The sequence below is a fragment of the Mauremys reevesii genome, linkage group 3 (genome assembly GCF_016161935.1).
Source record: "Mauremys reevesii isolate NIE-2019 linkage group 3, ASM1616193v1, whole genome shotgun sequence".
Classification (NCBI taxonomy): domain Eukaryota; kingdom Metazoa; phylum Chordata; order Testudines; family Geoemydidae; genus Mauremys; species Mauremys reevesii.
In genome coordinates this window covers 21,202,070-21,274,158 of record NC_052625.1, presented here as the reverse complement: position 1 = coordinate 21,274,158, position 72,089 = coordinate 21,202,070, and the positions used below count along the sequence as shown (strand labels likewise).

Sequence of the window (72,089 nt, the reverse complement as noted above, 5' to 3'; positions counted from 1 at the left end):
GGAAGTTCAAGGTAGCATGTAAACAATGGATGCTCCCTGTAAAACTGTGAGTCATGCATGGATATGTGGCTTGCCCAAGTGACTCCAAAACTCCATCTTGGAGCTGGACTTGGCACAGGAGTGAGGAGGGGTCTCCACCCCAAGAGAAAGTCTATTTAAACCCCTAGGAGAGCCCTCCATTTTGGCTTCAGCTGGCTAAAGAGACAGCCCCATCTCCCCCTCCCTGGGATACTTGAAAGAAATTGGAACAAAAGACAGTGACTGCAGGGGGTGTGAGTGATTGCTGGACCCAGGCTAAAAGGAGATTAGTCTGTAAAAGGGAGCATTGTGGAACTGGTGAGGATCTTATCTGTATTCAGTTTGATTAGATATAGATTTGCACATTTTCTTTTATTTTGCTTGGTGACTTACTTTGTTCTGTCTTTTACTACATGCATCCACTTAAATCCTACTTTCTGTCTTTAATAAAATCACTATTTACTTATTAATTAACTCAGAGTATGTATTAATACCTGGGGGAGCAAACAACTGTGCCTATGTCTCTATCAGAGTTATAGAGGGCAAACAATTGATGAGTTTATCCTGTATAAGCTTTATACAGGGTAAAAGGGATTTATTTGGGTTTAGACCCCATTGGGAGTTGGGCATCTGAGTTTAAAGATAGGAACACTTCTGTTAGCTGCTTTCAGGTAAACCTGCAGCTTTGGGGCAAGTAATTCAGACCCTGGGTCTGTGTTGGAGCAGCCGGGAGTGTCTGGCTCAGCAAGACAGGGAGCTGGCAGGGAAAGCAGGGCTTGAAGTAGTTTGGGAACATCAGGTGGCAGCTCCCAGGAGGTTTCTGTGATCCAGCCTGTCACAGTGGCGTAGTCAGCAGAATCTGTGCACATCTGATTGCTTTGAGGTACTGGTAGTGATTTTAAGTGAGTTTTGAGTGTGGTCGGTGGCTGAAGAACAGACCAAGTGGTTACTGGTTTGTTATTTTCTATTTGCTTATTTTGGGTAAGGGAAGTAGGGACAGAAAAGGAAGCAAAATAAGTAAGAGACAAGATCTGAAGATGCTAAAACTGCACAGGGTGCAAATTGCCCAGAAAGGCTGAACACTGGGCACTGTGAAAGTCTCTGTTAACGAAGAATCCCCTGAGCTGAGTGCATCCCACTTTCAGTGAACTGCAGAGGGGATGTGGCCCAGAAGAAAAAAGCAGGAAAATGACTAGCAGTGAAGCAGCTAACAAACTAGAGTTGGCTAGACTGGAAGCAAAAGAGAAAGAAAATGAACATAAAAGACTAATGGAGAGGGAGGAGGCTGCCCACGAGAGAGCTATGGAGGCAGAGACAGCAAGGGTGGAGGCAGAAGCAGCTTCCCACAAGAGAGCTATGGAGGCAGAGACAGCAAGGATGGAGGTAGAAAAAGCCAGGGAAGAGGCTGCCCACGAGAGAGCTATGCAGACCCAGAGAAAGGCCCAGAAGCATGAACTGGCTGTAACGGAGTCAAAGAGACAAAACCCTCCACCTGCTGGCTCCACTTCCCCAAAAATTCATAAATGGGAGCAACTGTGTCCACAGTATGAGGAATCCAGCGAGATCGCCGAATATTTCATCACCTTCAAGAGACTGGGCACCCTGCATGCCATCCCTGAAGATCAAAAGATGACCACATTGATAGCAAAATGGACTGGTAGAGCTCTGGACATATTCAGTAAGATGCCTATTGATGATGCTTCAAACTACAGTAAATTTAAGGATCTGGTTTTGAAAGAGTTTCAGATTACACCTGAAACCTACAGGGTGAAATTCAGGAGTCTTAAGAGGGGATCTGGATTGAGTAATGTGGTTTATGCCAATGAAATGAGAGATTTGGTAGACAAGTGGGTGTGGGGGAAGGGCATTATAAGCTTCCAAGGGATGTGTGATCTGGTTACTCAGGAACACTTCCTGAATATGGGCAGGGAAGATGTAAAACAGTATTTGTGGGACAAAAAGGTAAATGCAGTGGGTGAATTAGCTGGGTATGCAGACTCTTATGAGCAAGCACAAGCTGCAATCAAACATAAACCACTGGGAGAGGGGTACAGGGTTGGGGGAAAGCAGAATCACCGTTTTACCCTGGGAAAGGAGGCTGGGAACCTCCCACCCCTGAACTCGTCCCAAATTTCCTGTGCAAGCAGAGGAGCCCAAGAGGTGCTATGATTGTAAGTCAACTGAGCACCTGAGGACTAAGTGTCCCTTTCTGAGTAGAAACAAGCAACAAGTAACACATGAAGCTGTGGCTTCTCAGAGCCAGGCTGTGGCCTCTTTCCACACAGGATTTGTAAAGCTTGCTTCCACACAACCAAGCAATGAGCATATGCATGCTGTTAAAATGAATGGTGCAGTGCTTCTTGGACTGAGGGACACAGGTGCTGAGATTTCTGTGGTCAGGAGGGACCTTATCCAGAAGAAGGATCTGTTGCCAGGTAAAATGGCAGAATTAGAGCTGTTAGCGGGTTACAAAGTCTTTGCACCTTTAGCTAAAGTACACATGCAAACTAAGGATTTGCAGGCTGAACCGACTGTTGCAACGGTGGCACACAATTTTGCACCGTTTCTATTGGGAAACGATTTCTTTAGTGTGGCAGAATCTGTCCCAGGGCTGGTTAGCAGTCGTGTGCGGTGCGGGGTGAAGTCACATGGACTGCTGGGGGAATAGGAGGGTGTCTCATAGATTCCTCTGCAGCAGTAAAGAATGCAGCTTTGGGGCAGGGATGGTTGTGGCCAGTTTCTGTAGTCCCGGGGCTCAAGGAAAGTTCCAGAGGGAGGGGCTGGATGAAGGCAGCTCCTGTCCTGTAATCATCTCCCCAGGGGAGGGGGAGGAACCACCTTGTAACGGGGGGCCACCACAGCTGCTGACTGCCAGGAAATTGCAGGTCAGCAGAGGGCAGGGCCTGCCCTGGGGTGCATAGAGACGTGTGTCCCAAAGGTGGAAGTTGGGGTCCTGGTGACCACAGTGGTGGAAACAGACCCCAAGATCACTGTAGCTGGAAGCAAACCCAACCTGAGTGAAAAGGGGGGAATTTTGCTGGCCAGTGAAAAGTCTGCCATAGCTGGTAGCTGTGAGCCCACAGTTGGACCAGGGTCACCTTCCTTTCGGGGGACACAGGAGTGTCTGACCCAGAGGGGAGCCCAGAGAGGGAAGCCCAGATGGAAGGGGGGGCAGAGAGTCCGCCCACCTTTTGTGGGAAGGGACTTTCCCAGGAGGAGGGTGAAAAGTTTGCATTTAAAATGCCAGCCCCTTCTCCTATGGTTCATGTTGTAAGGGAAACCTGAGGGTCAGATCTCCTGAACGGGGGAGTCCATCCAGCTGGCCTGTTGGGAACAGAAAGTGGGTGCCCAAGGGGTCCAGAGCCCCCCATTGAAAGGTGGTGTTCTTGCTGCACCTGTAAGAGATAAAACTCTCTCTCCAAGATGGGGGTGGCACTGGTGGGGAATCTCTGCATGGGTGGCACTTCACAAGGGAGTGCGGTCCAGCCCAGAGACATTCCAGAGGGAGGGGCCGAGGGCAGGCATGGTGGCAGTGCACCCTCTCCTTGCCAAATGCTCAACCACATGCCTGAATTAAAAGCCTTCTCCAAAGAGGCAGAGTGCCTACCAGAGGCTACAGAGAGATGGGAAAATGCAATAGACACTAAAGGAGTCAAACTGAGTGAACGAAGCCTGTCCACCGAAGATTTGCTGTTAACCTTGTGTCTTTTGCTAATTCACCTATGGGATAAAACAAAGGAATGTGTACTAGTGTTAAACCCTTTAAAGATGTGGGACATACCTGCTTTGTGGAAGAAACTGTTGTACATGCTAGGGATGGTGACAGGAGAGCCCCACAAGCAAGTTACTTTTCAGCCTACGCCTGTAAACAGTCTGGAAGCTTGGAACAGCAGCAAAAGCATAACAGCCCCATGCTGCTGTGTAGAAGGGGAAACTGAGGCACACTGCCTCATGGCATTGGTGGCTAATTGCCAAAACGCCTCCGCTGTAACAGATATCGCTGTCATGCTCTGTTAACAATACTACACCCCAACCTGTTTTCTGGCATCTGAGGACCAGGACCCCAAAACTGGCTAGGACCCTTAGGAATGACATCATATGGTTTAAAGGTACTTGAAAGGAGTGTAACCAAAAACAAACAGGATTTTACATGTACTGCCTCCGCCATGGACAGTGTCCAAGTCTCTGGCAGTAAGCTCAGGGGGAGGGTGTGACGGTACCTCCCATAAGGCTCTATGGAAATATGCTTAGAATGTGTTTTCTGCTACATATGCCATGTAACATATCTCCATAAAGGTTATGATCTACTGAATGTATTAATCCTATTCGTATGCATGTATCATTTTTGTATTCAAAGTTATGAATGTTGGCTGTGTACCGGCTTGATTTCTAAATAACCTTAGTAGAGCATTTGGTCAGTTCCTGGGGAAATTAAGTACCTAATCAAGAAACACTGAAAGGACAATGGATCTTGGAATGCTCCAATCCACATAAGAAGTCTACTTGAGGAAGTTCAAGGTAGCATGTAAACAATGGATGCTCCCTGTAAAAACTGTGAGTCATGCATGGACATGTGACTTGCCCAGGTGACTCCAAATCTCCATCTTGGAGCTGGACTCGGCACAGGAGTGAGGAGTGGATCTCCACCACCAAGAGAAAGTCTATTTAAACCCCTGGGAGAGCTCCATTTTGTCTTCAGCTGGCTAAAGAGAGAGCCTCCACCCCACCCCAGGATACCCGAAAGAAATGGGAACAAAGGACAGTGACTGCAGGAGGTGTGAGTGATTGCTGGACCCAGGCTAAAAGGAGATTAGTCTGTCAAAGGAGCATTGTGGAACTGGTGGGGATCTTATCTGTATTCAGTTTGATTAGATATAGATTTGCGATTTTAAGCTGTATACAGGGTAAAATGGATTTATTTGGATTTAGACCCCATTGGGAGCTGGGCATCTGAGTGTTAAAGACAGGAACACTTCTGTTAGCTGCTTTCAGGTAAACCTGCAGCTTGGGGCAAGTAATTCAGACCCTGGGTCTGTGTTGGAGCAGACGGGAGTGTCTGGCTCAGCAAGACAGGGTGCTGGGGTCCTGAGCTGGCAGGGAAAGCAGGGGTAGCAGTAGTCTGGGCACATCAGGTGGCAGCTCCCAGGGGGTTTCTGTGATCCCACCTGTCACAGATGCCTGTCTAGAGGCCTTTGAGAACTTACACGTCGGTAGCCCTGTGGGAGTAAGTCTATCATGCATCAGCTGTTTTTGCTCATGTCTGAGACACAGATCTCAAGAGGGAAATCTGGAAAAGGACAAAATGGACTTCCTTATGGTAGGGGTCACCCCACTAAAGCTCCCAACTTCCGGGGGGGTGTAATATAGTTATTTAACAGAGCTGTCTGTGGAGACATAGAATCATAGAACTTAAGATCAGAAGGGACCATTATGATCATCTAGTCTGACCTCCCGCAAAATGCAGGCCACAAAAGCTGACCCACCCACTCTTGAAATAATTCTCTCCCTTGACTCAGCTGTTGCAGTCCCCAAATCCTGGTTTAAAGACTTCAAGTAGCAGGTAATCCTCCAGCAAGCGACCCCTGCCCCATGCTGCGGAGGAAGGTGAAAAACCTCCAGGGTCACTGCCAATCTACCCTGGAGGAAAATTCCTTCCCGACCCCAAATATGGCGATCAGCTGAACCCCGAGCATGCGGGCAAGACTCTCCAGCCAGACACTCGGGAAAAAGACTTTCAGTATCCCAACATTGACCCTCGGTACTAATTACCAGTGGCGGCACGTTATTGACCTATTGACTAAATAGTGTTATCCTATCAAACCATTCCCTCCATAAACTTATCAAGCTTAAACTTAAAGCCAGAGAGGTCCTTCGCCCCCACTGTTTCCCTCGGTAGGCTGTTCCAGAATTTCACTCCCCTGATGGTTAGAAACCTTCGTCTAATTTCAAGCCTAAACTTCCCGACTGCCAATTTATATCCATGTCATGTACCATGTTTTACTCACACAAGTATGGAGCGGGGGACACATTCGTATTGACACATTTAAATAAGTTTTATTAATCGCCTGCTTTAACACAACCTTTTGGCGCCGCCTGTAAAAATGGATGCCATGACCCCTACCATAAGGGAGTCTGAGCTGGTTCCTGTTGTCAGTAGCTACTGGTGTGGTGCTCCTGCAATGGACACAGCTCAGTCAGTGGTGGGGCTTTCCACTGCACCCTAGGCCGGACAAAGATGTGCTCTCCGCACGTATTCTTATACACAGGTGCAGAACAGATTACTCATCACTCCTGACGCATTGAGGTGCAGCCCTTTGCGCATTACTGCCTTTCTCCTGGCACAGGTCGTTTCAACAAATCTGTCCATCATACAGTCTGTCCATCATATTATACTTTCCTATTGTCTAGACATCATATTGTGCTTTTATACTGTCATTAGGCTGGGTCTGCCTGTACCATGATATCTGTGTGGGATGTGTTCTGCACTCCAGCTGTTCTGGTGCTGTTTTGGCATACGTTCCTAAGAACATAAGAACGGCCGTACCGGGTCAGACCAAAGGTCCATCTAGCCCAGTATCTGTCTACCAACAGTGGCCAATGCCAGGTGCCCCAGAGGGAGTGAACCTAACAGGCAATGATCAAGTGATCTCTCTCCTGCCATCCATCTCCATCCTCTGATGAACAGAGGCTAGGGACACCATTCCTTACTCCATCCTGGCTAATAGCCATTACTGGACTTAACCTCCATGAATTCATCCAGTTCTCTTTTAAACGCTTTTATAGTCTTAGCCTTCACAACCTCCCCAAGTAAGGAGTTCCACAAGTTGACTGTGCGCTGTGTGAAGAAGAACTTCCTTTTATTTGTTTTAAACCTGCTGCCTATTAATTTCATTTGGTGACCCCCTAGTTCTTGTATTATGGGACTAAGTAAATAACTTTTCCTTTTCCACTTTCTCAACATCACTCATGATTTTATATACCTCTATCATATCCCACCTTAGTCTCCTCTTTTCCAAGCTGAAGAGTCCTAGCCTCTTTAATCTCTCCTCCTATGGGACCCTCTCCAAACCCCTGATCATTTTAGTTGCCCTTTTCTGAACCTTTTCTAGTGCTAGAATATCTTTTTTGAGGTGAGGAGACCACATCTGTACACAGCAGCTGAAACCCTTCCTCTTCTAGCAGCCCTCTTTTTGCCAATTTCTGTGAGCAGGGCCTGCCTCTGGCTCACAGCCTAAATTTGCTTAGCAACATCTTGACCCTTACTTCAGATCAGGCCTCAGGCCTCATCTCACTACAATTCATTCTTCCATTTTGTCCTTTTCCAGATTTTCCTCTTGAGATCTGTGTCTCAGGCATGAGCAAAAACAGCTGAGGCACGATATATTTTTTCCCACAGGGCTACCGATGTGTAAGTTCTCAGAGGCCTCTAGAAAGGCATCGTCAAGCTGTTGAGAGATTTTCAGTAAAGAAACAGTGTAAGCACCCTACTGCTTGTAGTTAATTTATGCAATCCCTGGTTCTTCTTCGAGTGATTGCTCATATCCATTCCATGTAGGTGTGTGCGCGCCGCGTGCACGTTCGTCAGAAGACTTTTACACTAGCAACTCAGTGGGTCGGCTGGGCGCCCCCTGGAGTGGCGCCACCATGGCGCCGGATATATACACCAGCCGACCCACCCACACCTCACTTCCTTCTTACCGCCCGTGTCGGTCGTTGGAACAGTGGAGCGCGGCTTAGCTGACCTCCACTTCCCTAGCTACTCAGAGTTTCTCTCGTTAATTATAGTTCAGATTTCTATAGTTGTATAGTTAGAGTATTTAATTCAGAGGGGTTCGGGGATTATCCCCTTCCCCACACCCGGTGCCGGGTACGATGCCCAGTCCACAGGGTTTTACAATGCTCGGCCGGCCACAAGCCGATGCCGACAAGAGATCCTCTCCTAAGTACCTTGAGGAATCTCACCTAACAGATAAGTGCCGCTTTTGTAAGGCCTTTAATCCGAGAACAAAAGGGGAGCGGGACTTTCGTCTCAAGCAGCTCCTGAGGGAGGCAGCTCTTGCCCCTCCGCTCTCGGCACCGAGCGCTGGTTAGTCTTCAAGGAGCGCTCCCTCGGCACCGGATCGCCGGTACCGCCGAGGCCTTCGGCACCGCCGCCGCTGGCTCCGACATCCACTCGGCATGGATCCTCTCCTGGAGCATGAAGAGGCACAAGATTCTTGCTGCGCCCGAGCCGCTGCCCGCAGCCCGAGTGCTATGCTAAGTCGGATCGCCCGCACCGGCGTTCGCCGCGCACCGACAATATCCACACCGTTAACTCCGGCCATGCAAGAGCAGTCGAGTCCGGTGCTGGAAAGCTCCCCGGTACGAACCGTGGTCGAGCTCGCTATTAAGCTGCGTCAGAGCCGCCTGCTCCGCAGCACGAGCGCTCTCCTAAGTTGCACTGCCCGGCACCTATACCTGCTGCGGCACCGACGGTATCGGCACCGTTCACTCCGGCCATGCAAGAGCTGTCGAGTCTGGTACCGGAAAGCTCCCCGGTACAAGCCATGGTTGAGCTTACTCTCCAGCTGCGTCAGAGCCGCCTGCTCCGCAGCCTGAATGCTATACCAACTCGGTCTGCCCAGTTCTGATACCTGCACCAACATTATCGGCACTGTCGACTCCGGCCACGCAAGAGCCGTCGAGTCCAGCACCGCCGGTGCGGATTATATTGTCGATCGGCAAGCCTGCCTTGCTCAGACCACCCTGCGTCGGCACCTCAGAGCAGCAGCGTTCACGATCGCGGTCCCGCAGATGTTCTCGGTCCCGTCGCCAAGCCAGGTGCTGGCACCGCTCACGGTCCTGGCACCGTTCTCCATTTCAGTACTGGTCGTACTCGTGGCACCGATCAGCGTCCCGTTCGCCGACCTGGCACACTCGGTGCCGATCCAGCTCCTGGCACCGCTCCAGGCTCTGGACCCCCGTAGCCACTCCTGGCATCCAGCCTCGAGATTTCGGTCGACCTCCTGGCACCGCTCCGGTCGCAGGTCCCATTTTCGCTCCCGATACCAGTATGCCTCCCGGTACCGATCCCCGGTACCGCGTTGAGACGACATCAGCTAGAGAGGTAGACTATGCCCAGGGCTTTTAGCTCCTCCATGGCCATCCATTCGGGTGTGCACACCAGAGTCTCCCACGTGCCCCAGGGCCAGGACCCTAACCCCCATCAGTGGCTACCCTGTATGTCTCGGGCGTGCCGTCAGGCCAAGGGCCTACCTGTGATCCGATCTCGCTCTGTTCTGTCAGAGCACTGGCTGCCAGAGGCGACGGTTGGCCGTCCCCCTCCGACCGGTATGGAGGAAGCCCAGTTCAGCCACCGGATTCCCACATCCCACCAGATCAGGAGGTCGTCCAGGAGCGTGAGCCCACACAGGACCCACTTGTCCCTGGCCTTTCTTCTTCCTCATCCCCACATGAGGCGCTGGCAGGAGCGTACTCCTTCGGCCTCCCCCTAATCGGCTTGGGGGCCCATCAGGACCTCCCGAGACGAGTGGCGTTCACTATGAATCTCCAAGTGGTCACTATCCCGCCCGTGGGCTCGGGAGTCGAATGCGTGTGCATGGTATCCTCCAGGGGTGACGGGTACCTATAGGTACGTCTTTCCCTGCTCCCTGCCACTTAGTCCATCAATAACATGCAACGCCATGGCCGACAGGTACCAGCCCCTAAATTCAAGGAGGCTAGGCAAATGGACTCCCTGGGCCATAGATGTACTCGGCAGGCGCCCTACAACTTCGCCTTGCAAACCAGCAAGCCCTGCTCAGCCGTTACTATGGGCGGCGCTGGGAGACTTTACAGAGTCGGTTTCTCTGAACTTCTGTCAGGGGTTTGATGCCCTCCTGGAAAAATGGAACGAAAGTGGTGAGAGCTTCCCTCCAGGCCTTGTTGGATGTAGCTGACTCCGCAGCCATGACTCTGCCCTGGTGTGGCCACGAGGCACATTTCATGGCTCCAGTTATCGAGCCTCCTCGCAGCTGCTGCACACTATACAGGACTTGTCCTTCAATGACAAAGGCCTGTTCTCACAGCTGACCCTAGGCTGCAAGGCCAAAGGACAGCAAGGTCACTATGCACTCCCTCTCGGCATATGCATACCGATGTCTCACCGCCGACCTTTCCGCCCAGCCTCACTGCCCTTACCCTGCGCCTAGACAAAGACAGGGCTTTGCCAGCAGGCGTCGCTGACGCAATCGTAGACGTTGGTCGGGACCCCAAAGGGGCCAAAATCAGGTCCTCCTAACCACCAATCGGGCAAAAGCCTATCCCTCCTCATCCATCTTAGGCACTCCTCTCACAAGCAATTCCTTTTGCAAGACGTGCGGACGCTCCTCACCATCGGAGCTATAGAGGAGGTCCTAAGGATGAATGGGGCAAAGGGTTCTAGTCCTCCGATTCCTGATCCCCAAGGCGAAGGAGGTCTCAGACCTACCCTAGACCTGCGGGAGCTCACCAAGTTCATGATAGATCTGGAGTTCCGCATGGTGTCCATGGGACCGTCATCTCATCCTTGCATCCCGGAGACGGGTATTCCGCCCTCGATATAACGGGTGCATATTTTCACGTCGCCACTTATCCTCCACACAGAAGGTACCTCCGGTTTGTGGCCAACCGTCATTTCCAGTTTACGGTCCTCCCGGCTGGCCTCTATACAGCCCATGTGTATCCACAGTGTCTGGCTGTAGTCGCCACCTCTCCGCCACCGTCGGATACACGTTCTCTATATCTAGACGATTGGCTCATTCCAGGGACCACCGGGGCCCAAGTTACCACTCATGTGGGCGTCGACAAGGTCCTATTCCTGCGTTCAGGCCTGATGATCCATAAAGAGGAATCCACCTGATTCCCACACAGGGAATAGACTTAACTGGGGGCCACCGTGGACTCCAGTATCGCACAGCCTGCTTACCTACGCCTTGGTTTCACGCGATGGTAACCATTGTACAAGGTCTATGGACCTTCCTGACAACTGTGGCTTGAACTTGCCTAGGTTTCCTGGGTCACATGGCTGCCTGCACGTTCGTAACCAAACATGCCAGGCTGCGCCTCCGTACACTTTAATCGTGACTCACCTCAGTGTACCACCCGGCCAAAGGTGACATGGTCATGGTCGCCTTGATCCCCCCGAGCGTCCTAGGCTCCCTCGACTGGGGGTCGACGCCCTCCCTGATGTGTGCAGGGATGCTGTTCCATCCACCTCACCCCTCGGTGTCCCTCATGATGGACGCCCCATCTCTCGGCTGGGGTGCTTACTTGGGTCAGTTTCACACTTAAGGCCTTCGATTGGCTCACCAGCTGGCCTTGCACATCAATGTCCGGGAGTTGAGAGCAGTCTGCCTTGTGTAACAGACGCTTCAGCAGCACCTGCAAGGCTGTTGTGTCTCGGTGTTCACAAACAACACAACGGACACGCGTTGCATAAACAAGCACGGAGGAGCACGGTCCTCCCCTCTTTGCAGGGAGCTATCCAGCTCCGGGACTCCTGCACAGCCCAATTGATGGACCTGGTACCGTCCTTTCTCCCAGTGGTCCGGAGCACTCTGGCTGATCGCCTCAGCAGATCCTTCCTGTCTCTCAAGTGGTTGATTCCTCCGGATCTTATCCATTCCGTTTCCGGAAGTGGGGTTTTCCCCGCATAGTCCTCTTCGCTCTTGCGAGAACGGAACAAGAGGGAAGTTCTGCTCATTCCAAGGCCTCTCCCGGGCTCGATCTTGGCTGCTTTTCTGATGCCGTGGGCGAGCCCTCTGCTGTACGCTTTCCCACCATGCCCGCTGGTTCACAGGGTCCTGCTAAAACTCTGCAGGGACAGAGCGCACCCTATCGTGATCGCTCCGGCGTGGCCTAGGCAGCACTGGTACACCATGTTACTAGACTTGTCGATAGCCAACCCTATTCCCCTGCCTCTTTGCCCAGACCTCATAACGCAGGATCACGGCAAACTTCACCACCCAGACTAGCAATCCCTGAATATCACAGCATGACTGCTGCAGGTCTAAACCGATCGGAGTCACATTGCTCTGCCTCGGTTCTACAGGATTCTCCTGGGTGGTAGGAAGCCTTCCACTTGGTTAACGTATCTGGCCAACTGGAAGTGTTTCTCTTGCTGCTACGAAACACAATGTTTCTCCCACCGAGGTTCCGATACATTTCATCTTGGATTACCTCTGATCTTTCAAACATCAGCGCCTGGCGCGATTCATCATTAAGGGCCTCAAGGGCTTGGGGCATTTATACCCCCAGTTTTGCCGCCCCGCCAAACCTGGGTCTTCAACCTGGTTATAAGCAGTCTTATGCCTGCCCCATTCGAGCCACTGACAACATGCTCGCTGAGATACCTGTCCTGAGAGAGAGTTTTTTCCTTGTGGCCTTTGCATCGGCCAGACAAGTCTCCAAGCTTCAGGCTCTCACAGTGGACCCACGGTGCACTATGTTTCGCAAGGACAAGGTGCGGTTGTGACCACGTCCGGCCTTCCTCCCTAAGGTGCTGTTGACCTTTCCTATCATCCAGGATATCTTCCTTCCGGTCTTCTTTCCGAAGCCACATTCATCGCGAAGGAAGCACCTTTGCCCTCTCTAGACGCCGTAGGGCGCTCGCTTTTTATGTCAAGCGGACAAGCCCTTTTGTACGCCCCAACTCTTCGTTGTCTTGGCAGACCGGATGAAGGGCCTACCTGTCTCCTCCCAGAGGTTTTCATCTTGGATGATGTCATGCATTTGCACCTCCTGTGACTTGGCCCATGTTCCATCGAGCCACCTTACTGCTCGTTTGGAAAGGGCTCAGGCTTCTTCTGCTGCCTTCCTGACTCACATACCCTTCCAGGGGCTATGTTGTGCTACTACCTGGTCCTCGAACCGGACCTTTGCCTCTTTGGTCTAACTGTCCAGAGATCATGCAGCCTTTGGCTCAGCAGTTTGCATTCTGCAACATCTCACTCCGACCCCACCGCCTACGTAAGGCTTGGGAATCACCTACATGGAATGGATATGAGCAATCACTCAAAGAAGAAAAGACGGTTACTCACCGTTGTAACTGTTGTTCTTCGAGATGTGTTGCTCATATCCATTCCACACCCACCCTCCTTCCCCACTGTTGGAGTGGCCGGCAAGAAGGAACTGAGGAGTGGGTGGGTCGGCTGGTGTATATATCCGGCGCCATGGTGGCGCCACTCCAGGGGGCGCCCAGCCGACCCACTGAGTTGCTAGGGTAAAAGTCTTCCGACGAACATGCACGCGGCACGCACACACCTACATGGAATGGATATGAGCAACACATCTCGAAGAACAACAGTTACAATGGTGAGTAACCGTCTTTTCCTAGCCCCATTACAGCCCATCCTCGACCGTCGCTTCTTAATCATTCATTTAACCGAGCGACGTCTTTTCCATTCACCTTGTCTGCCGGTGACTCCCCCGAGCCATGATCGCCTTCCACCTCGAGGGGGGTGGACAATGAGAGGCCTTCACACTCATTGGGATGCCTAACAAAGTTTTCGGGGTCGGATTCCAACGTATCCATCAACGTTGAGTCAAAGGGTCCTCCTTGGAACTGTCACCAAGGTAGCGCTTTCTCCACACAATTCCAAAGGTGCTCGGAGCTAAAACAAAGTCCAAAGTTCTCAAAGGGATGGTAAAGGAGTCCATGTTTCCTCTCAGCAGCCTTTCCACAACTTCTAAAACACATGTCCTTGGTCAGAGATGGCCTCCTCTGCCCAAAGCTGGGACTTATGGGGCAATGATGCTGCTCTCTGATTGGCAGAGGGCGTTGGGAGGAGTTCTTAGAGGGGTCACACAACCCACTTCCGAACAGGTCACCCCGCCCCAGCACTCACTCTGATTGGTCAAATCTCCTCTCAGGGTGGTCCTATCGGGGCGAACCCCATCCTGATTGGTAGAGGGAAGTAGGTGGAGTTCTTAGAGGGTAAACAAAACCAACTTCCAGATGGCTCACTCCACCCCAGAACTTGCCTTGATTGGTCTAATCTCCTCTTGGGGTGGTCCCCAGCAGCTGAAACCCTTCCTGATTGGTAGAGGATGGTGGGAGAAGTTCTTAAGGGGTCACACGACCCACTTACGGACGGCTCACCCCACCCCACAACTCACCCTGATTGGTCAAATCTCCTCTCAGGGCACTGCTAATGGGACAAAACCCATCTTGATGGGTAGAGGGCAGTGGAAGGAATTCTTAGAGGGGTATGAAAACTATATGCTCACTATTTTTTGTCAAAATAATTTGTATAATACTTTCAACACGAAATCATTTTTACACATCTTGTTGTTAAACATTTACTGATAACTATGTCAGTAAAGCTGTGTTGAATGAATGGACAGATCCATTTTTATTTCTCAACATGTTGTTAATATAGGTGATTGTTGTACAATGTTCTGTAAATAATTGTGTAGAAACTTGTTTGAAATAAAATTTAATAGAAATTCAGTTAAGTACCAAACCACACATTACATTAGCAGTATTCCTTCTGTATATCAATGTTTCATTAAATTTCCAAAACACATTTTTGAGACTATTTATTACTAGAAATTCACCTTGATCGATCAGTCCTTCAGCCGTCGTCTCATTTGTGCCGATCACAACACGTCTTCCATTCTTATCGTATCATGGCCTTCCTTCCCCATGTGCGGCCATGTCTTTTCATGATAACATCTTCCCATCTCTTTGGAGTTTGGCCGAGTGCAGCTGCAGTCCATCAATTGTCAGTGAGCCTCACTATATGCCAGGCCTATCGCATTCTACTATGCATGCTCTCAACAACAATGCCCAGCACTCCACTCTGCTGTCTGATCTCTTCATTGGGGACTTTGTTGTGGATTGAAATTCCCAGAATTCTTCTTTCCATCACCCTCTCCAGACAGTTCCTGCTCCTCTGTCAGCACCCATGTTTCGCTACCGTGCAACATTGCAGTACAGTAATTCCTCGCTTAACATTGTAGTTACATTCCTGAAAAATATGACTTGAAGTGAAACGTTGTTAAGCAAATCCAATTTCCCCAGAAGAATTAATATAAATGGGTGGGGTTAGGTTCCAGGGAATTTTTTTTCACCAGACAAGAAACTAGATAGATAGATAGATAGATACACACACACATACACACACCCAAATCCTCATCCCCAGCCAGAGCCCTCAGCCCCCCACGCCCTAATTCTCATCCCCAGCCAGAACCCTCATCCCCCCGCACCCTAATCCTCAGCCCCAGCCCTCATCCCCCCGCATCCTAATCCTCAGCCCCAGCCCTGAGCCCCCTCCTGCATCATGAATCCTCATCCTCAGCCCCACCGCCCTCACCCCTGCACACCCGCCTATCCCCACACTCCCACCCACAGGGTGCACCTCCCCTTCCCACACACCTCTTCCCAACCCCACACTCCCTCCCAGAGCCTGCATCCCTCACCCCTTCCTACGCCCCCACCCCCAGCCTGCACCCAAACTGCATCCGAAAGCCTGCACCTCTCACCCCCTCCTGCACACCCACTCCGTGCCCCAGCCCAGAGCCTGCACCCAGCACCCAAACTCCATCCCAAAGCCTGCACCCTGCACCCCTTCTGTACCCTAATCCCCAGCCCTGGATCTGCACCCCACACTTCCCCCCAAACCTCCTCCCAAAGCCTTAGGCAGGTGGGAGGCAGAGTTTGGGGGAGCAGAGTTGGGCGGCGGGTTCTGGGCACCACCAAAATTTCTAGAAAATTGCCACCCATGCTCTCAGCTTATGCTGATGGAGGATATGTCTGTTGTCTCAGAAGTTGTTCTGGATTCAGCTGAAACCCAGAAAGATGCTCAGGAAGATGTTTCTCTAGAGCAACCCCTAGCTGAAAAGGGAAAGGACAACATTTCTGGGGGAAATGAATTGTTGCCTAAAATTGCTCCTGAAGGACTAAAACCTCATGTAGCTTTTGCAAGCAGTTTGCTGCAACTGAAGGGTGTGGAAGTGAGTTGACTGAGTTAGCTCAGAATGAATCATTGCCTGTAGCAAGCAAGAGTGTAGGTGCTGAGAAATTTGGTTCAGTTTCTAGCCACGGCCACCCAGAGTGGGGGCAAGTGGGGCAATTTGCCCCAGGCCCCGGGCCCTGCAGGGGCCCCGCGAGCTGCTCTGGGTTTTTGGCAGTGGGCCCTTTACTCGCTCCGGGTCTTCGGCAGCGGGTCCTTCAGTGACGCGGGAGACTCGGAGCAAGTGAAGAACCTGCTGCTGAAGTGCTGCCAAAGCCTCGGAGCGCCAGCCGGTGAGTACGAGCGCCACAAGCGGCGGGGGCCAAAAAAAAAAAGAAAAAGAAAAAAGCCGCGATCGGCTGTACTTAGGCTGCTCTACTGCCACCACTTCATTCTTCGTCTGCATTTGGCGACAGGTCCTTCCCTCCGAGAGAGACCCGCTGCTGAATTGCCGCCGAAGACCCGGCCCTGCCCCAGGCTCCCTGAATCCTCTGGGCGGCCCTGTTTCTAGCTGTCACAGTTCCTCAACTGTGTATAAATCCACTGACTTTGTTTGAGAAAGATCCAGGGTGGAAGCCATCCCTATTAAAACCCACACCGCCTCTGTCACTGCTAAGCAGTTCTTTACATGCACCTGGGATGGCCGCTGCTCTTTGGTGAATCGGGCCAGCCCCAGTGTGTGTCAGGTAGAAATCCTGAATGAAAAAAATGGGAAACCCTGGCGAAAATGGTTTCATTCTTCACAGCTCAAAGTATGGAAGGATAAACCACCTGACCCTGTCTTCTCCATCCTGTTGGCCACCCATCTTGGCCAGCAAGAAGGAACGGCTTTGGGCCATTGGAAAATAAGCATCAAGTGGGCTGGTCAGTGCCTACCCTGATGTTAAGACAGGAAAAGGCCAGAAAAATCCTTGACTTATTATGCCCACCCTCACGTAGGTCACCGCTTCATGATCACTCTGTAATATTGATCCCAGATTCTCCCAATATATACGGGGGGAGTGTGGGAAGTTTTTCTCTCTTCTCTGCCCCTCACAGGGCCCGTCCATGAGCCATGACATCCCACTGGTGTGCCAGCACCCTGCTGTTCATAAGTGTCTGGAGTCTGATGCTGTCCAGGCTCTATGCTGTACCTGTGACCCCTCTGAGCCTCTGGAGGTGCTTGCCAGCTGGAGCCCAGGAAGCTAAATTGCTGTGCCACATGCATGGATTCTGTGGGAATGGGAGCAACCCCCTGGCCCTGCAGCGTCACTATCAGTTCGAAGGAGACAAACACACTCAGTGACAGCCTCCTGGGTGGTGAAAGGTGCAGGGTAGCCCTGGTTTCCTCTGCTGTTTGGGGAACAACCATGCCCCTACGTGTCATCATTGCCATTGGAACTCAGACACCTCCGTTACCTGGAGAGGAACTGCAGCTGTCTCTGATCACACCCGCAGGCAAGAATATCACATGGTTCCTCGTAAACTGCTGAACTGGACTTTAGCTGCACATGACTTGATTCAGCAAGGTCCCCCAGACTGGACAGTTCCATTAAAGGACAAACATTGTGACAAGCTCATGCCAGCAATTTGGTGTAAATTCTATAGGCACATTGCCATTTCAGAGAGATTTCATGAGCCCGGTTTGTACAGAGTGGATTTGGGCCAACAACAAAAACAGCTTTAAATTCCAACCCTCTGATCACAAACTGTGCTCCTTCTGACATTTAAGAGCCCCAGTTTCAGGACCCCAGGTGTTAAAATTGGATCAACAAGAACATTTGGTTCTTCCACCTCAGACTTCTCTGAAGGAGGGTCAAATCCACTTAAAGGGCATGAATAGCTCTCACATTGCACCTGCATGTGCTCTCCTGATTGAAACTAGCCATAAGGATTGGGATGAATGGGTAACCTGGGAATATTCTCACTCTTCCTTCAATGTTATCCACGCAGAAGGGTCTGTTATTGTCTATGTTGGCAAAGCAGGTATGTGTGTAAGGACATGATGTAATATTGTGTTGATTAATGGGCACTGGGTCCAACCCATGGGGCCTTATGCTAATCGCTGTTTCTATAATATAACCATCATTGTTGGTTGTGATAGTACATTTACTGTGCCTATATGGACTGTACAACAGTTAAATGCCTATCCTGAGATCTACAAGGAGGTTTCTCCCATTTCACTGGGAATGGGTCTCATTGCCATTAAGGTAAAAACACAGGCCATCACTCTTGGTGGGAGACTTTGCTTGGGTGGAGCCCCAGTGCAACAGGTCTTTTAAATCTCATGCTTCACCCCATTTGGTGATCACTGGTTTTCAAATTATACTAGCAATTGGTCTGATTCTGCTGGTTTGTTGGATACAACGACTGATGCAGCGGCTGCAATGGATGGAAGATCAGACCCGGTACCACGGCGTTAAGGATGCGATGGGGATACTCACTCAGTGCAAGTACCCCATCAACGGGGGGACTTGATACCAGCCAGCTCTGTTTTGGGGAACCAGGGCACAGTATCTAGCCTGTCTGACTCATGAAAGACACCCCCCTCCAGTCTCTGTTTGAGCCAAAACCAATCAGAGAAAAGGCTTGCAAAGAACAATGAAGGGCATTGGGAGACACACCTAGACCCCTCCTAACAAGGGTGACAAGATTAAGACATCTCTATTCGCATACAGAATGAAGAACAGAGACAACTCCTCTAGCCTCATCTGCATGAAAGATGGGACAGGGATTAGCATAACGAATGAGGAACAGAGAACCTCACTAAACTTTGAGACCAGAAAAACAGGGACACAGTGCATCATGGGAATCCCTGCTCCAGGTGCTAATGAACCTACGCCTGCACACACTCAGCTTAGCAATTATCAGACCAATTCTAGTAATAAATCTTCAATTGATATCCCAAAATACTGAAGGAGCCTAGTTGCATTGTGAGCTCCCTGGAAGAAAACACTACCCATAGCCAAGAGTGATCAGTTCCTATTGTCTAGCTTAAAAAAAAAACCCTCGAGTCATCAGTTTACCCACAAAGAAATCTAGTGTTCTCCCTTGAACTACTGTATTTTCTCTACAAAAACCCCTACCTGTGCCCAAGTCAGTGTTCTGATGTATAGACTCAAACTCTGCATCAGTTCCACTTGGACACCATCTCCTGACTGATCATGTTGAGGGCTCTGCCAGTCTCCAGCACTCAGGACCCAGAGCTACCACCATCACGTGGGAACCCCGACCAGTTCAAGCCTCATGGAGTGGGTGAGATTTCTCTCTCTCTCTGTTTTCTTTTCTACCACAGGTATTAACCTTTAAAATGTAACTGTTATATTTATTTAGCCCTCCTTGTGCAGTTATCACTATTATTCAATAAATTACTTTTATGGTTCAGCTGGTTGCTTCTCTCTCTCTCTGAATTTTACTCTTTTGTGTTTTCAGCTTCCCCCATTAATTCTGCAGCAACGCTTCCTTTACCTAAGCTAAAGATCCCTGTAGCGCCCAAAAATACTGTGGGCTTTGCTCATTAAGTGGGTTACTACCAGTACTATTGTAACGTGAAAGTGGGATAGGGACGTGTTAAACTTGGGGCACATAAGGGGGAGGGGCAGCTGAAAGTGCTGCTCAACCCAGCCCATTGAGTACAGAGACACATGAGGGGATCAGCTGGAGGGTGCTGATTGACCCGGTCCACTCAGACTTAGGGGGTGGGGAGTGTGTGTGTGTGTGTTCATCTAATTCTAGGGCTGGAGGAACCCAGCCCTGGGGAACCTAGGTCCTGCAGGGTAGCTCCATTGGGAGGGGCCTTGCAGAAGGGAAAAGTAGAGCTCCATATGAACACACAAATGACATAAGCAGCATATTAACAGATTTACAGCACCCTCCTTCCCCACCCAGAAGAGTGACCCTAATAAATGGGCATAGCCCAAAGTAACGGGCACATCTGGTAACATGACCATCTTGGATAATAGCCATTGATGGACCCATCCTGCATGACCTTATCTCATTCTTTTTTGAACGCCTTTTATAGTTTTGGACTTCAACACCCCTTGCCAATGAGTTCCATAAAGTGACAGTCCATAAAGTGACTGTGTGAAGAAGCATTTCCTTACATTTGTTTTAAACCAGCTGCCTATTAATTTCATTATGTGACCCCTGGTTCTTGTGTTACATGAAGGAAGCAATAACTCTTCCTTATTCACTTTCTCCACTTATCATGATTTCTCAACATTTGCCATGACAACTACAGCCCACCTAGTAACTTAGTTCATTCATGCCCAACAGTACACATATCTAGCTCTCAAATGAATTAAATGCATTTACCAAACCTCATCCTATGCTGCGTTTTGAAGCGCCACTATTCAAAGGGAACACTGGGCTGCCCTGTTGTGTACACCACTGCAGCAGTTAATGCTAACTATACATCGCACTGTTCACAAGAATTTACTAGTCCTGTAAGGATTTTTCTTGAGAAGGCGAAGAAATGCTTTAACGCCGTCCATCTTGCTGATTTTTCTGCTTCGCTCTATTGTCTGCTGCTGATATTGATTGCACGCACCTGTGTCACATGTACATTGGAATATAATTCCACATAGTCCTACAATCCTTAGAAGACGATCTGAGAGGGAAGTAGAACATGTACTAAACTGGATTTTCTTTGCCTTAGGAATTACAAATGTGCTCATTTTACAAATGAAAACTTGTCAGAACAAGGTAAATGTGCCCTGTCCTGAAGAAAAACTTCTTATTGCCTCTCGGTGTAGATTACAGCCCTTCTTGGCACCATCTCTATATATTTGCCTCTGTGACTGGTTTTGCCTGCCTGCTTCGTGTTCCCGTTCATTAGGACTTAGGCCAACTTGACCCTTGTAATGGCTTTAATTCCCTTCACTACTATGAAGGAAAACATGGCCTACCTAGCAACAGCCTTATTAAGCAAGATCTGCTGAGGCTTTCAATCCTCTGTGGAGAGTTCAGTTGTTCAAAACAAGTTTTTAAATTTTCTGGTGATGCTGATGAGTATTTGGTTGTCTTCTATAAAATGTGGATTATATTATAATCTCAACCATGATAGTACTGAAATTGATTTTATAAACCCTAGGTAAATTCCTGGATTTGCAGCATAATGGAACTGGTAAGACTGCGGTTCCAAAGATGGTACAGTTCTATATAAAACTTTTCAATGTATAATGTGCTCAGAAACTGAACAGCATTTTGAAAAGCTAGCGTGGTAACTTTAAAACAATTCAGTGTCCTCAAATGTGTTTGCATTGTTTTGTCTTCTTTGCATGCCTGACAAGCTGTCAGATCTTTATGCGAATGCTTCTGAGATTGATCTGTGCACTGCAAAGCCCACAACCCTCAGTGTTCTGGGCCCACCCCACTCACTGGATCCTTTGAGTCTGCAGCTTCAGCTCTGAAGGGTTAAAATCCACGTGCTGTTTGCATAACAACTTGGTACACCTCTACCCCGATATAACACGACCCGATATAACACGAATTCGGTTAGAACGTGATGAAGCAGCGCTCTGGGGGGGGCGGGGCTGCGCGCTCCGGCGGATCAAAGCAAGTTCGATAGAACGCGGTTTCACCTCTAACGCGGTGAGATTTTTTGACTCCCGAGGACAGCATTATATCGGGGTAGAGGTGTATATGGATTGCGCTCGCTTAGAGGCCCAAAGTCCAGTGTCTGGTCAAGAGGCCAGAGGCCTAGCAAATAGTGATCAGCTACGAGAAAGCAGAATAAACAAAAGAGAACCTTGGCCCTAGGTCATTAATTTGTTATTAATGCAGATTTCCATGGAAGGATATGACTAATACTTTAATGGCAGAATATGGCCCCAACATTCTCATTAGCCATCCTTAGACCTGACAGGTACGTCTTAATGTCTCCAAAGAAACTTAGAGACAGACTATTTTAAAAAAAGACCTGCTGAATGAATAAAATGAGGTTTAAAATTAACTTTGTAAACCAAATACAGTAGAACTTGCTTATATTGAACTCAGCTGTAGTGAAACTTCATGTAAGTTTTGCCATTGACGTCAAAAGGATCTAGGGTCTGACCTTTTTCCAAAGTCTCAAATTGCCTCTATGCATTTCAGTGAATTTGCACTCCTGCTACACAGAAGCTACTCTATGTTTATAGGGCCAGATGGCATACCCCCCAACACACAGCCTGAATCCTATACCATAACGCATTTAAGCATATGTGGAGCTCTAAGTGTGTGAATAGTCCCATCAAAGTCAAGGAATTTGTAAGGAAAAACATGGCACTTCAAGTGCAAATCCTCTTCCAAGTTGCAAAAAAACCCACTTCACAACCACTACTTCAGTACCAGAGCTGCACTCCTGTTCACTGGCAGGAAGATGGTGCATAGATATGACTGCAGGTAGGAAAAGATGCCCAGCTTCTTGTCCTGCCTTGCTCTGCCAAGCATCCTGCCTCTCCTGTGTGGTTAGGTCTGGGATGCTGTGTTTCTGACAGGGGTCCCCAAACTGTCTTGCACGGGGAGGGCAGTAGAATTTTCCCCCATAGTGAAATCCCACTGTGGTAATCCTTTGGGAACAGAAATTATCACCAAATGACCAAATAAGTATTAAAACTGCACTGCAAGCCTGTTATCAGGCTGAGCAGAGACAGAAAGGGAGGAGAAGTTGCCACAAGTGAGCCATGAGAGGACTAAGGGGGAGTCACTAACTCCAGACTTCATGCAACTGCTTTTCATTAAGGGTGAAGGACTAGCCTTTCAGACAGGAAGTGCCCCTGCACTTGAAGGGGAATAAAGGAAGTGCCCCCCCAAGAGATGGGGCTATTTTGGCAGTCAGGCCTTTTCCTGTTACACTGAAACAACTCTGTCGATGGTGATGTATTTTTGTGAAACAACCAAATTTCCCCACAGGTATGTTCTTGTCATATCTATATTTAGATTGGCTAAAGCTCTTTGTAGTAGGAATATGTTGTTTGTTTATCATGTAACTTTGACTCCTTCACCTGCACTCTTCCCAACCATCCATCTCTGCTGAACCTACTTTTAGCATATCCCACCTTTTGAGCAGCTTTCAGCAGACACTGTATATGATTGATTTTGCCATTCTGCCAGTAATATGTCCCTCACTCTCTCTGTAATTAACATGTAATAGACAAGTTTTGACAACACTTTCCTGTACTGTTTTACTTCCCTGTGTTGCACACTTTAGAACTTCTGAGTTTGTGCAGATTCTCCTTTTAGATTCTCCTGTTGTAACCCCTCCTATTATTTAATCCTGTCCATGCTGGGTGGTGGTATGTTTTGTCAGAAGTGAGCTGCATTCGAGTGTGTTTGTTCAGTAAAGTTCAGAACTGCTACAATCCTGACACTTCAAACTGTTCAAATGTCAGCTTCAATTCTGAGGGAAAAATGATCACACACAATATTCAAACAGTGTGCGGTGCAGGTTACAACAAATGCATAGGAGGTCATGACTCTACAGAATAGATGCAGGAGCTCTAGAAGGCCTCAAGAAAAGGAGTTCCTCTACACAACAATTTTTGTTGTACCCCACCAACGGAAACATTGTTCTTTGTGGATTTTAAATGTAAGCAGAGTCAGGATGAGATCTACCCTGACATCTGGTGGTACATTATGAGGAGTGGGCAAAGGAATTTTAGGAATGTGCATTTGCATTGGTAAACCCACTCCACTTAGCATAACACACAGCAGCATGGGATAGTTATTTTCACACTGTGGAATCCCCAATTTCTTTGTTATTGGGGCAGGAAGGAAAAAAAAGGGCTGTTACCTTATTTATGTGAATGAGGAACTATGAGACTGCTTTATGACAGAAATGACTCAACCTACATTAAATAGTACTTGCTAGACAAGGGACATGGGTTCCAAAACCCAGTGAAGGAAGAGAGGCTGGGGACTGGTGTGTGTACCTGATGGTATGGGCCCCTTTTGAGGGCCTGGAACACCAATTGCACATCCTTCTCTCTCCACTGTTAAAGAGCAGAGCTAATTTTGAATCCTTTAGGAGTCCATCTGGAGGCTGCTGACCTGAATTCATGTTAGCCCAAGGTGGCACTGGGGCTCCTCTACTACAAACTGAAATCACTAGAAGAGCTATGCTTACTGAGCTCAGATCACTGAGTGGGGGAGCCTGAAGATTGATCGCTAAGCAGCTGGCAGAGCGGAGCAGTCTGCAGCACATTGGTGCAGCCCATGGAACAGTGAGCAGTGTGGAGCGGTTTGCGTGGATGGCTGATGCGGTTCACGGGTTGGCTGGAGGAGCGGCGCTGCAGCAGAACTCCACGGAGAAGTGGGGCAGTCGGCCCTGGCCCATGTCAGGTGTCCCTTAACACCCTGTGTGTTCCCCCCCCATTTCCACCCAGGCTGGGGGGGGGGTAAAACTCTGCAGATAAACTTTTGAACTCTGGGGTGGCACTGACCAGAGACAGAGACTCTTGGATTGTTGGACTTTGGGGTGATTCGACTTAAGACCCTAAGGGGGAGAGGACAGTGCCAAATGTACTTGGAGGTGGGGTTTTTTTTGCTTATGGTTTGTGTATAGTCCTGTTTGTGGTGTCTCTCCAACGTGATGCCGCATTGTTTCCCTCCTTTATTAAAAGGATTTTGCTACACTCAGACTCTGTGCTTGCGAGTGGGGAAGTATTGCCTCCTAGAGGCGCCCGGGGGGGTGGTAGGTAATTGTCCCAGGTCACTGGGTGGGGGCTCGAGCCGGTTTTGCATTGTGTTATTGAAACGGAACCCCTGGATACTGAACCCGGCCCTTGTTGCTGCCAACTCAGAGGGGCAGAAGGGTTACATAAAAAGCCTCTCATAAAAATGCCACATCTGGTAGCATTAGCGCTGAGTGCAGAGAAAGTGGGTGCCACGGCACAGCTAGACTCCTTTCTAAGAAAGCAATAGACGTCAATCAAGAATGTTACCAGCGATTGCCTCAGGTGGAAAGTGATAGTATGCAGTTGACAGATTGATATTAATTTCCTAGAGACTGCTTCTCAGGTATCAGATTTGTGGGTACAATACAGTCATTCCTGGAGTGGAGTTTCTTGGGTAATCAAAATAGGTTCTACCTGTTTCACAAAACGTATTGATTTAGGGCCTGATCCAAACCCACTGAAGTCGTTGGAAGGCTCCCACCGATTTAAAATTATGGGCAGTGGATCTGGCCCCATTTGAGCACTTTGTAAGGACTCAGGAAAAGAATCCCATTCAAAATAGTTAGATAACTAAAGAAAGGCATGTGGTACTATTTTCCATATTATTCCTTACTGTCTCAGCACTGTGTGGAAGAAAGTGTTCATGCTCTTTATCCCACAGGGATTGGAAGGAATCCTATGAAATGATTATTTGCCACATGAGAAGAACAGAAAGCATTTGTACAGGCTTAGGGGAGTGGGGAAAGATGGTGCTGTTTTATGTATGAAATGTTCCACGCGCTAAAGGAAGAGAGCTGGGTCATGTAAATAAGCAGTGACCCCAGGCTCTCTGGATTCTCTACTAAAAGGGGACCTGACCCTGCAAACCCTTGCTTTCCTCAGTAGTATTAGAGCCCAATCCTGCAATTGTTTAAGCTAATGAGTCAGTTTACGCAGGTGACAAGTCTGAGTAAAATACTTGCATGAATGAAGTTACTTCCCTGTTTTGTATTGTTTCAGGATTGGGCTCTTAAGGCAAGGAAACGGTACTGTGTGATTTAAGCACAACTTGCAACTGGATTTTTAGGATTTGGCCCAATGTCTCTTATTACTCAACAACTGTTTTGCTAGGCCACAGTGGTGGCCAGTGAGCTGCAAAGCTCAGACTGAAACAGCAGATGAGATTTACAGTTATACACTGAGTCTTGTAGAGACACAAATGCCCTAGAGAAGACTGGCATGATGGATACTGCTGCAATCAGAGTTCTGGGGAACTCAGCAATGTATCCAGTTGTCCAATTGTATGATGTCACTTTAATAGGGAGAGGCTTTAAAATAAGTCAGTTCAGGGACAGTGTTTCTGATTCAAGGAGGATTATGGCCTATGAACTATGGGAGGAATGCCGTACTTCTGCAGTTTTAAGGAGACAGTCTTTGGCTTCAAATGTTTGTGACCCAAACCAATTTATTATTCCTGCTTCTTGAATATTTGTATTTGTTCTTTTTTTTGTTTTTTTTGGCCAGGGGAGGAAGGGTCGCAGATGGATGGTACTGTAGCCAGACATTTTACCCTGCAGGGGCATCCACCAATTAACCACTTGTGAAAGGGACCCAAGGGTAATGTCACAGGTGACAGATAACCAGGAGACCTCAGATCAGTCTGTGACAAACATGACAATAATCTCGTGCGTCTCAAGGGCTAAAAGCTCAGTGGAAGCGGAGTCTCTCCTTTATAGTGCCGATTTAAAGGGGAAGCAAGCTGAAGCTTGTTCATGGTACGGGAGAGGTACCAAGCGGTGACTCTCTGATCCCAGGTGATAAACTCCTCCCAGCAAAGTACCGACTCGGAGACTACAACGCAGAGCTGCGGAGGAGGAAGAAATAGACGGGGTCCCCGGGATGTGGGAGCTCACTACACTCAAACTTTCCCAAGCCTGGCCTGAGGGCTCTCTGCTCGCTACAGTGATATTTCGTCCCCTTCAAAAGTTCACTATTGTAAGCTGTGGGAGGAAGATCCCCTAGGGGCCGTGGCGAAGACCAGGAGCAGGTCTTGTGTCTCAGTGGTGGGGGTGGCTGTTGGCTTTTCCTCCACCCCATTGCGCTCCCCCGGGGGCTCCCAAGTCAGCGCCCACCAGTTTGGGATTTATCTTTCCTAGGCGGACCTCTTCCCTTAACCTCCTTCTCCCCGCTTCATCCCTGCAGCATCTGCCTCAGCCTGGTCCTTGCACGGCTGAGCGAAGGGGCCGGGTAGAAATGCCGAGCAGCTCACCGAGATGAGGGTGCAGCTGCCCCTGGCGCTGGAGCAGGATGGAGGGAGGGGGAGACGCGCCCAGCGGCTGGGGTACACCGGGAGAAAGAGAATGAGGAGAGGAGCGGGTGCCCACACACACAGAGAGAGGCGGAGAGCAAGGACACACACACACACAGTTGCACCCAGAGTCAGGCACCCCATGCCCAGTGCCTGAGACAAAGTGACAGAGCAGGGGGCACAGACACCGTGTGAGAAGCAGGCACCGGGGCTGAGATGCACATGAGAGAAAGACAGAGGGGCCGAGAGAAGACCGGCCCCCGCCCACGCTGACCGAGAGCGGGACGCAGATACACACACACACACACACACACACACTGATCTCACACAGATAGGGTGATCTTACACACGCAGCCAAGGTCATGATCACACACAAGAGACAGGCTGATCGCACACACGGCAATCACACACACACAGAGCGATCTCTCTCTTACAGGGTGATCACACACACACACGATCATACACACCTCTCCAGGGACAGGGAGAACGCCAGGCTCCGCTCCGCGCGGAATCTGAGCACAGCAGCAGCAAACCCATCCTGGGTCTGGGCCTTTCTTCTCTCTCTTTTTCCATTTAGTCAAACAACACCTCCCCAAGCCCTGAAAAAATGCCTGCCTGTGAAGCGAGGAGAGGGCGCCGGGTCTATAAATAAGAAGTGAGTACTGGCACAATGGCATGTGTTTCTAGATCGCAGTCTGTCCGAACCCCTCCTGGCCTGACCCCCTTCCCTGAAACCCCTGCCGCACCCTGCAACCCCCTGCCGCACCCCTCCTGCATCCCGACCCCCTGCCGCACCCCACACCCTTCCTGGCCCGACCCCCTGCCGCACCCCACACCCTTCCTGCACCCCAACTCCCTGCCCTGACCCCCCTGCTGCACCCCGACCTCCTGCCACACCCCGCACCCCTCCTGGCCCGATCCCCTGCCCTGAAACCCCTGCTGCACCCCGACCCCCTGCCCTGAGACCCGTGCCGCACCCTGCATCCTCTGTCCTGACCCCCTTCCCTGAGCCCCCTGCTTCACCCTGCACCCCGCATCCCTCCTTCACCTCACACCCTGCCCTCAGCCCCCTGTCACACCCCTCACCCCTCCTGCACCCCCTGGGGACAGGGAGGGGGCAGAGTTGGGGGGGATTTTGGGGAAGGGGTTGGAATGGGGGTGGGGCCGAAGGAGGCATGGGGGGGGTGTCAGTAAATGCAGTCCTCAGGACAATGTACTAGTCCTCATGGTCATTTGAGTTTGAGACCCCTGATGCAGAACCGTTACTAGGTATTTTTGAGCCCCAGGCAAGAATATAAAATTGCGCCCTCCCCCAGGGCTGGCTCTTCTGCAGCAATTCGGCGGCAGGTCCCTCAGTCCCTCTCGGAGGGAAGGGCCTACCGCCGAAGAATGAATGAAGTGGCGGCAGTAAAACCTGTGATTTTGGGGGGGTCAACTCATGATTTTTGACTGCTTGGGCTGGTAATGTTGCTTCCAAGATGGTCTTTGGTTCCAGTCTAGTTCCAATGCAGAGAGGGACTCACAGGTTAAGAGAGGAGGGAGGTGCTGGATATCAGCAGTGGCCACTAGGGATCAGCATGTGTCCTGAGAATGCTGGGAGTTCAGGTTTGCAGCCAGGATCAAGGGTGGCAGGTTTGTAGAAATTTTGGTGGTGCCCAGAACCCGCTCTGCCCAAACTCTGCCCATGGCTCTGGGAGGGAGTTTGGGTGAGGGAGGCGGTCTGGGGTGCAGGCCCTAGGCTGGGGCAGGGGAATGGGGTGCAGGCTCTGGAAGAGAGTTTGGGGGTGGGAGGGGGTACGGCGGGAGGGGGTGCAGGTTCTGGGAGGGAGTTTGGGGATGGAAGGGGTGCAGAGGGACGGGGTGCAGGGGTGAGGACTGTGGCTGAAGGTGAGAGGTTTGGAGTGTGGGAGGGTGCCCATTGCTGCTCCTTTCCCCGCCCATGGCTCCATCTGTCTGTCCCCACAACCTCCCAGCTGTGTCCGTCTGTCTGTCCTCACTACCCCCCTGGCTGTGTCCTTGTGTCTGTCTGTCCCACAACCCCCTGGCTGTGTCCTTGTGTCTGTCTGTCCCACCACCCCCCAGCTGTGTCTGGCTGGCTGTCCCCACCACCCCCCAGCTGTGTCTGTCTGTCCCCACCACCCCCGGCTGTGTGTGTCTGTCCCACAACCCCCGGCTGTGTCCTTGTGTCTGTCTGTCCCCACCACCCCCTGGCTGTGTCCTTGTGTCTGTCTGTCCCACAACCTCCCGGCTGTGTCTGTCTGGCTGCCCCCACCACCCCCGGCTGTGTGTGTCTGTGCCACAACCCCCCTGGCTGTGTCCTTATGTCTGTCTGTCCCACAACCCCCGGCTGTGTCTGTCTGTTCCCCCCCACCGCTGTGTGTGTCTGTCCCACAACCCCCTGGCTGTGTCCTTGTGTCTGTCTGTCCCACAACCCCCCGGCTGTGTCCGTGTGTCTGGCTGCCCCCCCACCCCCAGCTGTGTCTGTCTGTCCTCTCCACCCCCCCACTGTGTGTGTCTGTCCCACAACCCCCTGGCTGTGTCCTTGTGTCTGTCTGTCCCACAACCCCCTGGCTGTGTCTGGCTGGCTGCCCCCGCCACCCGCGGCTGTGTCTGTCTGTCCCACAACTCCCTGGCTGTGTCTGTTTGTCCCCACCAATCCCCCCTCCCCGGCTGTGTCTCTGTGTCTGGCTGCCCCCACAGCTCACCGGCTGAGTCTGTCTGATAGGGACAGACGCTGCTGCTGCTGCTCGGCTCAGGGCTCAGACGCTGCCGGTGGCTCGCTCCCCGTCCCTGCTGTGGAGGCGTGGCCAGGCAGCTCCGGCACCGCCCCCGGCAGCTCCCATTGGCTGGGGTTCCCAGCCAATGGGCTGTGAGCCCAGTCGCTGCTGGGGCCTCTGCCGGGAGCTGCTGCTGCAGTGAGAGCGCCTGGCATTGCAATGCAGGGACCCCCCCAAAGCACAGGGCCTGGGGCCCAAACATTGCTGGAGGTGGGCGCACCTTTAGGATTATTGCTGGGGCCTGGGCTCCACGGGCCCATAGAACTCGCCGCCCATGCCCCCAGAGTCCTGACTGGCTTTGTATGGAGTTGTTCCAAAGCATCCCAGCATCCCCTTCCACACCATGCGCTTCCCGGAAGTCTGCACAGGCACTGACACGCCCTCCTCTGGCCTTTGTCTCTTTTCCAGTCAGGAGGCCACCTGATCTCTTTGTTCTCCAACACCTTCAGTTGGCACCTTGCAGGAGAGTGGCCCAGGCCATCAGTTGCCTGGAGGCAGGGTTGCAGCCATTCTCTGTGAAGACGGCATCACACTGGCCCTCTAGGGCTTTACAACAATCACACCCCCTTATCCCACCATCTAGAGCCTTAAGAAATGCATTGGGGAAACTGAGGCACACAGACAGTATTCAGAGAAAACACCTGTATATGACCAGTTACATACTTTGAAGGGTGTAAAATAATCAAATATTGTGCTAAATACAATGATACTCCAAACTGACCACCAAATTTAAGTTGCATGTTTTTCCCCTCAGGTGAGGGTTCTGGGGTGGGGCTGGGGATGAGGGGTTCACAGTGCAGGAGCGTGCTCGGTGCTGGGGGTGCAGGCTTTGGGGTGAGGCAGGGCTGAGGATGAGGAACTTGGGGTGCAGACAGGCTGCCCCAGGGCTAGGGCCAGAGAGGACTCCCCATCACCACCACTGGCAGCAGCAAGCTCCAGGGGAGGGACCCCTCCTGCCCCCCACGGCACACACACTCTGCACATGCTCCTAGGGCCCCTCTCAGGTCCAGAAAGCTCACTCCCCTCCCCTACGATGGGTACTGGGCGTGGGGGGGGCATAGGTGGCCTTCCATGTTGCTGCCCCTCACCATAACTTCACTATGGATGGGGCTGCCCCTTGCCCAGCATGGGGCAGAAGTGGGGTAGGCAGGGTGGTGGCTGGCTATGGGACGGGGGAGCAAGGTGTCATAAAATTCACCTAAGCCCTAGCTGCTCAGGTCTAGGAAGCCTCCGTCTCCCATCCCTCCTGTGGCGGGTGGGTTGGTGGGTGCTGGGGGAGGGGGCATTGCCTTCACATGTGGCTTCCTGCCTCCCCTGTGCAGCCTGCTGTGCCTCACTGGGGGTAGGAGTAGGGGCTGGGGCAGGGGGGGAATCATAGGGTCAAACACTCAAACATAATAAAAAATCATAGGGTCAAACACTCACGGAAGCCCCAACAGCTGCTAAGGTGAGTGATGTGTGTCTCCTGGCCCGTTTGTGTCTCCTCCAGGTAGGGGCAGGAGAGGAGAGGAGAGGGGAGGCCCCCTCACCTCCCCTCCCCCTCCTGAGTGCTTCAGCAGCAGTTAGCATTCCTCTTATGCTAATGCTGCAGCCCTTAGGCTACGGCAGCAGCAGCAAAGGAGAGAGAGACGCGCTGTGCGCTCTCTTTACATTCAGGCAGGGAAGCTACGGGGAGGGGGAAAAAATCTAGCTCCAAATATTGATGGAGCAGAGCCCCTGATTATGAATATTCCTGGGGCTTTAGCTCCAAGAGCCCATATAAGTTGGCGCCCATGAACACACATACATCCTAACTAATTATGTTCTATAGCAAAATATTCAGGTAAAATTTTCATTCAAAATAATTGAAATTCAGTTTTGCCGGCTGGTGAATCGGGGGCTTGAGGGATTTAGTAGTAAGTGCTCAGAGTTGGAAATGCTTACCAGTGTTGGGGACTCTGGTACCCCAAACGGCAAAGTTTGTTGTCTGACCGCGAGAGACAGGCAACACCAGCAAAGTTCAAATATAATGCTCTTTATTGAAGAGTGCACACGACAATAGAGAGCGAGCTCATCTCCAAAGAGAACCAGCTAACCTCTTTACAAAATAACCTAGGTTTATATAGACAGTTCCGTCGCATCATCATAATTGCAATTACCTAGTTAAGTAGTCACTCCCCTTCTTTTGAAACTAGAAACTGTTACCATACATTCATTTTTATGTTCTACAAGATTAAATGTTTTACATGATTTATGATACTTTAACAATCACCAATCAATCTAAAATGTAATTGTTAGGAATAGACATAGAACAGAAACAGGGAGTACTGCACAGGGAGTTTGGAAGTTTGGAAACTTGGCTTCTTATGAGTTCTTTAAACGAATTGTTTCTACCTCAGTACGTTTGGTACCATGCTAGGAATACAGTCCCTTTCTTATCTCATGGTTGCTTAACTTTGTGAGAGACAGACCTGTAACTCCCTGGGACTTTCCACTTATGAATTACCCATAAACCTCTGTTAGGGTGTTAGCCTGACTTTGTTCAGGTTGACACAACTGGCTTTGGGTTACATTTTATTTAGGCCTAATACCAGTGACAAGGTACCATCACACAATTTGCTTGAGTTTAGGGTTGTGAAATTCAGACTCTACAATATAAAACAAAAACACTCAGATTTCATGGACACCAAAAGAAGGTACTGCCAAAAACTTGCATTTGGCTACCTAGCTGGAGTTGGAGATCCCCAGTCCTTGTTCTCATTTGAAAGCTGAGATTTCAGATGCTTTTGGAAGAGGCAAAGCACTCTGGCTATGGTGTTCCTTGAGAAAGTGGCTGCTACAGTTATGTAGGAGTTAAAGTGGAGAGAAGCAAGATGTGACTTTAGGCTGAGATTTTCAAATGTGTGGTGAGTCCCATTAGCAAGAAGTTAGGTGTCCAACTCCCACTGATTTTTCTTTTGAAGCTCCTTTGAACCTTAATGCCTGATTTTTAATTCATGCTACAAATGAATGTTAATGCCAGGGGAGCGACGGGAAAAAATTTTTCATTCAGGAGATATTACAATATACATTTGTACCCCTGGTATTGGTCCCTCAGTCTAGTGGTTGCAATTTCATTGTGGCACTGAGTTCCAGATCTCAGTTTTCAGTCTCTGAACGGTTCGGTTTTAGAAGAACTCCCGTTGAGTTGTTGTCTTAATATATCACTAGAGATTAATGAGGGCTGTTGCTTTTATCACCCTTGTCTAATATTAGGCATAAGAAATGGAAAGGGAAAGTTTATGTATGAAATGAGGCAGATTATTAGCAAATATTCACTGTCAATTTGTAGGTTTTAAGTTTGAAGAACTCCAAGAACAATACAATAAAGAAGTTGAAGAAAGAAAAAAGCTGAGAAATATCCAGATTAAAGTATGGGGCTAGAGTATCTCAGCATTAGAATCTCATTTAATGTGTGACATGGAGAAAGGTGCAGTTCTTCAAAATTAGCCATATGATTTTTCAGGGAAAGTGGTAACATTAAATGTGCTCATTGTTCATACCATTGAGGATTAAAGTGTAGATTTAAGAAGAGTAAGCAGGGGGTATGGTTAATTTCCTGACAGCATTTTTGAAAAGTTAGTACTAATTAGAATACACAAAAAGGACTTTTTAAACATATTGTTTTCATGTAAATAATCACACGACTGAGAATTTCTCAATACTTAGTTATCACGAGGGATAGAATTTATATGGAATGTATATGTTTTTGCATTTAAAATCTGAAAATGATCTCTTATGTTTTCTGTTTTAAAAGCAAAACAAACAAAAAACCTAACCTACTCAACTTGGGCACAGTTGTTTTACCACCTTAAGAATATTTATACTACTTCAACATGCTTACATCCTTTTTTTAGGAAACGTGTACTGAAAACCTACAAACAAAATTAATGAAATACATGTACAATCACTTTCTAGTAAATTTAGAAGTTGATTTACACGATAAACTCAGTGTAAATATCCAGGAATATTCCCATTACTGTTTTTCAGTAGGTGCTTCCTTTGTAGCACTTTTAAAGACTGATAGCGCTCTGTAGCGAGGCGAAGACTCACCGCTGTGGCACCTCCTGCTGTTCGTCTCTTTCCAGCCTTTGAGCGCTCTCTGCCGGCGGATGTCTCGCCAGCCTCAGGCCCCATGTCCCTCCCAGACCCGGTGCCCTTTTCCTCAGGGTTCTGCCCCAGCAATACCCCACTCTCTCTGGGTCTCCTCCCAGGGGAGCTCCCAACCCTCTAAAACCACCTTGCCTCAGTGGCTACTGCCAGTCATCCTCTTGCCCCCACTCACTGGGGCAGACCGCGGTCTGTAATGGCCACTCATCATTGGCCAGGGGTTAGGACCAGCTGCCTCTGCCTATTCCTGGGCTGCCCTCTGCAGCACCAGTACCTCCATAGACCTCCATCAAGACCCGCAGCCTGGAGAGTTGCAAGGCTAGAGCTCCCCAGCTCCCTTGCCCTTTCCCCAGCTCTGCTCTGCTTCGGGTACCTTGCTTGCAGACAGCTCACCCTCTCCCTCCAGGGCTGAAGAGAGAGTCCTTCAGGTGCTGGCTCACAGGCCTCTTATCAGGGCCAGCTGGGCCTGATTGGGTTAACCACAGCTGTGGCTGCTTCCTCAATCAGCTTCGCTTGGCTGTTTTGAAGCCCTGCTTTACTGGAGGGGGGAAGCTGCTCCACTACTGATGTCAGGGATTACATTCTTGTGAATTTTGGGGAGCAGTATTGGGGCCCTTAGTGCTTTAGTCAAAAACCCCATTCAAATGTTAGACATATTGGAAAACCAAGTTCAGTAAGTACCAATAGCAGCTTTTTTGTATTTTTAGAACAGAATGGTCTGATCCAGTAGGGCCAATGGTCCATCTAGCCCATTATCCTGGCTTCTGGATGGTGGCAGATGCTTCAGAGGGAATGAACAGAACAGGGCAATTTATTGAGTGATCCCTCCCCTGTCATCCAGTCCCGGCTTCTGGCAGTCAGAGGTTTAGGGAAAGAAAAATATCTGATATTAGAGCCAAAGCATGTTTTTTTGAGTCCAGGGATTTTGTAAAAGTAAGTGCAAATAAATGAGTGTCTCTCTCTTGTGTGTGGAATGATTTACATGTAGAATTCTTGCTAATGGGATCACCACACATTTGGAGATGACTAGAGCCCACAGTCTAAAATGTAGCTATATTTGTCCACAGAACACAAATGAGGATCCGTTCTAATGCACAGTAAGTCTAGAACGAAATACAAAAATGAATATTATGCCTGTCAACAGCTAGCTTGACAAAACCGATCTGATCGTGAGGAATGTGCAGGAAGGTACCTCAATGTTAACTGATAGGATGCCTCTCTTAAAAAACAAAACCAAAAGCTTGATATACTAAATATAAGGAACCACAGGTCAAACTTCTTGCCATTGAGATGCTGGCCAGCTTAGATATATCTGAACTGCAGATAGTACTCCCCCAACCCTCTTCAGCTGCCTGTGATGTTAATCAGCAAAGTATTCCAGTCAGTTGACTGCTGGGGGTATAAAAGCAGACTGGTGTAAATCATATAGTACTTTGTGCTGATGGACGATCTGTGTCGTGGACTCTGTTATCCAAAATTGCAACTGACAGCTTGACCAATTGCCTATCTTATTTCCATCATACAGAAGTGAATTAATTCTCTTATGAATTGTCAGCTATGTAAAGGTAGATATGCTTTCCCCCACTCTTTTTAAATAGAAAATAAATCATTCTCATCCTCAAAGTACTAAGAGTCACAGAAAGATTGCTCGGCATCAGGCTTCTTCATCAGTGTTCTCGTGGCAACAAGAAAAGACACACAGCTGTCCTTCATCCAGCAGTCAAGAAACCCTTTAAAGAGAGGTTTTACTTCATCCCATTTTCCATGGGGATAAGAGGCAATTCCTAGTCACAGTGGCTTAAGATGATAGAAGACAGATTTCAACAACAAGTTCCTGAAAATGGTGGTAATTCTTCCGTCATCGAGCAGTTAAAAACACAGAACCAAGGTATCTTGCAAGTGTAGTTATGACTTTAAATCTACTTTGTAAATAAGAACATCTTATTTTTTTTAAAGAGAATTAAAACCCTCTGTGTTTAAGGACTTCATTGAAGACTGTTTTATATATAAAAGGGAGTAAAATACCTACTCAACGTGTAAGACTTTTGGAGATCTCTGGGTAAAACCCTATATACATGTTTATTAATTATTTTCTTGGTTTATAAAGTTTTCCAGTATGAAAAATTCTTTGGCAGGTTCTGTAGAGTAATCTGTTCTATCAAGAAGTCATTTTTCAGGAGATCCTTGCCTGCTTAAACTAGAACCATAGTAGAATGAGCATCTGGAGCTTCTTCAACTGAGAAGTCTTCTGAGCTTAAGCTCTCTAGTGTAGCCACTCTAAGCCGATGGGATAGAGGTCTAGAGGTCTCCCGTTGGCTTAATTCATCCGGGCCCCGCAAGCGGTGGCAGCTATGTCTCCTGTCGACACAGTGCTGTCCACACCGACGCTTAACTCTGTGTAAGTTATGTCGCTCAGGTGGGTGACTAATTTCACACAACTGAGCAACAAACCTTATGTCGACTTAAGCTGTAGTGTAGCCCTAGTGTCAGTGCAGCTGTGCAGGATACCCACTTGGAAGTCTTTGTAAACATTTAATAAACACTATAGGAAGAACCTTATCTTCAGCAGATAAGGTGACAGGTGACTTAAGGCCATTTCATGTCTTCTGCTCTGCCATTCTGTCTTTGGTCTTCAGATTTTCTGTCAGTAAATTTTGTTACCTTGTTGGAAGTGTTTGGGACAGTGTCTGTATCCTCCATTTTTTTTTCAGTGAATGGATGGGTCTCCTTTCTTAGATTTCTGCTTTAATCCAATTAAGCCAAAATCATTGGCAAGTGGTCTTTCAAAAGATCATTTTTTAAATGGTAATGCTGTTCTGCAGGACAGTTATCTCAATTCAAACACTCACCCTTTGCTTACTGTTAGTTTAAAAGGGAAGAGTTTTCATTCAAGGCTTAGTTTATGTGCACGGTCACATTGTAAAGTTAATTGCAAACCTAAGATGAAGTTTCAGCTTTGGAAGCCTGAAGGGTTGGTTGGTTGGTTGGTTGGTTTGTTAGTTTGTCTGGGGTTTTTTGGGGGGTGTTGGGGGGGGGGGAAGAAGGGGATGGGGCAGGGAGAAGGGTCAGTGACCGAAAAAAGGAAAATTCTCAACTGCCATTGGCTGCCATCTGTTTGTTCGCAGATAGAGTACCAGTGGAATAGGTCCTCATAAAAGAATGATCAGATCATTCATTTCACATGCTAATAATCTGAAATTGACTACTGTTCTTCATGTGCAAAATTCCATTGAAGTCTGTGGAAAAGAAACTATAGATTCTGAGCCTCCCCAAACACACACACGTGTATCATGAAAAAAACAGTTTTGATTTTTAGATAAGTGGTTTTAGTGATGTGAAAAAAAAGACCCTATATGATATTTACAAAAGGCCCCTTCCAAAAGGAGACATGCATTGAATAAGTTAAATGAACACTATTGGGTTAAATTTGGCCCCAAATATAGGTTTCTAATAGCTTTTCTTCAGAAGCAGCTTTTTCAAAACTTAAGACCAAATAGAAATGTTTTAATAATGTTTTAGAAAATTCCAGTGGAGGTAGTTCTTATAAACAAAGAGCAGTGATTCTCAAGCTTTGGTACTGGTGACCCCTTTCACATAGCAAGTCCCCCACCCCCATATAAATTAAAAACACTTTAAAATATATTTAACACCATTATAAATGCTGGAGGCAAAGCAGGGTTTGCGGTGAAGGCTGACAGCTTGAGACTCCCCCACATCATAGCCTCACGACCCCCTAAGGGGTTGCAACCCCCAGTTTGAGAACCCCTGACAAAGAACCTCTGCAAAATTTGTGGCCTAAACACTGCAGTGTTGTGCCAATGCATAAGAATCAGAAAATGAAGCTAGTAAAAAACAAAGTGAAACTGATCTACAGCCACTATCCAAGTTCAAAAAATAAATATAAATTGTGCCAACCAGACTTTTAAAGGCCTTTCAATTTTTCCAATTTGATGATAGATTTTTAAAATGTTTTTATATTGCTACATATTTAACCTGATAAGCAGTTTTTAAATAGTTTTTTTCTAATTTGCATCTTATCAAGTGTCTAATTAGAATGTGTAGGCTGCTTTAAAGTACTAATACTGTAAGTACAGTGAAACCCCGTTATAACGCGATGTTTGGGGTCCAAAAAATTCCATGGCGATAAATGCAGGGTCGCGCTATAGCGGGGTTTCAAGCTGGTCAGTTTAAGTCTGTGGTCCCCAATGCGGTTCATTGATGTGCTCTGCCTAGTGCCTAGTGCCTGAGCAGGGGAGAGAAGCCGCGGCCCCGTGCCTACCGGGGACAGAGAGCACCGGCGCCCACAGCCCTGGAGTTCTCTATCCCCAGCAGGCGCGGGGCCACGGCTTCTGTCCAAACGGACCATGAAATCTGGTCTTTTGTGTACTTTTATCCTATTCTATACAGATTTCATGGGGGAGACCAGTGTTTCTCAAATTGAGGGTCCTTACTTCTGTGCTGCCTTCAGAGCTGGGCTTCCAGCTAGCAGCTGCCACTCTCCGGCCTCCCAGCTTAAAGGCGGCGCCGTCAACACCAGCAGCACAGTGGTAAGGGTAGCAGCACCACAACCCCCCACCCCTCCACAGTAACTTTGTGACACCCCCCCGCCCACACACACAATACCTTTTTGGATCAGGACCCCTACAATTACAACACTGTGGCATTTCAGATTTAAATAGCTGAAATCATGACATTTATGGTTTTTAAAAGCCTATGACCGTAAAATTGACCAAAATGGACCGTAGGCCCCTACCAATAATATTCCATAGAGGAAGATTGACACCTGGTGGCCAATTGTGACCTTAAAGGGACACTGTCATATAGTTTAATATTTTCAGCCTAAACTGCCATAAATTCAGGGGAAAGTTACTTGGATTCTAAACTATCGCAGGCTCAATACTTGGGTAAACTCGAGTCAAGGATGAGAGTGCCTGACAATAAATTTGTAGTAATTAAAAATAACAAGTATTAAAAATACGGGAAATTCAAAGTTAAGTTAAACGTAAATTGCAACCCAACATTTATCAATTTGGAAATGTATAATTCAGGCTCTCAAACAACCTCAACTCTGCCTTTTCAGTGACTCTAGCCTCTAATCTTTCTTCCTGGAAAATGTGCCGTTTTCAAGTCCTTCACATAAGAGTTTGCGAGATAAGATCTCCATACTGAACTGGTGTTTTGATCAAGGGCTTTTAGTACTGGCTCCAGGACAATTTGTAAAAGCCAGTGTATTATTGGTTTAATGAACAGACCACTGTTGTCCCTTTGCAACTTTTTTCCCTTCGAGTGGTTATCCATTTCCACAGTTTGCTGACGGTGTGCAATGCACCCCACTCACCCATGTTCAGAGTCTCATGCACCTTGAGCATCCTCATATCCTGCACCGAGGGCATAAAAGGGTGGAGCAGGCCAGCCACCACTCAGTTCCTCTCATGCCTCCTGGCTTTGAGATGAACATGGGCAGTGAGCAGTGCTAACAAAATACCTGGCTCTTTTTAAATCTGTGCAGCGTGTAGATAGAGATAGCTAGTGGTTGCTCATTGGCATTTTGGTTTTTTAACCAGAATAGCTATTTCTTTCTGCTGTCAGGATGGCTTCTTTTAAGTCCCCTGGATTTACATACTGCCCATCAAACACGGGCACTATAGCCTGTAATGTTTGGCATTTTCCAGGAACATTCCCCCAGACAAAATACATATTTGCAAGTCCTTCACTTGCAGGACCTGCAAATCTAGAGAAGCCCTGCTCCAGATGTACTTAATGGGTAAAGCAATGAGAGTAGCTTCAGGGCCTGGGTCAGATAACCATCCTGTAAATGCCTTCTCTGCTCCTTAGAGTGCTAGTACTGGGTCCCTCGCTTCCTGGGCCTCATCAGCAACATCCTCTTTCAAAATCTGGCATGTCGGACAAGAAGCTTTCTGTGAAAAAGGTACAGGGCACGGAAGAGTCCAGAGATGATTCCAGACTAAGATCTCCTCAAAGAGAAGGATGGAGAACTCCAAGCTTTTTTGCAGACCCGGCTTATGCTTATCTTATGTCCGGACAAAGTGTCTTTTGGACACATGCTGTGTTCCTACTGACAGTTGTCACAGACTTGCATCTGAACCAAGGCCGGCTCTAGCATTTTTGCCGCCCCAAGCAGCAAAAAATAATAATAAAAAGAAGCCGCATTCGCGATTGGTGGCAGCTCTACCGCCGCTTCTTCTATGGCGGCAATTCGGCAGCAGGTCCTTCGCTCCAAGAGGGAGTGACGGCCCCACTGCCGAATTGCCGCCGAACTGCTGCACGTGCCACCCCTCTCTTCATTGGCTGCCCAGGCACCTGCTTGCTACACTGGTGCCTGGAGCCGGCCCTGATCTTGCCTACTTTTCAAACGTTAGGCTGTCTTTTATTTTGATCTTAACTCTGAATTACCTTGGTTTCTAATGCTTCATTTTGTTTGTTTTTCATAACTGCAGCATTACGAATTTAATTGCTTGTTAGAAAATTCTGCTGCTTCCTACATCCTATATACAGGATGCTGAAGATTATACCATCATATTGTTGCCGGCTCAAAGAGCCCGAGGCGGAGCAACAGCAGGTTCGTTGCCCGGTGTGCGTAGCACTAATTATCACACCAGGGTGGAGAAGCAAAAACCAGGTTTATTTGAGCAAAAATAAGGTGCCAGGGAGAAAAACCATTCTCAAATCCTGCACACCTGCGCGCAGGCGGGATCCCAGCATTTATACCCCCCTTGTTTGTGTAAGCCTTTTGTTCGGTTTTTCCCCTCACCCCTCCCTTCCCAACAGCAGTTACATTAGGCATTACATTTCAGCGTGTTAGAAAAGTTCTCATCCGCATGTTTATCTCTGGCCTTCACAGCACAAACGCATACAGATTTTTCTCCCCCCTCTCCCCCTCCCCTTCAAACTCCTGCATCTGCAAGCTGAAACAGCTGACAGTTACCCATTTTGCTTGCTGTCTGTTAGCATCTTAGGCTGGTTAAAGTTCACAGCATGGAAGACCTCTGGTTCACTCAGGCCTGTAGTCACAACTTTGGTTTACTTAGGCCTAGTGACACCAACAATATGAATGGGGGTTAAGAATTTGCCTCTGCAGAGGTACGGTAATGGCTGTTCTTTGCTGCCTCTGTAAGGACCCCATTGAGAGAAGGTCTTGGCTGGGAGTAGGTTGAGGCCAGGGACAATGAGTCAATCCAGGGTTATTACCATGTTTGTATACAGATGTTCAAGTAAGTTAACAATGAGAACTTTTGACCTGTGAATAGGCCCTCTCCACTTCACTGACTGATAGCAAAGTGCAGAGGAAAGATTGATTGGTTGCTACTTCTGATGTCACAATGATGCTACTTATGAATCACCTGAGTTACTGAGCAAATTGCACAGGAAAGTTTGATTGGTTGGTTCTTCTGATGTCACAATGATGCTACTTGTAAATCACCTGAGTTACTGGTATAGCTCTGTCACCATCACCTCTGTTGAGACTGTTGAGAGCTTTTTAGTAACTAGGGAATACATGAAGAGTTTGGGGTCTTCTGTCATTGAAATAATCAAAGCCAAGAATAAGGTGAGAGAACAAGCAGTGAATTTTATTAATATTGTGATTTTTAAAAAAATGTCTCTGGCAAAGTAAGAAACTATTTTATGCAAAAATTAATGTAATCTAAAGTGTAACTCTGCTGAACTTGGAAAGTAGATTCATTTATTATACTGTGAAACCGGGATTTTTAGTTCCACTTTAAATGCAAACGTCAACCTGTTGGGTGAAAACCAAATCCACTTCAATTTAGGCTTAAACAATTTATTTTAGCCTTTATTATATATGTTTTTAGACAATGCTACTATCACGTATGAATTACATAAACATGCAAAAAGATAAGGCAAGACAAGAAAGTGCTCAAGTTATCTTTCTTGGGGACAGGGTGACTCTTCTCAAATCTCTGCTATGCTTGGCTATTTTTCCTCTGTCTCTTCTCCACTATTATGTCAATCATCTATTTTTTAATCCTCTGTTCTGTAACTGCGCAGACTCAGTAGAGGAAGCTACCTCATCTGTGTCTTTATCCATATATATTCTACTCTAACCCCTAATTAAAAGCAGGGGCGGCTCTAGTAATCCGGCCGCCCCAAGCAGGGCGGCATGCCGCGGGCGCGCTGCCGGACGCTGGTCCCGCGGCTCCGGGGGCGTGCCTGCGGAGGTGCGCTGGTCCCGCGGCTCCAATGGAGCTTCCGCAGGCATGCCTGCTGGACGTCCACCCGAGCCGCGGGACCAGGGAACCGTCCGCAGTCATGCCTGCGGGAGGTCTACCCGAGCCTTGCGACCAGCAGACCCTCCGCAGTCGTGCCTGCGGGAGGTCCACCTGAGCCGCGGGACGAGCGCCCCCTCCGCAGTCATGCCTGCGGGAGGTCTGCTGGTCTGGCGGCTCCGGTGGACCTCCCGCAGGCATGACTGCGGAAGGTCCGCCGGACCCGCCTGCCGCCCTCCTGGGAAAATGCCGCCCGACGCGCGTGCGTGGCGTGCTGGGGTTTTGAGCCGGCCCTGATTAAAAGATTCGCCTGCATAAATCACAATAACTAACCCAGATTAATACATTTTTTGCTTATCCTGCTAAAACTTACTTATATCTGTGTAGTTCCCATCGCAGCTATTCCTTGCTGTCACACTCCCTGGCTGCATGCAGTTGTACTTATATTACAACTGCAATTTTTATTCTTCGTACTCATCTGTTTCTGTGGCCTTGAGTTTTTACTTGTTAGCTGGTTGAATAGGCAGGTGGGGGATGCTGCTTGTTAGAAAATTCTGCTGCTTTCTACATCCTATATACAGGATGCTGAAGGTTATACCATCATGTGAATGGGGGTTAAGAATTTGCCTCTGCAGAGGTACGGTAATGGCGGTTGTTTGCTACCTCTGTGAGGACCCCATTGAGAAAAGGTCTTGGCTGGGAGTAGGTTGAGGCCAGGGACATTGAGTCAATCCAGGGTTATTACCATGTTTGTATACAAATGTTCAAGTAATTTAACAATGAGAACTTTTGACCTGTGAATAGGCCCTCTCCACTTCACTGACTGATAGCAAAGTGCAGAGGAAAGATTGATTGGTTGCCACTTCTGATGTCACAATGATGCTACTTATGAATCACCTGAGTTACTGAGCAAATTGCATAGGAAAGATTGATTGGTTGGTACTTCTGATGTCACAATGATGCTATTTGTAAATCACCTGAGTAACTGGCATAGCTCTGTCACCATAACCTCTAGATGTGACTGTTGAGAGCTTTTTAGTAACTATGGAATATATGAAGAGTTTGGGGTCTTCTGTCATTGAAATAATCAAAGCCAAGAATAAGGTGAGAGAACAAGCAGTGAATTTTATTAATATTGTGATTAAAAAAAAAACTTGTTAGCTGATTGGATGGATGGGTGGGGGGATGAGGGATTGTACCTGACTTACTGAAAGCTAACAGCTCTCTTCTCTACCCTGCTATCTGCTTGGTCAAGAACTTTATAGATGAGACACAAAAACCAATTTTCTGATTTACAGACTGTTTCAGCAAAATCTGACAATCTCAAGCAGCAGAACTACATACAAAAAGCAAACATTCTTATTTTCTTCCAGAATTGTATATAATAATTTCTCTAACATTACTTAGTACACATTTCACTAACACAATTCATTACACAGTTCTCCAACAAAGCTTAACTATGTATGTGCTTGCTAATGGTGGCTCCATAATTTACAGTTGAGCTTTAGAGTTACAAACACCAGAGATACAAACTGATCAGTCAACCACACAAATCTCGTTTGGAACCGGAAGAACATAATTAGGCAGCAGCAGAGACACATCCCTTCTACCCCACCCCACCCCCGGCTAAAAAAGGCAAATACAGCACTGTACTGTGTTAAATTACTAAAAAATGAAGGGAAAGCAGCATTTTTTCTTCTGCATAGTTAAGTTGGAAAGCTATGTTGAGACAATGTTCAGTTGTAAACTTTTGAAAGAACAACCATCATGTTTTGTTCAGAGTTACAAACAACGTCCATTCCCGAGTTGGTAACTCTGAGGTTCTACTGTATATTTAAGTCCACCATTTCCCTATGCCCTTAAAAGATTTAAATAGCTTTATATGAGCTAAAACATCTCGTACTTTTGCTTATGCAGCACCAGCACAGGCAGAAGTTAATAAAGCCTATTAGTAGAACTGTATTGCAGTCTGTGAGGCTGGTACATAAACAAGAAAAGAGAACAGTGCTGTCCACTTAGAGTCACAGACCTGCATGATCCAGGACAGATTTTTTCTCTATCCTTTGGACCCTCTAAATTCTGGTGGTACCTCTGGATCCCTTCCATGACAGGAAAGAATTCACACACCTTACTGAAGAGTTTTAAAGTGCTCAGAATGCAAGATCTTGGGTCCTTCCAAGACCTCTCTGTTTTGCTGCAGAAGAATCAAGGGGGAAAAGGCCCTCTTGTATTCAGTGCAAGGAAGCCAAGAAATTTCTGTGGCTATAGTTCTGATATAATTGAAACGTTGAAATAATTTGCATTAGTGGAGCAAACGTGTGTTAATCATATAAAATGGATTTTTTTTTTGCTAGCTAAAACAGATGCCAAACAGGTGTACACTGATAAGAGTAAAGAAATAAAGCCAGTCAAACCCAGCCTTTCATTAAGAGGCAAATCCTTATTTGGCCCCATCTTTCCATATCCATGAAGAGGCCTACACTTTGCTATATGGGATAGGGTTCCTTGCCACTGCATGAAGTGGTTGTTTGGTTTAGTGGGTCAGCCACTGCATTGATATACTGGACAACGTAGCAGGAGAACCATGGAAACTAGTGGATCATCTGCTGCTCTATGACTTTTGGGATTAGTGATTGGTTCCTTTTTTCCCCTACCTTTTCATTTTTTTAAAATTTTTTTTTAATACCAGTTACGTGGGTGTGTGCTGTGGGGAAGATCTGCACCTTGAAAAGTTTTCCTTTATGGATAAGTTGCTCTGATAGACTGAACAAATAGCAGGCCAGCTCTCTAATGAGGCAGCCAGCAATGCAGTATTGTTATTGCGGTAGAGTGAATAACGATAACAAATATCTAAGAAACACAGATATTTTATATATCCTAAAGCCATTTGAAAGTGTCATAAAAACAGTGGTGCTGTTAAAAAGACGTTTTAACAGCACCACTGTCTCCTTCTTTGAAAATCATTGGCTTTTCACCCTATTTAACATGGGGAAGTTAGTCCAGCTGAATGTTTTGGCCTCTGCCAATTGTTGCAGCTCCACAATTTCCGTGTGCATTGGGTAGAACATTGTAGCTCATGCAAGTCATGGATTCCACGATTCTTCATATTTCTCTTTAGCTTAACTCTTTTCCCATCCCCTTTCTGCCCCTCCATACACACTTAGATTAAAGAAGTTATGTTGCCGTGGGGAAAGGCACCACCACATATGTCTTCTGTAAGTGTGATGGTTGTCACTTACTCTTTGCTGTCAGGGATTTTATCTATGCATGCACATTCTGCTGCCTACTTAAGAATGTTAGAAAATGCTGCTGCTTCCTACATCCTATATACGGGATGCTGAAGATTATACCATCATATGAATGGGGGTTAAGAATTTGCCTCTGCAGAGGTACGGTAATGGCTGTTCTTTGCTACCTCTGTGAGGACCCCATTGAGAGAAGGTCTTGGCTGCGAGTAGGTTGAGGCCAGGGACAATGAGTCAATCCAGGGTTATTACCATGTTTGTATACAGATGTTCAAGTAAGTTAACGATGAGAACTTTTGACCTGTGAATAGGCCCTCTCCACTTCACTGACTGATAGCAAAGTGCAGAGGAAAGATTGATTGGTTGCTGCTTCTGATGTCACAGTGATGCTACTTGTAAATTACCTGAGTTACTGGCATAGCTGTCACCATAACCTCTAGCTGTGACTGTTGAGAGCTTTTCTTATTATAGTCTAGCTTCTTTACATGAGTTTGAAATCCGATTGAATTGCAGATTATATTAGTAAATATGTTCAAAATAGTTCAGTAATTTTTTTCTGATCAATCAATGTGCTGATTCTCTGTAAATTTAAAGTTGCATTGAATTTATCTCCTGTGCCTAAACACTTATTAAAACTTTAGCACACACTTGTCTTCTAGCCAAGTGTAATCTGTTCTCAGTTTGGTATGGGATACCTGTGTGAGTGTTCACTAAGTCATGGAACACTGTAAGGAGTTTTGGGGCAGAGACCATGACTTCCTCGTATGTATGTCGTTTTTTGTTGTTGTGTTTTTAAACACTGCCTACTAAAGTGGGATTTCAATCCTGATTGCGGGCGGGATTGCTATTGTAGTACAAATAATAAATATTACCCTTGCATCACTGTGATTTATGATTAAACTTTGTATAGCGTGAAATGTTGGAGCAAAAAATGGACGACCTACTGAGTCATCAGAGACAATTTGTCGAAAATAATCGTCGGTCCTTAGAACAGAAAATAAAAGAAAAGGAAAAGGTAAGACAAGACCCATTTTTCACAAGTTTAAAGTTGCCTCCAGACTGCTATTACCAGAGCGAAGAAGTGGTTCTTTGAGTATTTGTCCATGTAGAAGAAAAACGCTGTGATTCCATATTTGATGTGTGCGCCCACATGCACACTGTCAGAATTTTCCCGTAATGGTACCCCAGGGCCAGCTTTGGCAACCTCTGGAGCCCTGTGCTTATGCGGTACATGGGGCCCTGCTGGACCCACGCCCTCTCAGTTCCTTGAATGGATCTGTATTTGTTAGTGAAACAATTTACTGGCCTACCACGAATTAAGTTGACTAAAGCCATGTTCCCTAGCTGGTGATAATAGTAGTCTGGTGGTTATAACTTGGTAAGAGGAAGTGAATCCGTATTTCTTCAAGGTAGGCTGGGCAGGCAGGCTACCAATGTGTTCACCTCTAATTTATAGTTCAATGACAAAAATAAAATCAGAAAAAAGTTTGAACATTTTGCTAATAATTTGCTCACTTCTTCCTGAGTTTGACCCTCCCCGCCTGCATTCTTCTGCTCCTGGCAGGCCAAGCCAGGGTAGGAGTGGGCCTTTGGAAAGGGTCTGAGGGCAGAGAGGCTGGGTATAATAAGGGGGTGGGGAGACATAAAGATTTGGGGAAATGGATCACTGGGATCCAAGAGGGTGGGGACTTCATAGGATGGGTCTCTGGCTGGCAATGAGAGTGGGAACAGGCTGTGGGGGAGCTTGAGGACATGGGATGGAGCAGGTGTCTTGCTGGAGGATAGGGTGCTTAGGAGAAAGCTGAGGGGAAGCACTAGCACTTCACTACCTTCTCCAGCTGACAAACCTGCTATGATTTGTTAGAGGGGAGTCCTGCAGATGCTGCCAAGAGAAGTTTGGCAGAGAGGTTTGTTGCCAGGAGACGCCACTAGTGCTTTCCCTCCCTATCTTCCTCTGCTTTCTGCTCCCCCACTCAGCCCTCTCTTTTCCTTACCAACCCCAACACCCCCGACTAAAAGTCCCGTGCCCCTCATAGCCCTATTCCCTCATATAAATCCCCTCTCAAATTCATGTAGAGCCCCAACCATAAGGACCGTGGGGCCTGGAAGAAGCCTCAAAAACGAATTATACCCAGATGGATATCTACTTTGCATCTCCTAATAGTTGCAGGAGATGGGCTAGATTCCTAAGGATCTTAGGAGGTGTGCATTAGTGAAGTTCTGCTCCCCCAGACCTGAGGCGGGAGGAGTCAATGCCCCTCTACCAAACTTCTGTTGCTGCCCAGTCATGTGTTAAGTCAAATTGAAAATAACTAAGGCATTTTCCTCATGGAAAAACATTTTGACAGCAATAAGCTAAACATGTAATCATAGCAAAGAAGGGAATTCCCCGCACCCCAAAGGATCATGATTATTGGGGATTAGTCTGGTTGCTTAGTTGTAATGCTCAATGTTGTTATGGAGATCTACTTTTGAATCGATATATAAGCTTCATTCCATTATTTGCTAGTATTTTTTTGATCCACCTGTCTTGGTGTAGCAGATGAAGTAGGCTACTCTGATTGGCCAAAGTGAGTCATGGCCATTAGTGGCCATAACAGAATTTATGCTTTACTTAAAAATGGGTTTTAAACTCTTTTTGCTTCTGTCAGAGAGCGCTTTAGTGTAATTAGTAACTTTTTAAAGAGGCAATTTACAGTCCCTCCCCCACGTTTTCCAGTGTTAATAGTTATAGTAACTTGACAAGAAACATGTAACTAGAGTGTGTTTCTCTCTCCTACCCCTCCCCCCCCAGTCTTCTACATTTCTAAGAAGTGTTTCATCAGCTACATGACTTACTGACAGGGGATCTGCCGTGCGACCAGATAAACCAGGACTTGCAGCAAGCCAACGATGCTCTACGAGCAGAACTCAACAAAGTAGGATTTTTAATATCTGAACTATTCAAATGGAAGTGGTGATGCTGAGTTTTTATTTTATGTAAAATTTAACTGTCCTCTTTATTGTGCTTGAAGATCTATACATGACTAATATTTAAGTGCAACTAAAAATATCACAGGTCAGAGCAAGCTGCAGTATGTTCCTGTCACAGGGTGAGCTGGTCCATTAAAAGACTGGGGCACAGCTGCACCTTTTGTCAGGTTTAGCCCATCTCCCTGTATGATGGGAATAAATACAAGGGTCATGTGACAGAAGCATGCATCTAAACCGGGCCTGCTGGCAGGTAAAAAGGCAGCCTGTGGTCATTCAAGAGAGAGATCCCTCCCCTGCCCCAAAAGTTCAGAGAGACTCTCTCTCGTTAGTGCCCAGGCAGAGGGCCTGTGAAGAGGACAGGTGACAATTTTCCAGAACTCCAAGGCAGAAGCCTTTTGGGGGAAGAGAATTACAAGGAACTGGAAACTGTGCAGGGATAAGCCTCCATTGATGGACTTGCAGGATGCAGAAGTCCCAGCTAGGAGAGGGTGGGACTACAAGGATGGGCCTGCTCTGATCAAGACCTGGAAAAACTTGAGGCATTATATGCGGAAAAGAATAATTGAGGCTGGTTAAGGGTATGTTTGAGTCTTGTGTTATGATAATAAACCAACCTGGAAGAGAGCACTACTGTAAAATCACCACATGTGATATCTGGTTTGATGCAAGATTAAAGGTAAACTGAGGTAGCAGATGGGCCCAAAGGCAATCTGGGGGTAATGCCCTACAACCGTTCCCTTTAGCCTTGTTCTGATATGAGCACTGCTTCTTTTCTATCCACACTCTCTAATAGAAAACTGCTTTTTTATTTATGATAGACATGGTCTACACTGACTTCATACAGAGGTTCTAAATTTGTCCACGATAGCTGTCCGGCATAGCTATGTGTCATCCTAGCTGTGTGAGCACATTAATCAAACCTTTTCTACAGAGGTGGTTAGTATTTTCTCTACACATACTCTTCTTTCCAGGTTTACTCTTGAAACACTCGATTCATACTCAAACTTGGACATCTATAGGTTTTTATCCAGAAAAGCCTACTCCTTTCTAGAATGGAACTAGGTTATTTCATTCTCATTTTTTACTTCCTTTTTAATTTGGAGTACTATGGAGCTATTATGACTGATATAAAACAGGTTAAAAAGGTTGAAAACCAGTTAGAATTTGGTGGTGGTACAGTTATGATCTTGTTAACTTCCTGGTTTAGATAGCGACATAACAGGGTCGGCAACCTTTCAGAAGTGGTGTGCGAGTCTTCATTTATTCACTCTAATTTAAGGTTTTGCGTGCCAGTAATACAATTTAACGTTTTTAGAAGGTCTCTTTCTATAAGTCTATAATATATAACTAAACTATTGGTGTATGTAAAGTAAAAAAGGTTTTAAAAATGTTTAAGAAGCTTCATTTAAAATTAAATTAAAACGCAGAGGCCTCTGGACCAGTGGCCAGGACCCAGGCAGTGTGAGTGCCACTGAAAATCAGCTCGTGTGCCGTCTGTGGCACGCATGCCATAAGTTGCCTATCCTTGCGATATAAAGTCAGGTGATAAATTTAAGATAGAGGATAGCACGACACTAATTTCCCTTGCCCCTGAAGAATGTGGTTATGGAGACAGAGGTGCAAGCTGAATGTCTTTGTTGGTCCATAAATATGGGGAATTCAGATGTACAAATACTGGTTTTTCACAACATGTAACCTATTCCTTGAGTATATAGTAAGTGGAAAAGGTAGAGTAATTTGTCAATCTCTTGGTATTTGGATTGTACCGAATTGAGTCTAGTTTGGTGTTGATCCTTTCTGTTTGTTGGCTGTTCAATGGCATATTTGGTGATAGCTGATCGTCAGTCCAACACCTAAATGTTACCTCTCAAATGAGCAGCTGAGGACTGAGTGGGAATGGGGAAGCATCTTCTAAGCCCAATAGGTGCTCGCTTTGACAAAATATGTTATGTTAAAAAAAATGGAGAGCAAGTGTTAAATCTGCTGCCCTTATGATTGAGCTTAAAAGAAAGCACTGGTTAGGATTCCCAATGATTACCAGACTGTACTATGACTATGGCTTAAATTATGAATATATTTATACATTACAACCATATACTTGAAAATGTGCCTGAAAATATTGTTCATAACCTTGCCCAGTCTTGAGTTAAAGATTTGTGTTACCTTAACCTGTACTGTTTTTGGTATGATACAGAATCTAGAACCCAGGACTGGACAGTGAAAGGAGGATGGATTTTTCAGATATTTGGGCTTTTTTTAATTGCACTTTTTTAAAGCCATCATGCTGAGTTTCAAGGTTTAGGGCCAAATTCTGCTCTTAGTTATACAACACAGAAGTCAACAGTTACTCCAAACTTCTCTTTCTGTAGGAGGAAGCAGAACGTAGCTTATTCTTTTGGCTTTGTTTTCTAAGGTATCTCTGGAGCTCATCATTTAAAGGGACATCAGGAATTTTTAATTTTTTAAAATAGATTCAATATAACTACAAATAAAATGTGATGTTTTCCTCATAGGCAATAGCAGTGAAACACTGTTTGGAAAAGGACTCCAGTGAGCTTAACACAGAAGCTGTGCAGAGCAGAACAGGCTTTACTAGCAAACCAGTCAAAGGAACTGGAATAATTAATAATTTAAACTGGAAATCAGTAAGAACTGGTGCCATTTATGCCTTACCGACTCCCAGGGGAACTCTGCAAGCTCTGTGTTGGAGAATAGTGTATTTCCACGAGAAGTTGTGTTTCGATACTGTCTTATTCTGGCTGTCCTTTTTTGGAGCATCTTAAAAGACTGTGACAAAGTTCCTCCTCTGCCTTGGTGGGTCCTGCACTTATTGGCGGATTTGCTCACCTCAGATATTCAGGGCAGCCCTCAGTTTGGCCAGTTTTATGGCTCAAACCTGCCATTCACTCAGCTAACCACATCACTTGCCAGCATGGGGAAAGGAAGGAGAACAATCTCCACAGTCTCTGCTGACCCACCTAGTGGGCCAGGGAGACAGGCCAGGATCTTCGCCTCTGGTGTGACCCACAGTCCAAGTCAACTCCTCTTATATACAGTAGGAGGGAGGTGAATGAGGGGAACACAGTCCCTACCTCTACTCTGGGTTTCAGCCAAGGGCCCTGTGGATAGCATCTGTCTACAGATTTACGTGTAACACCTGTGTGACAGCTACAACTCCTGGGCTACTTCCCCATAGCCTCCTCCCAACATCTTCTTTATCCTCACTACAGGACCTTCCTCGTGATGCCAGATAGCGTTTGTACTCCTCAGTTCTCCAGCCGCAGGCCCTCTCACTCTCAGCACTTTGCACCCTTCACTGACTGAAGTGAGGTCCTTTTAAACCAGGTGTCCTAATTAGCCTGCCTGCCTTCATTGGTTCCAGCAAATTCCTGATTTTTCTGGAACTGCCCCTGTTATCTTACCCAGGGGAAAGGGACCTGCTTAATCGGGGGCTAATATATTTGCCTTCTCTCATTCTCCTGTAGCGGGCCCCTGCCCCATGGACCCAACCGGCTTCCGTGCCCCTTCAGCATAAGCCATCTGCACGACTTAAAGCCGGTTCATTTCCAGACCACGCCAAGGAAACATCTATACGCGCTCGTGCTCCACACTCTGCACTTCCTCACCTTTGCGTCCCACCCTGACACAAAGTGGAGGGACCTCCTGCCACCTCTAGAGGGTGAGGAGCCCCGGTGGGCCAGCCTATACTCCACCCTGCTCCCAAGGCCCGCCGGGGATGTCAGTTGGTCGCTTCTTCACAGGGGTCTGAGCACGAGCGTGTAATTGGTGCAGTTCACCCCCATCCTGGACACCTGCCCTTTCTGCTGCGTGAGGGAGACTCTGGTGCACGTTTACCTGGAGTACGCCAAGCTGCAGCCTCTATTCTGTCTCCTCACAGATATCCTGTTGCATTTCTGGCTGCACTTTCCCCCTCATTTCCTTATTTATGCACTGCCTATAGGTGGCCTCACAAAGTCACGGGACCTCCTGGTCAACCTCCTCCTGGCCCTGGCTAAAATGGCCATCTATAAAACCAGGGAGAGGAGGTTGGCCGATGGAGTCTCCTGTAACTGTGGGGCCTCTTTCCGGTCCTCCATCCATTCATGCAACCGGGCAGAAATCCTCTGGGAGGTGTCCACTGACTCCCTTCATGCCTTCGAGGAGCAGTGGGCGCTGTCCGGGGTTCTCTGCTCGGTGTCCCCATCTGGTTCCCTTCGTTTGAGCCTTTGACAGCATGTCTGTCCCTGTTATTTCATTAGTTGTCCCCTGAAACCACTTGGTTTCCAGGTCTTGTTGATCCCCCCCTTAAGGCTGGGGGGATCTTTTAGCAGTGGGCTCCCCACTTCCTGCATCCCAATAGGATCACTCTCCTGTAGCCCTCTGGCCCGACCCTGTCACAAGACCTATAGCTGTGATACAAGATAAGGCCCCGATCTTGCAGTTTTTGCAATTGATTCCATGTGGACTGACCCAAGGCCAAAAATTGGTTGTATGGTCAGAGTTTAAAAAAATGATTTTGCACCAGCATACTACAGATAGGGTTACAGTTCATATGGAATTATTTGTTTAATCTAATTATGTAGTATGGTTCAAGAGACTCTTTGTTTAGTCCTAAAAAATAGAATATATTAAATATCTGAGTTCATTTGGAACTTCTAGAATCAGTAGCTGCTTCCTAAGTATAAGTGTGTTTTGCCTAATTCTAAGATTTCATGGAGGAGTGGGTACTTTTTTGGTCACACAATCAATTTAAAGCAAGAAAATCCCCCAAATGATTTATACATTTTAACTTTTTCAAGGACTATAGACTAGCATTATCAACAAAATTCTAACTATGAAGCCAGATCCTGCTCTGGCATATATCAGCATAGCTCCATTGAAATCAGTAAAGTTATTCCAATTTACACAAAAAGCATCTGGCTGTAACTTTTGATTTTAAAAAACCTTGATTGTAGATTAAAAGATTTTTCCTTTAATTTGGCATTAGAAGGAAAATGAAAGGAAGAGAACTCAAAATAGTCGTAGAAGCAACATCAGCGACTAGGTTTTTTTAAGTTCTTCTATTGTGCCAATTGCTGTTGTATCTGAATGCTTTCCAGAGTTAAGAATAGTTAAGTGACTAGCATCTGTTATTTGAGGTTTCTATTTCTCCCATATCCCCCAGAGCAGTTTTCAACCTGTGGTGCACAGACCTCTGGGAGTTTGCAGACTGTCTAAGGAGTTCTCGAAAGGTTGTCGTTACAACGGAACAGTGGTTTTCAAGCCGTGGCCTGTGGGGGTCCACAGACTATATCTAAGATTTCCAAAGAGGTCTGCACCTCCATTTGAAATTTTCTAGGATCTGCAAGTGGAAAAGAGGTTGAAAATCACTGTCCCAGAGGGCAAAGTGTGGAGGGCGGGAGCGGGCGCGGGGAGTGTAAATACGAAAAATGGTGATGTTAGTTTTTGCAGGAGTGAATTTCATAGTATTGGGCCAGCTCCTGAAAAAGCCCTGTCTGCTGCATCTGCTAGTTTTACTTCTGATGTGTAGACAGTTGTTCCTGAGGAACACAGCTACTGAAGTCTGAGAGAGTAAAATGGTATATTGGGCCCATTTCCTTTACAGCTTTGAAAATAAAGACCGAGATTTGATTCAGTGTTCTGTTGGGGAATGAGCGGAGTGAGTGAAACATAGGACTGATGTACTCAAGTGAACCTGTATTACTGAGGAGGTGTGCTGCTGTGTTCTGTAACTCTTGCAGATTTTGCAGGGCAGAAGCATTCAAGTCTAAATACATTGGATTGCGATGATTCAAGCAAGAGTTAATGATGGCCTATGCGATTGAGGCCAAATTGTAAATACAAATGATGGGATGTAGCCTTACCAGATTAAGGTAGGAGAATGCATTTCTTGTAAATAGTTTTGTGAACGTCCTGCATCAGAGCATGGGATTTTTTTTTGCAGCTATGTTAGGTTGTTGGTTCCAGCTTTTTGTTGAATGCTTCTTAATCAGAGCCACTTGTACTGAGTCACAGCAAGAGGGCTGGGCGTTTCAGCCATTTAAACCCCTTGAATTTTGTTGATATTTTGAACACAGGAAGCTGAGAATTCATACAGCTTTGAAACATTTGTCATACATCAGCATTGTCTGAAAATGTTGTCGCTTGACACCTGTGTCTTTTAGAATGATTGATAGAGTGTGTGTGTGTGTGTGTTTGTTACGGTATAGCAGTTGGACAGTTTGGACTAGAAGGTTGTGAGACAAAAGGAAAATAACTAGAAGCATCAACGGTTTTAGTTATGTTCTTTGGGTGACTTGTTTAAATAGCTGAAAATACAGACTTGCTGTGTCGGCAAGGTTTTAATATGTTTTCCATCCAGACCCTCCCTTTTCTTGAATTTGGCTTCTGCGCACTGGCGCCCATCTGCTCGTAGTAAGTAGATGAAGAAATGATGGCTTGCTTCCAGTAGAGTCCCACCAGTGCCATGCCATCTGTTACCCAGCAATGCAGGAGTTGGGTGGAAGGAGTTAGTTTCTTAGAAATAACTTTTATTTCAGTTCCCAGGTAGGACATAGTTGTATGGGGTATTTTAACTTTTCTTAAAATATTTGGAAAAAAAGATGCTTAGAAAATGTACTATCCCGAGCCCCCAGGTATTACTGACTAATAATACTTTACATCTAATGCTATCTTGCTCCCAAGAGCAACTTCATATATTTGACTCATCCACACTGAGAGATGGGTGGTCTGAGAACAGGAGCTAGAACTGGAAAGTTCTCCTGTGTTCTGATACTGACTCCCCTCTGTGGCTTTGGGCAAGTCACTTAACTTCACTGGCCAGTTGTGGCCTGATTGGGGACTGGCCCAGCTGTAGCTGCCTCCCCAATCAGCCCAGGCTTTGGGCAAGTCACTTAACTTCACTGGCCAGTTGTGGCCTGATTGGGGACTGGCCCAGCTGTAGCTGCCTCCCCAATCAGCCCAGGCTTGCTGCTTTCCCCAGCCACAGCCCTCTGCAGGGCTGTTCCAACCCCTTCAGGGCTAGAGCGGGCAACCGGCCCGCCACACCCCCCTTTGAATCACCACCCTAAATAATCCTTCTCCACCCTAGGTGTTGATATATTTCAAATAACTGTTGATTGGTATCATTTCCCTTCCCCTCTGTCTGCTCCTCTTTCTCACCAAGTTCTGGGTCTTGGAGACATTGAATTTTCCTTGCCCTGTAGGAAGGGAATGCGTAGTCTTGTTTCATATGGTAAGTTGGTGTTATTCAATAGAATTCTCTTTGCAATACAGGAAATCTCTTGTATTGCCCGTGTCTCTTAATTTTACTCCATACATCAGTTCCTCAAACACCTTGAACATTTTTATATATGCTGGAGTTTGAAGAGAGGAAAATGGACAAATAGGGCACCAACATTCTTTATCTAGCCATTGGTACTGTTGCCTGTCAACCATGAGTTTCAGAGTACAAGCCATCGGACCTCAGTGAAGATGGGCTGTAGAAACAGTTACAATTGTGAAGCATAGAGCGATTTGACTAGCAGTATGTTCTTTCTGCAAAACTGAATTCTGGCAATGCTAAAATTGTCTCAGCTATCCAATGTCATGGTTTGGGAATAAAGGCAGTTTTAGAACACATAAGTAATTATATTCTGAAATACTAAGAAAATGTATTGCTAGGTGAAAAATTGAAAATTGGCAATATTGCCATTTTATAGTGTTATCCATAAAAGCTAATATTGCATATTTGACATAGTTTGCTTTCACAAATTAAGCACTTTTTTTTTTATTACTATAGAGAAGAGTTTGTCTCAGGAAATACAATTAGAAAAGAAAGAAGCTGAGATTCGGGATTTAGAGGGGAAAAATCAAGATTTGACTGAGGAACTTGAGAAAGTGCAGTCAGAGTTGCAACTTAAACAAGCTGAGATCGCTCATCTCCAAAATCTATCTGCAGCCGAGTTGGCTTGTTTAAAAAAGGAAATAGTAAACATCAAGGCAGAGCAAAAGAAACTTCAAGAGCAACTTAACAACTCGCTTCAAGAAAATGAGCAACTGAGCAAGGTAATAAAAGAAAGAATGAATCAGTAGCACGTTACTTAGTTCATGACAGGGAAAATGGAAACTATTTAAAATGATTTGTCCTATATCTTGGTTGAAATGGTACAATACGGAAACTCACAAAGCCATGTTATTTTCAGTCTCTGTTATCAATGCCGGATAAGAGCAATATCAATATCCTTTCCTTACTCCATTGTGAGAAGGCTTGATCAGGAGCATGAGGATTCTCAAGGAGATGAGAACCCGACATAGTCTGCTCAGGAATAATACTTGGAAACTCCGTATGCGCTGGGTCCCAAAAAGGCAAAAGGAATTGTCCCCTTTGTAAGGAAGTAATACGTACAATTAATGAGTAGGTTGTATAAACATCAGTCTTTAAATCTTTTCTCTTGCCTTCCCACCCTTAGGGCTGGTCTACACTGTGGGGGAGAGTGTCGATCTAAGATACGCAACTTCAGCTACGTAAATAGCGTAGCTGAAGTCGAAGTATCTTAGATCTATTTACCTTCTGTCCTCACGGCACGGGATCGATGTCCACGGCTCCCCCGTCGACTCCGCTCGCTCCGGTGGAGTTCTGGAATTGATGGGGAGCGCGTTCAGGGATCGATATATCGTGTCTAGGTGAACCGCGATATATCAATCCCCGATAAATCGATCGCTACACGCCGATAGGGCGGGTAGTCTGGACGTACCCTTAGGATGTGTTTGCTGTGGTTTTCTCCTATATACGGGTCTCCTGGAGTGCTCTGTATCAGACTCACTGCCTCCCTTCTCTCCCCCCCGAGTATATCTGGGTGTGCAGAGAGATGTGTTACTTCTGTGAAGCCCATTCTCAGGTGGCAGGGTAATGTAGTTTGTTCATCTCTGTTTTCAGCCTGGGACCCTCTTTCAAGCAGGGAAGGGGACCCAAATTTTAGGTCACAATGGAGTGGGAATTGTCCCTGTCTGTTTATCAGGTCAAGGACTCAGGCTTTACCAAGGAAGGAGTTTGGAGTCTCCTCTCCCTCTCCATAGGCTTGCTCAGCATTGAAGGATTAAAGAGCACTTTAGCCAGTGTGTGCCCAGAAGAGAGGCACATAAGAATTCCATTCATTTCCGGTTAAATCTAGATGTTAAACTAAAATGTTATATAAAAAGATAAGGAAAATGTGTAAGTTTGGGGAACCTAAGTGCAGCAGTAGTCCTACCTGAGAGAGACATGGCCATGCCTCCAGAAGGGGGTTTCTTCCAAAAGATTCCATTGACCAAAAGAGTGAGGACACTACAGCAAATTTCAAAACTCCAACTGTGGCCATTTCTTAGACTTAGTAAGGAAAATCTAGTTGGTGGCAAGCAAGTGGGCCATCGTCTCTAGGGTATGATCCTCAATTTGAGTGTGAGAGTTCTCTGGGTTACATTCTTGTCAAATCCTTGAGGTGTTGTGTAAGATATTCTTTCATGGCAATTTTTTCTCTATCTTGATGTGATTTGTAGCAAAGCATTCTTACTCTCTGGCTACAAGGAAACTGTTTACACTCATGAACGTGAAAAAAATCATCCATACCCCGTGCATCCACTTTCATAAGTGCAAGGCTATTTGGGGAACCAGTGAAATTAGTAGCTGAGACAACAGAAGCCTGAACCCTCCTTGTCAAAGCCGGCATAGTAATCCATTGGTCACTGCCAACACCAAAGGTATTCATGAAGAGAGTGGTTTCAGAGTAGCAGCCGTGTTAGTCTGTATCCGCAAATAGAACAGGAGTACTTGTGTCACCTTAAAGACTAACAAATTTATTTTAGCATGCAGAGTTGATAGTATGAAGCAGAAGCTCACATAGATGACCTAAATCTTTTTCTTCCCAAACAATTAAATCTTCAGCATCACAAAGACAAAATGAGCATTTGTGTGTGAAGAGTTTACAATTCCTATACAAGACTCTTCGTTTTGACCTATCCTCTGTGTTGAGAGGTTTAAATGGCTGGTAGTATCACAGCAAGGCTGAGGTCTCAAGTTACACAACCCTGTCCATTTACAGACAACATCACTGTTTGTGCCCTGACCAGCGAAACAGATCCATTCCCAACTTGCCAGCTGCTAGAAAGGATTCCAACCCCCCTGGAGTTCAAAATCAGAATATTCTGAATCCAGTGCAGGACATTGTTCAACCAGGTTAAAATAGGCATGGCCTGGACTCTAAATTTACCACTATGGTAAAGATTTACAAAGACCCAAAACTTCATCTCATCAATTGTATCCTGGCAGCAGTCACCCCCGAGCTAGTTTTCCCCAGTGACCAGGTTTGCTGATGCCATGCATTGGTAATGTCCTCTGAGTGGGATTTCTCAATGTGTCTCCAGAAATTCCATTTGTGGACACGTCATTCTCAGATCCTGTCCAAATGTCTCTTGTGGGGCAGGTAAGTACAAGGAACATACTTTAAGCCAACCCAGTTTTCACTTTGGCCCTTGTATGATTGCTACAGGAACACACCTCACTTGGTGAAGAGCATACCTGGAAGACAAGATGCCCCCAGGGTTATGGTGGGTCACTCAGAAAAAAGAGCGTCCAGCTTTCTGAACCGCACACCTTGTGCTGTACCGTTTTTCAATATGTCAGGGTACACTTCCTTTTAGTTTACTTTTACAGAATTCAGTAGTGTTGGAACAAAAACATAGGAATGGACAGATGGGTTCAAACTAGTGGTCCATTGAGTCTCCTGTATGTCATCTGACGGTGGCCAGTATCAGTTGCTTCAGAGGAAGCTTCAAGAAACCTGTAGAGGGCAGTTATGGAATAACTAACCCACAAGGAAATTTCTTCCTATCTCCTGTTAGAGGTTGGCTTGTGCTCTGAAGTATGAATGTTTATATCCCTTTCAACATAAGTGAGTAACCAGAGGTCAGAACTTCTCTCAGAGGCCATGGAAATAATGTCAGATGTCGAGAAGAATCCGCTGCTTTACAAGACAATTCGCATAAAGGGAAGAGGAAAGAGCTGAAATCATCCTTCTAGTTCTTCACTAGCCAGAAGTTCTGGGAATTTTGGACATGATTGATTGATAGCTAAGGAATCTCCACTATACCAGCAGAAAAACAGCTCTCTTGACGCATGGGCCCCTATTTCATCTGTACCTGAGCTGCCTACAGTTTGACAGCCTGGATATCAAAAGGAAAGTGTAGTTCAGCAGAGATTATCCTTTAGCCCAGTGATTTTCAAACTTTTGTCCTGTTGACCCCTTTCACATAGCAAGCCTCTGAGTGCGCCCCCCACCTCCTTATAAATTAAAAACACTTTTTTAGCCTGACTGATACATTTTGGTATCCAGGCAGAATTCAATCAGGAACTTTCATTCATTGTTCTGGTAAAGTTTCACTTATGGTGCAAAGGAAACAATACCTTACTTGCCAGGGTCTCTACTTCAAAATGAGACCGTGTTTAAACATGTCTTTTCACTCTGCCCCTAAGGTTGACCGTAACTGACTGATGTGATATTAAACATAACAGGGCAGTGTCTACACTGCATGTTGTAACATCGTGTTAATGAACACATTAATTAATACCTTATGAAACTTCCCAGGGCAGACATGCCCCTGTTATCTTTAAACTGCTTTTACTACCTCATTATGTCACACTCGACTTGGGAGAGCACATCAGTTCTGATGTATGCAGAATTTCCATCTAAATTATTAATGAAGTGATTCTTCTTATGACAGCACTATTCTTGCTAATAATTTAGATAGGCATGTGAACAATTCCATGTGCCACTGCAAAGAGAAATTCTGGTAATGACTATATGAAGTTTTATTTGTAACACGCATAGGTTGGGTGTTTACTGCCAAGCAGAAGGGAAAAGTTTTAAACCTGTCCATCTAGGTGAATTTTTCTTATCAATTCCCTCTGCATTTTCTAATCTGCAATCTGTTTCTACTTCCATTTATGGTGAATGAGGACTGTAGTTCTATGCTCTCGCTTCAGAAATAAACACATCAAAAAGCACTCATGTAGCACAGTGTGGAGCCGGTATTGTGGCAAGCAGGCATTGAGTTACAGTACTCACTCCATGCCCAGCTGATGGAGCACTGTGCTTGATATTGACATTATCCTGAAGTGCGTTTTATAAGGCTGCCAGATATCTACCATCCATTTATTTTGGCACCCCAATGCACATAAGGTGGACAAACATGCCTGGACCACATGCTTTTCGGCCGGGTTCTGTCATTTGGTTATTTTGAATATTATATTTAGATTATGATTTCTCTATCAAGGAAATCTACACACACGTAGCTTTCCAATAAACATGACTTTAATGTTTCTCTGTTGGAATTAGAAGCTGCTAGAATTCAATTGTATATTACTAAGTGAACTCTACTGTACAAATTCATATTATAACTTTTGTTTGGATTTTTAGTTGCACTGAACTTTTAATGGCAGGTGAGATGCCATTAGTGAGAGTATAATGCTTAGACAGAAGAATGAATTTTCCTATTAGCAACTAAATTTTTTTTTTATTTTATAGCTAGACAATCTGAAGGCTTTAGTTCAACTGAAGAAGCAAAATGGATTCGCTGACAGTAAACTGAAGACATGGATGCAATCCTGTAAGCAGCTGGGGAAGGAAAAAGAAATGTTGCCGAAACAAATTGCTGACCATAATGCTCTCTTAAAGGAGCACAAGCCAAGTATGGGGTAGTTGAAGAAGGAAATGCTATACTAGAATGATTGTAAGGCTGCAAATCATTCCTGGAAGTCACGGTTTCTGTGACCTCTGTGAATTTTGCAGTGCTGGTGCAGCTGATCCCAGGATCTCAGCAGCTGGGGAAGCCCAGGAGCCAGCCGCGCTGGCCGTTGCTCAGTCAGCCCCAGGCACGGTCCCTGGAGCAGCAGTCTGGGACTCGTGGTGGTGGGGCCCTGAGCCACCCCTTCCCCCCCAGCACCAGCATTGCCCTGCTCTCTCTCTCCACTCCCCAGCAGTCTTCAGGAGCATCCCCTCTCCCAAGCGGTAAGATTTAGTCCCAGGTATTTTTAGTAAAAGTCATGGAGGGGTCACGGGTCCCTGACTTTTTGTTTATTGCCCGTGACCTGTCCATGACTTTTACTAAAAATACCCACGACTAAAACATAGCCTTAATCATGATCCTGTTTCTAACCTTAATGCATTTATTTAGAACACATGTTTTCAAAACCTCCATTATTACATTTGATTCAGATGAGGGGCCAGATCCTCATAAATCAATATAGTTTCTGAAGCTCTGCTATAGTTGACTGTGGTTGCACAAGCACACGTCTTATGTACTTAATTAACAAATGAATGATTGAGATCATTGCATTCTAAACACATCTTTCCAGAGTCTCCTTAAAGTTATTTGTACAGGTAACGACTCTTTCCCTTGGTCAGGTGCTGATGAGGTTGCCATCTACCTACATTCACTGACCCAGGACAACGAGCCAGAGTATGAGCCAGACGGACTCCCAGAGGTGGTCAGAAAAGGTAATTGTTACTTCTTTAGAGGAGAATGGTCCACATTGTGGGAGTGTGTGCACGCTTATCTAAATAATCGTGTTGTCATAGGTGTGACTTGGAAGCATTGTAAAAACTTGGACATCATTGGCCAAATCCAGCCCTCATATAGGTTGCAAGAGAGGGATTCTAGGCCCAGCCATTCCCATTATAAAACACCTTTTTCTTCTGGTTGATAGGAAGGGGGGAAATTTTTGCTTAAACATTTTTAACTAAATGTTTTTTCATTGAAATGTGCTGCATTGTCAAAACCGAAATGTATTACGGAGATGTATTGATTCGGACAAAGTTTTTGCTGAGCAGGGAGGGAGACCCCCAAATTGAAAGCCTGATGTTTTTTGATTCAATTTCATTTTATGAAAGCATTTGAAAGGCTTATGTTTTCATTCCAATCTAGAATAAAAACAAATTCTGAAAGCTCAAAAGGTCATAAAACAAAATTGTCTCCCTCTGGCCGGCTCTATGTAGAACAATAGGAGAGACATCGTTTTCAGATGGAAATGATTTTCCAGTTAATGGTGTCCCTTTAAAGGAAAAAGAACATTTGCTTGGGGAAAACTCTTTTTGCCATTTTAGTAGAGTTGCTGTTACACAGATCCACACCCTTGCCTGAGTTCACCTATAAAATGCTAGGAACGCAAGATAGTCCTAATAATTCCCCCATTCTGTTATTCAGTGAGTAAATGCCATTTTACTTTCTTAAATTATTACCCGTTGTCATCTTCATCTTGAATTGAGCAAGATCAGATTAATTGGAACAATAAAGTAATTTAATCAACTGTGGTTAATGGCTGTTGTTTATTTTTCAGGCTTTGCTGATATTCCTACTGGGAAAACCAACCCCTGTGTTTTGCGCAGAACAGCGCTAAACCTAAAGACCAGTGCCCGTCTTGCTGCTCAAAGCCAAAATTTGTCACCATATGGCCAACGTTTACAAAAAGGCAGGTCAGCTAATTTTGCCAAGATCTCTAAACCGACAGCTGGTGGCAGCAAATCACCAAAGGTAACTGATCGTCAAAATGTATCTGAATGTGCAGGGCCTGGGAAATCCACATAATGTATTTATCTCTCCAAGTGAGTTTGAAGATATGCCGTGTTATTCATGCCTCCTTTATATCTGCCATGAATATAGTGAAGACAAGGTCATCAATGTAAATAAAATGAATAAAGCTTGGCACATAACAAAGATCTGGGCATAATGGTAAACTTAAAATTGTTGGTATGATCAAATCTGTGATCTCATGCCAAGTGCTCATTAACTTGGTAAATGGGAATGAGGTCAATCTTCCCACTTTAATGCTCATCCCAAATATTTGATTATTTCTTGAAAGGCCTGGATGCCTAGAGCAGGGGGGGTGTGCGCGTGCATATATGGATTACACGCAAAAGCACTCAAAAATTCGTATATGGTGGAATTAAGGCTTGTTGGCCCAATCTCCTGCTCAGCCAGCCCCAGTTCTCTTAGACTCATAGACTTTAAGGTCAGAAGGGCCATTCTGATCATCTAGCCTGACCTCCTGCACAACGCAGACCACAGAATGTCACCCACCCACTCCTGTAACAAACCCCTAACCTGTGTCTGAGTTACTGAAGTCCTCATATCGTGGTTTAAAGACCTCCAGGTGAGAGAATCCTCCAGCAAGTGACCCGTGCCCCATGCTGCAGAGGAAGGTGAAAAACCTCCAGGGCCTCTGCCAATCTGCCCTGGAGGAAAAATCCTTCCCGACCCCAAATATGGCAATCAGTTAAACCCTGAGCATGTGGGCCAGACTCACCAGCCAGACACCCAGGAAAGAATTCTCTGTAGTAACTCAAATCCCACCCCATCTAACATCACATCACAGACCACTGGGCATATTTACCTGCTAATAATCAAAGATCAATTGCCAAATTAATTGCCAAAATTAGGCTATCCCATCATACCGTTCCTCCATAAACTTATCAAGCTTAGTCTTGAAGCCAGATATGTCTTTTGCCCCGCTACTCCTTGGAAGGCTGTTCCAGAATTTCACTCCTCTAATGGTTAGAAACCTTCGTCTAATTTCAACTCTAAACGTCCTAGTGTCCAGTTTATATCCATTTGTTCTTGTGTCCACATTGGTACGAAGCTTAAATAATTCCTCTCCCTCCCTGATATTTATCCTTCTGATATATTTATAAAGAGCAATCAGATCTCCCCTCAGCCTTCTTTTGATTAGGCTAAACAAGCCAAGCTCTTTGAGTCTCCTTACATAAGACAGGTTTTCCATTTCTTGGATCATCCTAGTAGCCTTTCTCTGTACCTGTTCTAGTTTGAATTCATCCTTCTTAAACATGGGAGACCAGAACTGCACAAAATATTCCAGATGAGGTCTCACCAGTGCCTTGTATAACGGTACTAACCCTCCTTATCTTTACTGGAAATATCTCACCTGATGCATCCTAAAACCGCATTAGCTTTTTTCATGGCCATATCACATTGGCAGCTCATAGTCATCTTGTGATCAACCAATACTTCAAGGTCCTTCTCCTCCTCTGTTACTTCCAAATGATGCGTCCCCAATTTATAACCAAAATTCTTGTTCTTAATCCCTAAATGCATGACCTTGCACTTTTCACGGTTAAATTTCATCCTATTTCTATTACTCCAGTTTACAGGGTCATCCAGATCTTCCTGTGTGATATCCAGATCTTCCTGTGTGATATCCTGGTCCTTCTCTGTGTTAGCAATACCTCCCAGCTTTATTAGCACATTCCACTTTTTGTTCCAAAGTCAGTAATAAAAGATTAAATAAGATTGGTCCCAAACCGATCCCTGAGGAACTCCACTAGTAACCTCCTTCCAGCCTGACAGTTCACCTTTCAGTATGACCTGTTGTAGTCTCCTTTAACCAGTTCCTTATCCACCTTTCAATTTTCATCTTGATCCCCATCTTTTCCAATTTAACGAATAACTTCCCGTGGAACCGTATCAAGTGCCTTACTGAAATCGAGGTAAATTAGATCCACTGTTTCCTTTGTCTAAAAATCTGTTACCATCTCAAAGAAGGAGATCAGGTTGGTTCCACTCTGTCCCCACCCTGAAAATTTCAGCCCAAGCAATTAAAGTTTGTAAAGTTAGAAGCAGCAGAAAACAGGGTCTTCTTGTAATGGGAGGAGTCAGGTACCCTTAATAATAAATGGTCCTATTAGCTTTGCCAGTAATATATGTTGGTAACAATTCTGTTTTTGCTGGCACTAGAAGGATAAGCCCTGATGCTCACCTCACACAGGACCCACATCAGTGTAAATGGGATGAGAATTGGGGCCAATTACCTAGACTATCAGAAGCTTTGGCATTCAGGATTTCAATTGTCATGAAGCACACATATATAACTACGGAAGTTTTAGCTAACTGATGCTAAAATCATGTCAGAATTTGGTGGGAGTGCAGGGAGTGCAGAGACAAGGACGATTGTAATAGCAGTGGGGACTGGAATTTGAGAGAACCCCAAAGGTGTACACATTGTGAAATTTTTCAACAGTTTTACAAAGCTAGTGTTGACCATCACAACAAACATATTGTGAAGGTTATGTTAAATATTTAGAATGACATGACATTCTCCTGAATATTTCATAATACGTCTGGACAGGATATCCTCTGCAGGCCAATGTAAATGCTTCAGGACTAAACAACTTTTTCAAGTGCTATCATATTTACAGAATAAACTATAGGACATTTACAAATTCATTATGAAATATCAGTAATTAAACTTAAATTACATATCTCAAAATACAGTTCTGCAGATTAGTGATTGAGCAAGAAGAGACTAGACAAGGAACTCCTGTGTACTACTCCTTAGCTTTGCCTATACCTTGTTAAATTATGTGACTTGTGATTTGTAAAGCATGGATGATAATGCCCATTCTATCTTGAACATGGTGAGGAGTAGGTAGTTGCTGTAAAGCATTCTGCATAGCGCTGTTGTATTTTCAGAGTGATAACTATAAACATTGAAGATTCTTGCTTTTAGCGTGTGTCTGCTAATTCATATTATTCAGTCGCTTGGAATGGGTCTTTCACTTCCTGCTGGTAATTAACAAGGTTCTCCAATACCACTAAAGCATGAGAATTTTTTCTTTGTGTTGCAGGTAGATGATACTCAGCAGTGCCAAGCAGAAACAGCTATTGAACCCATGGAATCTAGTTCAAGATCTCCTCTTTGCATGAAGAAGCAAAACACACAAGCTGTTGCTGAGAACTTGATGGAGAATCTCAACACACACCAAGGCAGATGTTCCTTGAGCACACAAAACTACCTGATCAAAATGAACAAGACAAAAACTGTATGGTACAGTAAACCTGAGTAGTATAAGTAGTATACCATGAAACAAACCCTAACCGCACCCCTTGACCCCTTAAACTCTGCCCCTTGAACCAGTGATGAGCTGCCAAATTTTTAACAACGGGTTCCCTCCTCCTCCAAAATTTTAACAACGGGTTCCCTCCTTCCCCCTCCGTGGGGTCGCCCATCCAACCCCTCATGTTCCTTAACACACACACTCCGAGACCCCTGACCCCTCCTCCCCGTCCCTGTCCCCTGACTGCCCCTTGCCGCCCCACCCCACCCCTCCTCTCATTCGCCATGGCCCCCCCGCACCCCGACCCCATACACCTACCCCGTCTCTCTGTCCCTGAGTGCCCCCCCCACCTCATCCAACCCTGCTCCGTCCCGACTGCTCCCCGGGACCCTGGCCCACAGTCAACCCCCCTGGTCGCTGCCCTCGGACCGCCCTGACCCCTATCCACCCCCACAACCCACCCCTCCCTGCCCCCTTACCACACTGCCTGGGGACCGGGTCCACTCTGCCAGGACCACGACCGACTCCCGGGCGGGCCGCCCGACTCCCGGGCCGGGCCGGCACCGGGCCCGACTTCGCCGAGCCGCTCGGCCCGACTCCCGGGCCGGCACCGGGCCCGGCCTCTCGGCGGCAGCTGCGGGGCCCGACTCCCCGGGCCGGCGCTGGGCTGGAGGGAGCCGCGGTCTGGGACCGGGAGCTGCTGAGCCAGCCGCACCTCCCCTCCCCCTCCGCGCCCCAGCTTACCTGCTGGCTGCCTCCATGCTGCTTGTTCAGGCTTCCCGCGAACATCTGATTCGCGGGAAGCAGGGGAGGGGGAGGAGAAGGGGGCGGAGCAGGAGAGGAGTGGGCGGGAACTTTTGTTAAATTTAGCAGCCCTTAACAAGCGGTTCTAAAATGGCTTTTAAAATTTAACAACGGGTTCGTGCGAACCCGTGCGAACCCGCTGCAGCTCACCCCTGCCTTGAACCCCACTCACCTGTCACCAGAAGTCCAGCTCCGGGGGGTATTAATCCCAGGGTCAAGATGCCACATGACCGGAAGCAAGGTGTGTCACGTGACCATCCTCTACCACTCAGGAAGGGTTTCAGCCGCTGGGGACCACCCCGAGAGGAGATTTGACCAATCAAGGCAAGTTCTGGGGTGGAGTGACCCATCTGGATGTGGGTCATGTGACCCCTCTAAGAACTCCTCCTACTGGGCCCGGCCGCTCGGCCCGACTCCCCGGGCCAGGCCGGCACCGGGGCCCGACTCGCCGAGCTCGGCCCGACTCCCGGGCGGGCGGCACGGGCCCGACTTCGCCGAGCGCTCGGCCCGACTCCCGGGCGGGCGGCACTGGGCCCGACTCGCCGAGCCGCTCGGTCCGACTCGGGCGGGCGGCACGGTGCCTGGCTCGGCCCGACTCCCGGGCCGGGCGGCACGGGGCCCGGCCGCCGGCCCGACTCCCGGGCGGCACCGGGGCCGGCCGCCGGCGGCAGCTGCGGGCCCGACTCCCGGGCGGCGCTGGGCTGGAGGGAGCAGCGGTCTGGGACCGGGAGCTGCTGAGCCAGCCGCACCTCCCCACCCCCTCCGCGCCCCAGCTTACCTGCTGGCTGCCTCCATGCTGCTTGTTCAGGCTTCCCGCGAACATCTGATTCGCGGGAAGCAGGGGAGGGGGAGGAGAAGGGGGCGGAGCAGGAGAGGAGTGGGCGGGAACTTTTGTTAAATTTAGCAGCCCTTAATAGCGTTTCTAAAATGGCTGCTAAAATTTAACAACGGGTTCGTGCGAACCCGTGCGAACCCGCTGCAGCTCACCCCTGCCTTGAACCCCACTCACCTGTCACCAGAAGTCCCGCTCCGGGGGGTATTAATCCCAGGGTCAAGATGCCACATGACCGGAAGCAAGGTGTGTCACGTGACCATCCTCTACCACTCAGGAAGGGTTTCAGCCGCTGGGGACCACCCCGAGAGGAGATTTGACCAATCAAGGCAAGTTCTGGGGTGGAGTGACCCATCTGGATGTGGGTCATGTGACCCCTCTAAGAACTCCTCCTACTGGGCCCGGCCGCTCGGCCCGACTCCCCGGGCCGGGCCGGCACTCCCCGAGCCGCTCGGCCCGACTCCCGGGCGGGCGGCACGAGGCCCGACTCGCCGAGCCGCTCGGCCCGACTCCCCGGGCCGGGCCGGCACCGGGGCCCGACTCGCCGAGCCGCTCGGTCCGACTCCCCGGGCCGGGCCGGCACCGGGGCCTGGCCGCTCGGCCCGACTCCCCGGGCCGGGCCGGCACCGGGGCCCGGCCGCTCGGCCCGACTCCCCGGGCCGGCACCGGGGCCCGGCCGCTCGGCGGCAGCTGCGGGGCCCGACTCCCCGGGCCGGCGCTGGGCTGGAGGGAGCCGCGGTCTGGGACCGGGAGCTGCTGAGCCAGCCGCACCTCCCCACCCCCTCCGCGCCCCAGCTTACCTGCTGGCTGCCTCCATGCTGCTTGTTCAGGCTTCCCGCGAACATCTGATTCGCGGGAAGCAGGGGAGGGGGAGGAGAAGGGGGCGGAGCAGGAGAGGAGTGGGCGGGAACTTTTGTTAAATTTAGCAGCCCTTAATAGCGGTTCTAAAATGGCTGCTAAAATTTAACAACGGGTTCGTGCGGACCCGTGCGAACCCGCTGCAGCTCACCCCTGCCTTGAACCCCACTCACCTGTCACCAGAAGTCCCGCTCCGGGGGGTATTAATCCCAGGGTCAAGATGCCACATGACCGGAAGCAAGGTGTGTCACGTGACCATCCTCTACCACTCAGGAAGGGTTTCAGCCGCTGGGGACCACCCCGAGAGGAGATTTGACCAATCAAGGCAAGTTCTGGGGTGGAGTGACCCATCTGGATGTGGGTCATGTGACCCCTCTAAGAACTCCTCCTACTTCCCTCTACCAATCAGGATGGGGTTCACCCTGATAGGACCTCCCTCAGAGGAGATTCGACCAATCAGAGTGAGTTCTGGGGTGGGGTGACCTGTTCGGAAGTGGGTCGTGTGACCCCCTCTAAGAACTCCTCCCAACGCCCTCTGCCAATCAGAGAGCAGCACCATTACCCCATAAGTCCCAGCTCCGGGCAGAGGAGGCCATCTCTGACCAAGGACACGTGTGTTAGAAATTGTGGAAAGGCTACTGAGAGGAAACGTGGACTCCTTTACCACCCCCATGAGAACTTCGGACTTTGTTTTAACCCCAAGCACCTTTAGACTTGTGTGGAGATAGCGCTACCTCAATGACAGTTCCAAGGAGGACCCTTTGACTCAACCGTTGGGTTCTTACACTGTTTGTTTTCTGAAAATCTCTCAACAGCTTAACGATGCTGTGACAGTACCTCCTATACGGCTTTTGACAGTACCTCCCATAAGGCTTTATGGAAATAATGCTTAGAATGTGTTTTATGGAACTATGCTTAGAATGTGTTTTATGCTACATATGCCATGTAACATATCTCCGTAAAGGTTATGATCTAATGAATGTATTAATCCTATTCGTATGCATGTATCATTTTTGTATTCAAAGTTATGAATGTTGGCTGTGTACCGGCTTGATTTCTAAATAACCTTAGTAGAGCATTTGGTCAGTTCCTGGGGAAAGGAATGTTGAAATTAAGTACCTAATCAAGAAACACTGAAAGGACAATGGATCTTGGAATGCTCCAATCCACATAAGAAGTCTACTTGAGGAAGTTCAAGGTAGCATGTAAACAATGGATGCTCCCTGTAAAAACTGTGAGTCATGCATGGATATGTGGCTTGCCCAAGTGACTCCAAAACTCCATCTTGGAGCTGGACTTGGCACAGGAGTGAGGAGGGGGTCTCCACCCCCAAGAGAAAGTCTATTTAAACCCCTAGGAGAGCCCTCCATTTTGGCTTCAGCTGGCTAAAGAGACAGCCCCATCTCCCCCTCCCTGGGATACTTGAAAGAAATTGGAACAAAAGACAGTGACTGCAGGGGGTTTGAGTGATTGCTGGACCCAGGCTAAAAGGAGATTAGTCTGTAAAAGGGAGCATTGTGGAACTGGTGAGGATCTTATCTGTATTCAGTTTGATTAGATATAGATTTGCACATTTTCTTTTATTTTGCTTCGTGACTTACTTTGTTCTGTCTTTTACTACATGCATCCACTTAAATCCTACTTTCTGTCTTTAATAAAATCACTATTTACTTATTAATTAACTCAGAGTATGTATTAATACCTGGGGGAGCAAACAACTGTGCCTATGTCTCTATCAGAGTTATAGAGGGCAAACAATTGATGAGTTTATCCTGTATAAGCTTTATACAGGGTAAAAGGGATTTATTTGGGTTTAGACCCCATTGGGAGATGGGCATCTGAGTTTAAAGATAGGAACACTTCTGTTAGCTGCTTTCAGGTAAACCTGCAGCTTTGGGGCAAGTAATTCAGACCCTGGGTCTGTGTTGGAGCAGCCGGGAGTGTCTGGCTCAGCAAGACAGGGAGCTGGCAGGGAAAGCAGGGCTTGAAGTAGTTTGGGAACATCAGGTGGCAGCTCCCAGGAGGTTTCTGTGATCCAGCCTGTCACAGTGGCGTAGTCAGCAGAATCTGTGCACATCTGATTGCTTTGAGGTACTGGTAGTGATTTTAAGTGAGTTTTGAGTGTGGTCGGTGGCTGAAGAACAGACCAAGTGGCTACTGGTTTGTTATTTTCTATTTGCTTATTTTGGGTAAGGGAAGTAGGGACAGAAAAGGAAGCAAAATAAGTAAGAGACAAGATCTGAAGATGCTAAAACTGCACAGGGTGCAAATTGCCCAGAAAGGCTGAACACTGGGCACTGTGAAAGTCTCTGTTAACGAAGAATCCCCTGAGCTGAGTGCATCCCACTTTCAGTGAACTGCAGAGGGGATGTGGCCCAGAAGAAAAAAGCAGGAAAATGACTAGCAGTAAAGCAGCTAACAAACTAGAGTTGGCTAGATTGGAAGCAAAAGAGAAAGAAAATGAACATAAAAGACTAATGGAGAGGGAGGAGGCTGCCCACGAGAGAGCTATGGAGGCAGAGACAGCAAGGGTGGAGGCAGAAGCAGCTTCCCACAAGAGAGCTATGGAGGCAGAGACAGCAAGGATGGAGGTAGAAAAAGCCAGGGAAGAGGCTGCCCACGAGAGAGCTATGCAGACCCAGAGAAAGGCCCAGAAGCATGAACTGGCTGTAACGGAGTCAAAGAGACAAAACCCTCCACCTGCTGGCTCCACTTCCCCAAAAATTCATAAATGGGAGCAACTGTGTCCACAGTATGAGGAATCCAGCGAGATCGCTGAATATTTCATCACCTTCAAGAGACTGGGCACCCTGCATGCCATCCCTGAAGATCAAAAGATGACCACATTGATAGCAAAATGGACTGGTAGAGCTCTGGACATATTCAGTAAGATGCCTATTGATGATGCTTCAAACTACAGTAAATTTAAGGATCTGGTTTTGAAAGAGTTTCAGATTACACCTGAAACCTACAGGGTGAAATTCAGGAGTCTTAAGAGGGGATCTGGATTGAGTAATGTGGTTTATGCCAATGAAATGAGAGATTTGGTAGACAAGTGGGTGTGGGGGAAGGGCATTACAAGCTTCCAAGGGATGTGTGATCTGGTTACTCAGGAACACTTCCTGAATATGGGCAGGGAAGATGTAAAACAGTATTTGTGGGACAAAAAGGTAAATGCAGTGGGTGAATTAGCTGGGTATGCAGACTCTTATGAGCAAGCACAAGCTGCAATCAAACATAAACCACTGGGAGAGGGGTACAGGGTTGGGGGAAAGCAGAATCACCGTTTTACCCCTGGGAAAAAGGAGGCTGGGGAACCTCCCAATTCCCCTGGAACTCGTCCCAAATTTCCTGTGCAAGCAGAGGAGCCCAAGAGGTGCTATGATTGTAAGTCAACTGAGCACCTGAGGACTAAGTGTCCCTTTCTGAGTAGAAACAAGCAACAAGTAACAC

At 47.2% G+C, this 72,089-nt stretch overlaps 1 long non-coding RNA gene across 2 annotated transcripts; it reads left to right on the top strand.

Annotated features, from left to right (window-relative positions):
• Window positions 1-41,322: 41,322 nt before the first annotated feature.
• On the top strand, window positions 41,323-54,208 carry LOC120400483. 2 transcript variants are annotated; one of them, XR_005595853.1, is made up of 4 exons: window positions 41,323-41,384; window positions 46,219-46,323; window positions 48,103-48,226; window positions 54,023-54,208. It is a non-coding gene; the product is annotated as an uncharacterized LOC120400483 (long non-coding RNA). The 2 variants fall into 2 exon arrangements; XR_005595852.1 differs by lacking the exon at window positions 54,023-54,208 and having other exon boundaries at window positions 48,103-48,261.
• Window positions 54,209-72,089: the final 17,881 nt, after the last annotated feature.